At 36.6% G+C, this 72089-nt stretch overlaps 1 protein-coding gene and 1 long non-coding RNA gene across 3 annotated transcripts in view; both read right to left on the bottom strand.

Moving 5' to 3' along the window:
- The window catches only part of LOC131158200 (NAC domain-containing protein 43-like), a 1974-nt gene extending 1418 nt beyond the window's left edge, over window positions 1-556 (bottom strand). For both annotated transcript variants that reach the window (XM_058112891.1, XM_058112892.1), the window contains exon 1: window positions 57-556. In XM_058112891.1, coding sequence (XP_057968874.1) covers window positions 57-228 — 172 coding nt within the window. In that variant the 5' untranslated portion in view covers window positions 229-556. The remainder of the gene's footprint in view (window positions 1-56) is intronic.
- A 41295-nt stretch (window positions 557-41851) lies between these two features.
- Window positions 41852-58149, bottom strand: LOC131157833 (uncharacterized). The gene is made up of 4 exons (XR_009137322.1): window positions 57860-58149; window positions 43037-43085; window positions 42493-42606; window positions 41852-41959 (listed from the first exon to the last, which is right to left on the bottom strand). It is a non-coding gene; the product is annotated as an uncharacterized LOC131157833 (long non-coding RNA).
- Window positions 58150-72089: the final 13940 nt, after the last annotated feature.

Raw genomic sequence — 72089 nt, 5'->3', positions numbered from 1 at the left:
TGTGAAGTATAAAAAGTTAATCAGAAGGGACGCACATATACAAATATATTACGTACCTTGAATATCCCAGGGTTCAAGCTTGTTGAGATCTACGTCACGGATCACGTCGAGGTCTATCTTCTCGTACGCCACCTTCTTGCGGAGGTAGTAGTGCAAAAGCTCTTCCTCCGTTGGGTGAAATCGGAAGCCGGGAGGGACCTGAGACTGACCATTTACTGACAGATTCATTTCGATCTTCTGACACAAATCCTCAGCGAGGTTCCCTAAAGTGCATATACGCACGGTCGCTCGGCAGTGGCAGCCCCAACCGATGCCCTTCTTAAGTCAAGAAACTAAAACAAACCCGGATGAAGACGGATTGAGAGAGAGAGAGAGATGGTAAGAAATGAAAGAAGCGAAAGAGGGAGATGGAAATGGGAAAACAGATTGAGAACAAGAAGGGGAGGGGAGTGCGGAAAAGGTAATGCGGACAGGGGAATTTATACGGGGGGAGGGGGAAGAAGAGAGACGAGAGAAGATGGAGGGGTCCAAAGCAAAGGGATACATGAAAAGTTTCTGGTATAATGGCCATTAGTGTACTTTAGTGCATGGGGCCAAGAGGTTTCCAAGAAGAGCCAACTACCTAAGCCCCCCCTATAGCCCTAGAGAGAGAGAGAGAGAGAGAGAGAGGAAGAAAAAGGCGTGCTGGGGACAGGGGGAGAGGGTGGGACCCAGAGTATATATCTGGTGGGTGGGGCCGGAGAAGGGCAGGCGTTAGGGGTGGAGGGTCCCATGGGGAGGGAGGGCGGAGGGCAGGCCCCCATCGGAAGTGCGACGCATGACCTTACAATCTTGAAGAAAAGCACCCCTCAAACCACCGCTACCCGCTGGAATGTCCCCATTCGCGCTTCTATTCGATTCTTCTGAATACATACATATATGCTGTGGAGTGGTGAGTCGTTTCTATTCAATTCTTCTATATACATATACATATATATATATATATATATAAATGTATGCCGTGGTGTGGTGCTAGCTAATGGCTAATTGAGATGGATGTGTTTGTGGGTTGATGATGGGTGATAAAATGGGTCAAAATTTGATGCGTGAATTATTTTAGGTATAGTTTTGAAAGAAAATAATTCGTTTATAGACGAGTCCATTTGAACCTAATCATTTTATAAATGAGTTAGACAAATTTAGATTAGATACCCGTCAATTAACCCTTTTAAAAAAAAAAAACTAAGTTAATTTGATAAAATATTAAAAAAATTAAAATAAATAAATTATATTTTTAAAAGAATGCTTACTGGATACCATTTATGACTCTTTTATTAAATAAGTAAATTTAAATTTAAAAATTAGTCATCTTAATAAATAAATCAATACAAACTCGAATCCCTTCAACCTCTACTATATGTGATGGATCCAGACTATCCATTTTACCGTCAATATATATATGATCCCTTTCTCTCTTGTTTTACTTGTGGCGCTGCCCGCAACCACCGGGGCCCAACAGAGAGACAATTGAGGCAGAGGAAATCAGTTACTGTGCACCTTCCATTGGCCCCGTTCCGCAAGAAACACACACACACATGACGCACAGAGAGAGAGAGAGGCAGTGGCATCTGCTGCTGCTGCTGTCACTTTTGCGCCATCATTGGGGTGCTGGGGCGTGTGATCTTTCTGTTTATTATAGTGTCAATATCACACATTACATTTGCTAACCCTTGCTGCTTCGCCTCACGTTGCCACGTCCCCACCGCTGGGGAAATATTTTGGTTATGCAAAATATAAGTAGAGGCAGATCAGATGCTTAGATTTGTTTAGAATTATTTTTTACATATTTTTTTGTTTTGGGTCAATCAATTTTTTACTAAAATTGTAATTTAAAATAATATAAATATAAGAATAAAAGTTATTGACTTACGTTTGATAAAAGGATAATAATTATTTCTAAAATTTTAAAAACCTTTCTTAAAATTTAAAAAATTTCAAAGATCTCGTTTCATATTTGTCAAAAAGACTCAAAACTTTTTTTATATTAATTTTCTTTGGACAAAGTCTTTCTTTTTTTTTTTCACAAACATGGCCGGAGAGATTAATTAATGCCATGTGGGGCGAGTTTTTGAGTCATCTGAATCTTCGCAATTCAAGGAGAAAAAATTAATTATAGGAAGCATGGCAGTCCATCCCAATCCAATGAGACATACAGATGTAGATCTTCATCATGCATGTACATATCTAGCAATATGCTTCGCATTAATTAATTAAGTTTAAGTGTGCTAAATACTTCATTGGGTTCATTAATCAAGTTTTGCACTTTCATTCATTGATTAGTAATGTTTCAAACAAGTTCATTTTATTTTAGCATTTAAACTTCAAAAGGCAGATGAAAGTGATTTGGGTCTCTCTTAAATGGCATCCAAAATGTTTAATCACTGCATCAAGAAGCACCATTATTTCGCATTAATTATTTTTAATATTGTGTGGATACATATTTGTATTTTGCTCAAAATTCATATAAATTTATATTTAAAGTTCAAATTCTAGACCATCAAATATGTAATTGATACACAAATATGAAAATCAAGTCCCTATTCTTTTCTTTTCTTTTTCGAAATGATCATATGCGAAACCCTTTAAACACTCGATTAATTTATTGGGATGATGAGTCTACCTTCCTACCCTTCTCCCCTTAAATACTAAAATTACATTTGGTTTGCGGAATGCTTATTCTTAAGAATATATATATATATATAGGTTTTAGCAGATTAATTACAATTAATTATATAATAAATTATGTTATTACTATAGAGAAAGTAACAATATGAAATACTTTGTGAGTTCATAATGAACAATAGACAAGAAATAAATATTCCCAAATTTTATCATGAAACTATTTATTCCTTTCTCATTAAATGTTGAATGAAATAATTAAGAATAATTATTCCCTTGATTTAAAAAATATAAACTATTTCCATCTTAATTAGTTGAATGAATAGTTATTCCTTTGAACCAAACAAGACATGAGGTATTATTTCAAATGAAAATTAAGTTGTAACCAGGGGTGTACTCGGTTTGGTGTGGTTCAGTTATGGCCAAAATCGAAATTCGAATCGAATCTTTCGGTTTTTGAAATTTCAAAACTGAAGTGAAATCGAACCAAATGTGTTCTTCCATGGGAAACCGAACATTCGGCAATTCGGTTACGATTTTTTGATTTTTAACCGAACAGAGGAGGGAGGCAAAGCCGCAAGTGCCAGGCAGAGGTGGTGCTGGTGCAGATCGAAAGCTAAGTGTCTGAGAGAGACTGAGATCCTGAGAGAGGCAGAGTCGGTGATAGCTCGAACTCGAAGTGAGAGAGACGACAAGAGGTAGAGACGTCAAAGAGAGACCTAGCTAGCTAAGATCAGATTCGAGAGTGAGAGAGTTTGATCTGAAGGAGAGAGCTAAGACTCAGAGATTCAGCGTGGCTAGCCCTAACAGGCTAGGGGTTGCGGACTAACAGACGAGTGGCGACGCACGGACGCAAAGAGAACTTAGAAGAGAAATGTGGAGTGAAACCCTAAATCCCTAATCCCCCCATATATTTATATATTAATTAGTCATACTAATTTGTACGTTTATTTATTTTTATATGAACAAGTTTTTCTGCATTTTCAGTTCGGTTATATTTTGAAACCGAAACCTAAAAATCAAACCGTTTGTGTTTTTAGTCCGATTTTTTATTTTTTAGTAATTTTTGTACACCCCAAAAGCTTATCCTTAAGGGAATGATCGACCCCCTACTATTATAGTTTGGGACAAAAAATTTTGGGGATCAAATTTTAGGAGTAGGTGAAATGGGATATGATATATATTGTCTTGTACGTATTGTATAAATTTGAATTCAATAATTTCTAATGGCACCAAAAATACTATAAAAGAGAAAAAAAGATGGGGAAGAAACCAGAAAAGAATACTTGTAGGATCTCAAAGGAACACTAATGAAATCATAAAGGACGAATTTTGTTTGTAGGCATGAATACGTCTTGAATTTGAATTTGAATTAGGTGAACAAACATGGTACGAGAATTTGCGTAGAGACAATTATGTGTACAAATTCAAGTGGGATTTTTAGGGAATGAAGGAATAGAGATGGGGGCAGGAAAGAAAAGTGACAACCAAACCACTGCATGCATTGCGCGGAAAGAAAATAAATATATATATTGTAGTCAGCTTTGTCTCTGCTGTGTATAGTCAAACCAATTGATAATAAACCCATCTACAAAATTCAAGGTAATGATTAGGCATGTCATTCCTCCGAATATTGACTGCTGACCATATTTATTATATAAATAATTTTACCTCTCATCCAGATTTTCTGTGAATCCCTAAAAGCTTTTATTTTTTGTTTGGTAGGTTTATAGTTGAAGAAAATTAAAGGAAAATGTCTACTATGAGAGAAAATTAGCAAGGCATGGGATTGAGTTTTAATATATCATAAATCCGCGTATTCCGTTAACTCTATTTGGAACTCAAAAAATATTATAATATATATATATATATGTTTGATTATTAAGAAAAATAAGAAAAAAAATAAAAATTATTAAGTTTACAAATAAAATTTTGATTTTACATATCATTAATATTTAATTTTTCTTAATTTTCAATTGTATTAAAGAAAATATTCATTTTTTATAATATTTAATAGAGAAGAAAAATACAAGGAAAAATGAGTTTTCTCTATATTTTTCTTTCGTCTCCTTTTTCCAAATTAAATCTTTGATCCAAACGGACTCTAATCGATTTGTAACTTGTACTTTGATATTTTGGATGTTTGATAATTCATAATAGCTTGTAAATGTCAAATAATTTTTTATGTGTTTTATATTACTCTAATTTTCATGGTTGGTTGTTGCCAAAGGATTGTTTGTATTGTAATATAAGGGAGGGAAAAAAGTCCTCATAAATCTAAATGGGTAAAATAAAATTTGGAGTCAAAAAGTGGAGCCAAATTCTCTTTTTACATGTCCTATAATAAATAACTATTTTACTTCATTTCAATTTTAATTAGTAAGATGAAAAATGTTCTATAAAAATATCTTAATTTTTAAAATTTCATGCATAATAAAGGTTTATGAACACTTCTTTTCTCGAATCGATAAAGATTTTAAACTAAATGTTATTCTACCCACACCCACCAACCATACATATAGCAAATGAAATAGTAAAATTAAAAAATAAAAAATAAAAATAGATGCATTAGCATTAGGTATTTTGTTCAAAGAATGATGATAATCTACTTTTTTTTTTTTTTATTAAAATAGGGCGGCACCTCCATTTATTTATTAATATACCATCACTTTTGACGGAAAAAATACCGTGGTTACAAGATAAGTAAAAGATAGATTACTAAAAAACCCTCCCAAAAAATCTGCCCAACATTTTCTACTTGTCTCAAACTTCTGATGTAGGGTAAGCTTTTATGTCTCCCTTATACTACAATCTATAAGCTTAAAACTCCAATAGATAAAAGTATTGTTGCACATATATGACAAATGTCATGAATTGCCATTTAATAATTATAAACAATTTTTGTAACTATGCATCCTAATAAAGATTTAATTATAAGAAAAAGTTATCAATTTCTTCTAAGAACATGACAGATTAAATTAATCAATCAAAAGAACTGTTAGGGGATCTTGCGGGTCAAAACATATGTATTGCATATCAACTCATATAAACATATCAAGGACAAAATAAAATATATGCTTTCATAATGATTACTTTATTGCTTCTCTATATTATTAAGGTTTTGATTCATTGTTCTTTTCCAACCACAGTACTTTACTGTCTTCTCTACGCATAATCCAGTTCTAACATGTATTATTAATGTTTTAATTATTCATGGTCTTCGATACAGAGAACATATTGTCCTTCAAAAGTATATACCACATTTAATACACTATAATTTAATTAACATTGCTGCCCTTTATAAACAGGCAAAAAGATCAAACTAAAGGGGAAAAGAAAGAAATGTATTCATACAATTAAAGTTGGGTAAATAATTTACTAAATGCATCATCCCTATACCCTTTTTCTGTGCCCTAGCTTTATTTATTTATTTATTTATGGGGGGTAAAATTCCTATGCCCCAGCCCAACAGGTCCAACTTTGACCATAAAGTTTAATTTAGTTTTTTAAAAAATAATATAAAATATATATATATATTTTTTTTTTGGTTTCATGAATGCATAAATATATAATATTTGTTTCCAAGCATGTTGGGAAACAAAATCAATAAAATAGATCCTTGATGGTAGAAAGTAGAAAGGGCACATGAACTAATTGTGGGGGTTGCTGTTCAAATCTTAAACATAGCAAACCAAGCTGTTCCTACAACACAAAACAGGTGAGAGAGATTCAATAGTAATTTTTCAGAAGGCTAATTAAATCAGAAAAGTAGAAAATGAATTTCTCCGTATTAAATTGTTAAGGTTAGAGTTTTGGAGGTTACGGTGTTTTATTTGAGATAATAGTTTGATATTTAAGTGGGGATTAGTCCAATGTTAAAAAGGATTTTGAATACCATGATTTCAAATATACAAATATACAAATATATATATATATATATATATATATATATATATATATAAAGACATAAACTGGGGACTACTATAATCTTGGATATTATTCATTTATATTTCATATATGAAGAGATTAATTCTTATTCGATATTGATAAATTGTGATTTTTTCAAGATTAAATATACATTCTTAAATCTTTTTATCATGAAACATATCATTTTTAATTTCGCTGATTAGGTTGCAATTGGATATTAGCTCAAAAAACTAGTTAATCTATTGAAATAATTTGATTTTAGTTAGCCTTTCTAGATGAACGGAAACAACTAAATAAATAAGTTAAAGAAGGTGGAGGAATTATTCGGGATTGCCATGGCATGGTAAAAGCAATTTTTTCAAGTTATTTTGGCAATGGTACGAATAATAGTACGGAATTAAAAGCAATCAGGGAAGAAATTCGTTTGTGTAAATGTTTGCATTATATTAATGTGATTATTGAAAGTGACTCGTGAATTGTAATTGATTGGTTTCGGAAAGGTAGATGTATTTTGTGGTATCTTTGGGAATTTTGAGAGGAGATTGTGGCAGAGTTAGAATGAGTGAATGTCATGGTGATGCATCAATATAGGGAAGACAATAGTGTGGCTGATTTTCTTGCTAAAAAGGGAGAAATGGGAAACAATGTAATTTACAAAGAACAACACATTCTACCACGTTATCTGAAAGGTATCCTTTGAATGGATAGGTGAGGTCTTGTTTCCGTTCGATGTTAGTTCACCTCTAGAGTTTCGTTTGTGATATTTCACTTTGTTTTTGGTTGTTTTTATGTTTTTATCTCTTTTGTTAGTTATATTTTATTTTATTTGTCCTAATTTGGTTGGTTGGTTTTAATTTGTAACTACAGTATTCGTCTGCCAAAAGTGATGGTTTCTTAATAAATAAATGGAGGTGCCGCGCTCTTTTACAAAAAAAAAACTCTAAATCTAACTAGTTCATACTTCAACGCTGTTATTCTCAACTCATGACATTACCATAGTATATTTAGGGAAAAAGATACTTATCTCCTATGAGGACCGTTTAACAAAAATATAAAGACTTTTTTCATTGACCTCTCCTAATATTTCAAAAATATTACAAACTTCTCATGAAATTTGATAGAAAGACATATCTTTTTGTAAAATACAAGATAATATTTATGTCTTGTTTGACAAATCTAATGGGAGATTCATACAATTTATGTTTCGTATTTTTGTGTTTTAAAACAAAACTACTTTTACCAAATGTTTTGAATTTTTTATGAGTGGATTGGAGATTTAATTAGTCCAATCTAAAATTTAAAAAAAAACACACACACACACACACAGAGCCCAATTCCCCCAACATGGAAATGCTTAAATAAATAAATAATTAATTAATTAATTGTAAAATAAATAAAAAATTAGTGTGGATCCCACGGACTGGGCCCCAACAAGTCAACAAGTCAGTAATGGACACGTGGCCGCTCCCACACGTCTGAGGCGGAAAAAAACAAAAGGCGGAGAATTGTGGACGACACAATAACACGATATTCCCACCACCCGTTTGCCAATTTGGCAATTTATTATAATTAGTATTTAGTGCTAACTCTCTCTCCCTACCTATATATCATTATGCGTAGGACTATTCTCCCTCCTCCCACGGAGACATCCATAACGGTTGAATTTTTATTATTATTATTATTACTATTGTTACTATTGCCTTTTTTAAAAATATATATTTTATGTTTACGCACATTAGTCCGAGCATATAAATTAAATGTCAGATGCTTATACTTTTTTATAGGATTCTGTGACACGTCGCGTATTCGGCACCTTTTAATAGTTGTGAATAGTAAAAGTGACTCAATTAAATTGCAAGATTATAGAGTCAAAAGTGATGGACGGATATCCTCGTTAATTGAAAATTTTATATATTTTTTTTAATATAGCTTAAGGATGTGAAACCCGCAAATAGTGCGTGCAAGCATATAATATTTAATAATTTTTTTAAAAAAAAATTAATAAATTTATCTTTTTACAAGATACAAGTAGAGATTTATGTCTTTTTAGCAAATCTCGAGGGATATCTTTAAAATTCTTACACCCTCAGGAAATATCTTTCAAATTTTTTAAATTCAAAAAAGGTCAGTATCATTTTGCGAAACTTCAAGAAAGATCATCAATGTCATTACATCAAACTTCAAGAAAGGTCAATATATTTTGCGGTAACAATAATAAATAATAAAAAACACTTTTTCGTATTATATCTCTAGACATGATGATACGAATTCAATTAATTAATTATATGTTAAAATAAATAAATAAATAAATAAAAGTCCAAATTAAGTTGTGGTGCTTGGGGCAATTCCGTTACGAGGGATAGGAATTGCGTCTTCAGTATAATGATGGAGATAAACACATAATCGGAGAGACTGAGATTAATTTCCGCGCGGCTCATGATGGGGAGAGGGGCTTCTGGTTTGGTCGACGATTGACAGAACAACAAACTCTTGACTCAGCCGCCCATCCATCACCTTACAACACTTTCCTGCAGTTGGTGCAGCATATTTTTATATATATACACGTTAATGTGTGTTGGTGTTGCTAATACTAATGGTGCTGTTGTTGTTGTGGTTGAATTTTAATTTTTTAATATTATTTAGTTAAAATAAAACATTATTTTAATTAATTAATTAATTTACATTTTAATATGTTTAATTACTTTATTAATTAAATTAATTGAGATTGGCTTAACTAATAATGACAATTTATAAACTTTGATGGTCCTAAGGCCGGGATTCGATTCTTCGACGAATTACCAAGAATACGCCAATGGTCAGTTGGCTTTCACACCTCAGGTTTGGTGGTTATAACAAAATAAAACTTAGAAGTAATCAATTGTTTCGGACGAAAATTCATCAACTTGAGCTTTTAATTTGTTTTGCTTGTGGAATATTGACGCATCGGTGACGCGTGCAACTCCGCAGGCCACAATATATAAAGGCTGTTTCAATATTTTGCATGCACCTATATACGTACGTAGCTACGCTGTGCACATTATTAAAAGTCATAGTTTCAAACATGCAATATATCACGTACCTCTGCCTTTGATGTGACATATAGGCGACGCCTAATTTCAGTCCAATTAAAATCTGCCTTTAATAATAATAATAATAATATATGATTCCTTGTGCTTTAGCTATGGATTAGGAATGTCTATCGATGTTTAAAATTAATTTTCTTCTTCTATGTTATTTGTAAATAACGTTAATGGATTGATGAAATTAAATTTTAATTTAAAATTAATTTTTAAAAAAAATGTTTTGGACTTGAAGTGTTTTAAGATGATTAAAAATACTTAATCTTTTTCGAAAAAATAAAAACAAGAGATGGGCTGAATGCTTGATTTGTGAAACGAAACGGAATAGAAAAGAAAACTGTGGTGAAAAATGAAATGGAGAACATATGAAATTAAATAATAAATTCAATTTCATTTATGCGGATTCCGTTCTATTCTTACGCATCAAGTATTTCATAATAGTCATACAATTAAATAATTAAAAATTTAGAAATATAGGGAATTGTAGAATACAGCAGAGCAAGTAATATTATGATTTATTGCATAGACAATTACGTTTTCCCTGTATTTTATTTTAAAGGACGTAAGCAACTTGGTTAATGGGTAAGTTTATCCACTTTCTCCTCTCAATTTTCAACAAGCCTAGCTATTTACTTGTGCAAAAAATATTCTCAACTCCCATATGAAATACCTATACAACTTTTGCCCTAGTGGAAAATTTACTTTCCTATTCTTGGCATAAGATGAGAAACTCCGTAACGGAGCATTGATTTCAGATATTTGATTCGGATTTGAGAGAATTTTGATAAATTTTAATACACTTTTATATTACATCTTATTCAAATCAAACACAACTTCAAATCTAAGACTTATCTAAACATAGGGGTAAAATTTTTTTGGGAGGGGTGAATGGGATTCCATGGAAAACATGATATCATATAATTTTATGTTAAGAATGTACCTAAATATATGTAATTCTAATTTTAGAACACATTGTCTCTCTTGTCTTGCATTGGAAGCAGCATCAATTGTGAGATTTGAATTTGGACTTGTGAATTTGGACAAAATATAATAATAAATTAGTATTTTCTAAATTCACACAAACCCAAATTCAAATTTTAAAATCCATCATTTTAAATACTGCATTGATAGCATGTTCTTTGAAAAGAATAGAACATAAATGTCATTTGATTATTGGATCAAAAATATTATCATAAACATTCTAAAGAATAGGATACTTTTCTCATATGAATATTTAAGTTTCATTTGCATTGGAAGATTTTCCAAAATGTACACTACATGTCCATGTTATGTTTGGTTCAATAGGACCAAAATTACCTTACCCCAAGCTACAGAAGTGGTTTAGGTTGTCATTATATCAGCACTAATGAATCGGATCCATCAGACCAATAAGCAGCCTGGAATAGGCTTAAAGACCCTAGGCAGGCTTTCTTAAGCATCTTCTTTGTTTGTGATTTCACTTACCAGATTTACAGCAGAATAGTGCAAGACAGATTTGGTTGCAAGGCCTTAATAATTTGGGATGGTGAACTAAAGAGATTAGCATATTTGAAAGGTTCAATTCCTGGCCCTTGCAGGCATGCTTTTGTGGCAACAGCTCACAATATCCGAGTCTTTTCTCTATATTCTATTCGCTGTATTCAATTTTCCCCTCGAGTTCTTTCCCCACCCCCACACCTAAAAATACACTTCATGTGACATTAATCCCGAGTCAAAATAATGAAGGTTAGTCTCAAAAATAAGGCACAAAAAAGAATGAGATTTTAACAAAACTTAGCCATTGACGAGCATAAGAATGAGATTATTGTGCTGAGAATCTTTGCTTCTCAAAAAAAAAAAATGTGAAATTATTGCGACATCAAATTTCAATTTCAAAAAGTGTTAAATGAAACATCGTTTGACAAGTTTTTTTCTTTTAAATGCTAAAAGATACGATCAACCAAACCTAAAGGGTTTTAGGGATGAATGGGTCCAAAGCATTGAGAGGTCCCTCTGCGGGGCAGGTTTGGCCCCTTGTACCAGCCAAGGGATTGAGTTAGGGATGATTTGGGATGAACAGCACCACTGCTGTCTCTCATGGTGCTTTTAAAACTACACAGAAATTAAAGTTATCTTAGAAGAATCTCAATAAAGCAGCTTTGCAGAAAAGCAGAGATGCATCATTTGGCAATTATTTGTGAATGATTTGATTAAATTAGTGTTGGTGTTAAAGATGATTGTATATTTCTAGGGACCATTCATAATAAAAAAGATGAGTTGAAAGGAGGCGCCCTTGGGTTTGGTAATTTACCTTTCCCGGTTAGCCTCCCAAAGCTGCACGGGTCTGCTGTTCTAAATATTCACATGCCTAAATTAATCCACAGAAGCAGATGGATTGCACTTTTGGCACACATAAATTTGCATTTTATTTATGTTCATGTTCTCCGTTTCTAGACTCAACTTCGACAGCAGAATTATCCGCTCACCCTAATCTCACTAACCTTATACATATATACACCCTAACTTGAGAAACGCAAGTTAGTTATATTGGCAACCACAAATGGGGAACTGATAGACATGACAAATCTGTGTAAATTGATTGGGATTTGAAAATGTTCATATTTGAGAATTTGAGTTGTGAATTTATTTAATATTGAAAAAATAATGAAAAATAGGTATACATATATATATATATATATATACCAAGATCCAATAAGTTTAACCTTTTGGGTCAAGTTGATATATTCACCCATGTATATCAAACCCATTTATGGACTTCCCAATGCTAACAAGTGATGTCAGAACCAACAGTTGTTTGAAACTAATTTTCTTAATGTACTAATAATTGAATGACCAAGTATGTGATTGAAATCAATAAGGATCATCTGGGTCTGGTAGATAAATCTGAATAGGGTCAAGATGTGGGAGGTAAAATTAATTTGAAGGCACGTGCAATACTATTCGAGATACATAAGTTGTAGGGATAAGGTCCGCTTAAACAACTGTTGGAGAATTGAATTTGCACTCACGAGAGAGACAGTTTCTGCTCAAGAAGATGAGTTCAAATTGGGTTCAAGTGTTCATGCATGTATATTTTCTAGAGGTGTAAGTTACTCGTAAGCTGCTTGGACCTGACTCGTCCCCTAACTCATGTAGAGACCCGGAAAAATAATAACAATAAAATAATAAAGGAAAAAGGGAAAATAAAGGAAAAGAAAAAAAAGAAAAGAAATTATATTAAGGAACATCAGCAAGAATTCGTCGACAAACCTAGGGTTCTCTTCGACGAATGTCCTTCTATAACTCGTCGACGAAGTACACGTGTCTCGTCGACGAGAAGATACCGAGAGCAAGAAAATCAGGTTATTAAGGGTTCGTCGACGAACTCATTATCTTCGTCGACGAACACCCTTCTTCGACTTGTCGACAAGTACACGTGTCTCGTCAACGAAGCCACGTGGCCAGCGGTCTATATATACGCAAAAATCATATTTCCAGCGAGGGTTTCAATTTCTTTTCAGTTTTCTCTCTCTAAGCTTCGGTTTCTTCTCCTTCTCTCTACAAATCCGGCTCCGTTTTTCCCCATTTCGACGATCAAAAGTTACCACGTTGATGCTGGGGAGATTCTCTTTAACTCAATCGAAATAGATCACTAATTTGGATTCTTGGGCACCATCCCAAAATCAGGATAAGTAAGTTATTTTAGGTTTTATGCAATTATTTGGAATATGTGAACCCAGGAAAGGTGTTAAATGGTAATGTACAGGGGTTTGAGTTGTTTAAATCGAGGATAATGTAATTTAAGGATTTGGAGTTCTAGACGCTGTAAGCGTGATTTAAGGTTTTTCTACAGGCTTCTTAGAAAACAGGTAAAGGAATAGATTAAGTCAGGATTTTCAGAAAAATTCAATGTTTATTATATAGTATATGTTTCAGAAATTTATCTATGAATTAATATAGTTTTTGGGAATACAAGTGTTGAACAGAGAAAACAAATTTTATAGCATGTAATAGTATAATACAGAGTAGAACTCACTCGTGTGACATGAGTATAAGTTTAATGTTATAACAGCATGTCAAAATATGTTATTATTTCATAAAATAAGTATGATTTTACAGTAATTTTTTAGAAAGGTCATAAACAGTACAGAAGCTAGGATATTTATAGTATATTATGATATGATAGCCGGCGCAAATGCGAAGTAATGATAGCCAGCGCAGATTCCGTGTAATGATAGCCGACGCAGATGCCATGATATGATAAGCCAGCGCAGTTGCCGTGATTAGTGAACGCCATATTTTATATGACACTTTATTCAGAAATTATAAAATGACAGCTTTTATTCAAAAATATATAAAAGCCAAATTTTATTTCAGGAATATGAAAATATTATTTATGACAGAAACATATTATATGAAATGTATTATATAGTAATAGAATCTGGATGGTTACGTATGTTATGAGCGCAGTACCGTTGCTAGCTAGACAGATCAGAGAGAAGGATACCCATGTGTGCCGACCCGTTAAAGGTTTGACGGAGAGTAGGATGGGCGAACCAAATTGGTGTATAGCCGACAGTGCAACCACACTATTCAGGAAGTGTGGGTCGGAGGCCGATTAGCCCCAAAGTGTAGACGGTGAGTAAGATACCCACTGCATACTGACCCGTTAGAGGTTTGACGGAGAATAAGATGGGCAGACCAGGTTGGGTGGGCAATCGTGCATAGTTATGTCATGTTTGACTTAACCTGGTAGGCCAGTCAGTGTTAAGTCCAACCTACAGGCCGCACAACCCGAGTTATGAGGGGTTAATTCATGATATGCAGTTGTACATCCAGAGTAAGAATTCAGTATATACAAATTTAGCATATGATTGATACGAAAATTCATTATGATATAGTAAGATTATGTTTAAAAGTACAAATTTTCATGTGTAATTAGTTACAGCTTAAAGATATATATTACAGTTATATTATTTGTAGTATATGTTTATAATATGATAAAACTCACGTTGTCACACATTGATATTAGTCTATTTCCCTTACTGAGGGGTGTCTCACCCCAACATTATAAATATTTCAGGAAATCCCGACAGACGAGTGAAGCAAACTCCGTGATAGAGGAGTTCGTTTGTATTACCTCAGTTGCAAGGTAAGTACTAGGGGTCAGTTGTAGGATGGATTTTTTGGATATATGTATATATGTAGAGACAGTTGAACTCTAGTATTGTATATAAGTTAAGTATATTATAGTTTCTGCTGCTTAGATGACATGTATGTATAAACAGGTAAATTTTCAGTACCTATGCGTCAAAGTTGACTTTGACTACGTTCTATGGTATCAGAGTATTTAGTATATGGGAAAAAAAATAATATAGCAAAAAATTTGAGGTCGTTATAAGTTTGGTATCAGAGCCTAGGTTGTTAGGTTCTGTAGACTTTAGTGTACAGCGGAAACAATACCAAAATATAAGAATAGATCAGGAATTTAGTGAGTCAATGTTGGGGAATTAAGATGACTATTTAACGTTTTGTTCCGTGATCATGAAGCAGGACTTCCATAGTGGTTTTTGTGTCTTTCCTAGGGTGACGATTTCAAGAAAGTCGTAGTAAACTATTGTTGGGTTGTGTTTCTCAATTGATAGAATGAATCTTAAATTGAGAATAAAGACGCTAGGTTAATTAATAATATGAGATTTCAGTTAGATAAATATGTTAATTATGTTATGCAGACAGGGTCCTCAAACTATGTTTTCAGGAACTCGTAGTGCCTGTACCTGGTTCGAAATGTTGTCTTTGATGCGTCCTCTTCCTTGACTTTCACCTAGTGATAGTCTAACCAAAGGTCTATTTTGGAATAGAACTGGGTCCCCTGGAGTTGGTCAAATAAATCATCAATTTTAGAAAGAGGATATTTATTATTGACTATCAGTTTATTTATTTCTCTATAATTTATGCACATCCTCATGGTCTCATCTTCCTTTTTCACAAATAGAACTGGGGCTCCCCAAGGTGACCCATTGGGTCTGATAAACCCTTTATCTAGCAACTCCTACAACTGATCTTTCAATTCCTTCAGTTTGGTTGGAGTCATTATGTATGGCGCTTTAGATATTGGTGCTGAGCTTAGTAACAGATCCACGGTGAATTCGATCTCTTGATTTGGTGGTAAACCAGGTAATTCCTTTGGAAAATATCTAGAAATTCTCTGACCACTAGAATATCAGTCTGTTTCAATTCTTCCTTCGACAGTTCTTTTATGTAAGCTACATATCCCTGGCATCCACCTTGAATCATTCTCCTTGCCTGAATAGTTGACACTAGTTGTGGCGAGGCACGCACATTTGAACCCACAAATATGTATTCTTGCTCACCAGGGGTTTGAAAATCATTTCTTTCTGATAGAAATCTATACTAGCATGATTGGCTATCAGTCAATCCATACTTAATATTACATCAAACCCCTGTATATCTAATATCACGAGATCAGCTGGTAGTACTTTCCCCTGAGTGCCCACTGGAAAGTTCCTAAGTACCTTCATACACCTCACAATAGATCCCATTGGCGTGGCTACAATAAATTCAACATCTAACAATTGTGTCTCTAACCTAGTTACTTTAACATACCCCGCTAATACAAAGGAATGAGTGGCACGTGTGTCAAATAAAATAACTTTATATGGTAAACAGTAAGGATACCTGTCACGACATCTCCAGTAGTCTCAGCATCTCCCGGCGTCAATGCATAAACCCTCGCCGGTGCTGTGTTTCTCTACTGGCCCCCACGGAGCACCTGATAACCACCCTAAAGTGGTTTATGAACTAGTGCGTGGATCGACGGTTCCTGACATAATCGTGCCATATCTCCCTGAAAACACTTACCCCACAACCAGGGCAGTGCAACAATCCCTCTATCGACGAGCCTAATCTGCTTGTTTAGTTGGATCACCTGAAAAATGTTAAATCACTAGGATGAGACAACGCTCAGTATGAGGAAATATGCTATTACTAGTGTGTGGTGACTAAGTTCCATAAATACTATACTAATAAATATATGAAACTGTAAAAGTTGGTAATACAATATACAATACAATTAGCATCTATTATAGTTTAAAATATAACTGTAATATTTGAGTTTTCTACTTTTTCATACGTCTAATATCATAATATATCTGCTGATATTCTATAAATCTGTATACATATACATAACTGTGATATTTACCCTGAAAAACTGCACGTCTTGATTTAACCCCTCATGACAATGTTGTGCAGCCTGTAGGCGGGACTTAACTCTGATTGGCCTACTAGAATAAGTCAACTATAACTCTACCAATCCTCAGTCCGGTCATCTGCAATCCCTCCAAGGCATGGTACTGGTATTTACCTCGTCAAACCGGCCACGTCAACCTAATCTTCTAGGAGTCTGCAATCTCTCCAAGCACGGTTGACGGAATCCTCCACACACTATCTGAGATATGTGGTTACACTCTTATCTGTAATAGCAACGGTTCCATACTCTGTTGATATCTGAACTGATTCATTAGGGTCTAATACTGTATAATACTATTTTCTATATATACATCTTACTGTTTCATCATGATTCCAAAATAACCATAACACCGTAAACTGTTCTAAAAATACTGTAATATCTAAACTATAATAGTTGTAATAACTAATCTGTAATATATGAACTGTATAAACTGTAATATCACAGTGTTATGACTTTAAAATTCTGAGAATCATAGTAATCTGTAAATGCTATAAAGTATCTGTCTGTATATACATTGTAATTCATAATTCTGTAAAATCTGATAAAACATATTTCTGCATAAATATTGTAAATCATAATAATCAAAAAACTGTAGGATTTCTGTACTGATTCGATAATGTCTCATGCCACACAACTAAATAAATAAATATTCCATATTCTAAAAATTGTATCTTCTAATATACAAATAATTTGCGTACTGGATAATAATCTGGAAAAACATATAATTTACTGATAAACATTCCAAAATTCCTAGCATAGCATATTTCCCTTACCTATCTGACTGGGAGGCTTGCCTCCAATTCAACTTTCACGCCCTCAGCGTACGAAGCTCAAAATCCTATAATTACATATATACAAATTTCCCAGTTAAATACTGAATTTTCCATAAAATCATCATATTCACATTTCTTGAATCTACCTATTCATAATTTCCTAAACTATAATTTACCTGGGTTCTTGGAAAAATAATCGCTGAGGTCCTCAACCCAAGCCTGCAGGGTCTAAAAAATACCCTAATCCTGAAATCATAACACCCTAATTTTACTCCACAAAACACTAATATATTCTCATACAACACAAAATTTGGGCTCAGATAAATTTGGTAATACTAGAATACCAAAATAATCTACTTACCCTGAAATTAGGATGGTGTCCAAACTTCTAAAATCAGCATTCTGCTCCTGTTAGGTTATCGAGAATCTTCCCAAGATCACCGTGGTAGCTTCTGATCATCGAACCGGGGAGAAATGGAGTTGAAAATCTAGAGAGAAGGAGAGAGCACCGAATTCTAGTGAGAGAAAGGGGAAGAAGACAATTTTTTTGCTGAAAAGTGAATTTTTAGCTATATATAAATGGCTGGCCACGTAGCCTCGTCGACGAGACCAAGAAGGAGGTTCATCAACGAACACATAACCCTCGTCGACGAATCTCAGGCCCTAAAATCAGCCCTGTCAGTAAGTTCTCGTCGATAAGACATGTATCCTCGTCGATGTGCCTAAGAATACTACTCATCGACGAGACCCTGCTGAGTCCCCCTTTGAAATTTATGTTTCTCTCCTTCCTTTTATTATTTAATTGCAATAATTCTTCGGGTCTCTACACTTCTAGCATCTGAAGACGTAAATCAAGTCCAAGTAGTGTTTGTACTTATCTATGGTAACAGACTTTGTCAACATGTTTCCTGCATTCTTAGAAGTGTGACATTTTTCAAGTAATAGTTCACCAGAAGAAACCAATTCCCTGATCCTATGAAACCTCACATCTATATGTTTGGTCCTCGCATGATACACCTGATTTTTGTCAAATAAATGAAACTCTGACTATCATAATTCAACTGAATTCCACCTTACTGAATACCCAGCTCCTTGATCAATCCTGTAAGCCACAAAACTTCCTTAGCAACCTCGACCACTGTCATATACTCTGACTCAGTAGTAGATAGTGCAACTAGAGACTGAATCATGGACATCTAACAAATAGCCCCCCCCCCCCCCCAACAAAAGTGAATACATAACCTGTAGTAGACCTTCTGTCATCCAAGTCTCCTGCATAGTCTACATCCACATATCCCACAACTGAAGGATCACCCTATTATCTACCAAACATAATGCCATCATAGTAGTTAAAAGCGCGCCCCTAGGCGCGAGGCGCGAAGGCCAGTGCCCTATAACATGCGAGACGAGGCGACCTGCAAGAGGTGCAAAGAGGCGCCAAACGTCGTGAGGCGCGCCTTGAAAATTTTGGGTCTATTAAATGAAAGAAATAGCCAGAGGCCTGAGCCCTAGCCCTAGACCTCATTCGACTCAAACAAATAGAAGCCCGAGCCTTCTTCGACCCTTCAAAGCCCCATGACCCTTCGCGAGTTCATCTTACACATTTCGAACCAACAAGAGCCTTCGTGAGCCTTCAAACCAGCAGCATGAGTTCATCTACGAGCCTTCGAACCAGCAGAAGCCTTTGCGAGCTTGTCTTCGAGCCTTCAAACCAGCACCGTGAGTTCGTCTTCGACGTTTCGAACTAGCATGACCCTTCGCGAGAGTTCATCTTCGGCATTTTGAACCAACACAACCCTTCACGACTTCATCTTCCACATTTCGAACCAGCAGGAGCCTTCGCGAGTTCGTCTGTGAGCCTTCGAACCAGCAGCGTGAGTTCGTCACTTCGTCTTTGACATTTCGAACTAACTACGAGCTCATCTTTGAACCTTGAACCTTCGTAAGTTGTCTTCTTCTTTTTTCTTCTTGTTCAGCTCTTCTTCTTCTTTTTTCTACGTCCTGCTGCCTATTGCTTCTTATTCTTCTTCTTCTTCTTCTTCTTCTTCTTCTTCTTCTTTCTGCTGTCAGCTGCCTGTTGCCTGCTTCTTATAATATTATATGTAATTAAATATATAGTTTAATGTAAGTTTATAACTTGTACATAATAATATTTTTACTGAATTTAGCTACTGCTGTTTGCTGCTTCTTCTTATAATATTATTTGATAATTTTATTTTAAACTAAAACTTCTAAAAAATATATTTTACAAAATGAGAAAAAAAAAATGCAAGTTGAAGAATCATAATAATTATTATAATAATCAACAAGTATTAAACTAAAGAAGGTTGTTTGACCAACATAACTTAAGAATTCACTAGTATTGAATTAAACTTAAGCTGATATTTAGATTTTAGACTTTGAAATCTTTTATTGTAGTCTTTCATTTTGATGTTAAACTATGTTGAGGAGTTGATGTTTTTGGCCTTGGCAATTTCATCAAATTTCCAATTTTGCTATTGAATGTTTTGGCATTTTAAATTCTAATATTACTAGATATTCATATGTTCAAAAATCAATTACCCCAAATTGGCATTTTACAGCATTTTAATAGTTGTACACCTCACCTTTGTGAGGCGTGCGCCTTCGCCTCGCGCCTTGGCTTCAAACACATTTTGTGCCTCGGCTCGCCTCGCGCCTCTGACTACTATGGATGCCATAATCTGTAGTACCCCTCAAGTATCTAAAAATCCACTTAACTACATCCCAACATTGTCATCCCGAATTTGATAAAAACTTGCAAACCACACTAACAGCTTAAGCTAAATCTGGTCTTGTACAAACCATAGCATACATCAAGCACCCCACTGCACTAGCATATGGAACCTTTAACATGTCTTGAACTTCATCACCTGTCTTTGAGTACTGGGCAGTAGACAACATAAAATGATTCGCAAAAGGTATCCTCAAAGTTTTTGCATTATCCATGTTGAACCTCTCCAACACCTTCTCAACATAACTATTCTGAGATAACCATAATCTCCTAGAAGCTCTGTCCTAAGAATCTTTGTCCCATGAATCTTCTTGGTCGATCCCAAATCCTTCATGTCAAATTCTTGCTCAACAAAGTTATCACGACCTCAAAATTACTACCATTTATATATATATATATCCTGTAACAAAATAACATTACTATGATACCCATAATAATATCCACCATCACATCTCGGACCTCAAGTGGTACCGAGGATACCTGTTCACAAAATACCACCTAAGCAGCGAAAAACATAAAAATACATTAACCTTATTTATAATACCAAAAATTCAGTAATTCCCAAAATATAAATATACATCTCCCAAAACCAAACACAATGCCCTAGGGGCATACCTAAAATACAACTCCCAACTCAAAAACTTACCCTGCAGTTAGGACAATACGAAAGTCCTCTCTATCTCGGAGCATGCTCCGCACGCCTATCTGGATCACTTGATATGTTTGAATTCTAGGGTGAGACACCTCTAAGTAAGACAGAATAAATTACAGCCAGTGTGTGGCAAATGAGTTTTACTTGAATAACATAATTATTAAATCATCTATAACTGTGATAGCATTTCAATGTAAAACATATTATAACTCACACATATGCCTTTTAAAATAAACTTTTTATTTGAACATACTTTTAACTATAATCGATAATTCATGTTCTCTGTAAAACTATACATTTATTTATATAACTGTGAAAGCTTCCTACGATGGATAATCGGTATGCATGAATTAACCCCGCATGCTTGGGTTGTGCGGCCCATGGGCGGGACTTAACTCTGGCTGACCTACCAGGCTAAGTCAAACTATAAACCTCTATAGTACAATTGGCCTCATCAACCTGGACCTTATTGCTAGGGAGCCTGCATCTCTCCTCTAAGCACTATCAGGTGTTCCATTCCACACTCTATCTGAGATGTGTGGTTGCACTCTATACTATGTTAGCAACAGTACCATGCTTTGCAATATGTACTAGTCCATTAGGGATTTGATACTATATAATACTATTTTTGTATATTATTGTTTTACCATGATTCTGTAATAACTGTAATAATCATGATTCTGTATAATAACTGTAATTCATAGCTCTGCAATAATTGTATATCATAGTTCTGTAATGACAGTATATCATGGTTCTATAAAAGCTGTATAAAATCATTTTTTTTTTTTCAACTAAAGGAGGGTAGCACCTTTAATTATTTATTAATATGCCCTCACTTTTGACGGAAGAATACCGTGATTACATAATAAGGATTGGGAGATTACAAATAAAAAAGACATTAAAGGTCTCCCAAAAACAACACCAACAACCAACCAAAACAGGATTACAAATTCAAACAAAACTAAATAAGAAACAAATCTAAATAGACCTAGCAAAAATAAAAATAATAAAATAAACTAAAATCAAAAAATCTAAACCAACCAAACAAAAATTGAGAGGATGAACTAATGACGAAGGGAAGTGAGACCCAACCTATCCATTTAAAGGATACCTTTAAGAGAACGTTGTAAAAGATATTGTTCTTTGTAGATGACATTATTTCTCATTTCTCCTTCTCTAGTGAGAAAATCAACCGCACTATTGTCTTCACTATATTGATAGATCCCCATGAAATTCACTCCTAAAATCATGGTTCTGTAAAAGCTGTATAAAACTTTGTATTAAATATCTGTACTATATCTAATATTTCTCATGCCACACAATTTTAATGAAATTATTATACTATAATATGAACAGTAAAAACTATATTTTCCTTCTATATGAAAAATAATACATATCATTTGTAAAACTTTCCTATAACCCAAATTTCTGAATTTTCACAAATATACCACAATTGTAAAATTCAAACCCATAAGCACATATTATATTTTGATTAATAACATTCCTAAAAATTAACTGGCGTAACTTATTCTCCTTACCTGATTATCAAGAAGCCTGCTAAAAATACTATATTCACGCTCGCGGCGTTCCTAGCTCAAAACCCTAAAATCATGTAATCCTAAAATAATATCACATTCACATTTCCTCAGACCCACATATTCCATTAAACCAAGGAAACATCAAATATTTAACTATTTATCACCCTTACTGTAAAGACTCGGAGAATTATAGTGAATAAATAATAAAAGAAATGAGAGAAAAGGGGATTCACCAAGGCCTCATCGATGAGTGCAGAGTACTCGTCAACGAACAGGCTTACTGGGCTCGTCGACGTGGACGCGTGTCTCGTCGATGAGAACTTACCAAGGGTGGTTTAGGGGAACCTGAATTTCGTCGACAAGGACTACGAATTCGTCGACGAACTTCCTTCATGGACTCGTCGACGAGGTGACGTGTATCGTCAACGAATCCACGCCTTATAAAGCACCAACCTCGGGATTTCAGCGAGCAAATTTCATGCAGCTGGTCTCTCTCTCTAAACTCGTCCTTCTCCCCTTCTCTCTAGAATTTCGACTTTGTTAAAGCCCGGATCGACGATCGGAAGGTACCACGCTACTTCTGAGAAGATTCTCTTCAAGTCTGCTGAAGTAGTTCGTTGATTAGGCAAACTTGGGCACTATCCCAAAACCAAGGTAAGAAAGAGATTTAAGGATATTATGAGTTGTTTGGAGTATTTGAAATGTAGGTAATATTATACTGAAATTGTTGTGAGACATGAGGTGATTAATTTGGTAAAAATATATTTTTTAGGCTTTTGAATTGGGAACGCTGAGGAGCGTCAAATTGGGTGTTGTTGTGAACATCTCAGTAAGTCAGGTAAGAAGAATAAATTATAGTAGTATTTTTATGTAAATTATGGGTTGAGAAACTTGTGAAATGGTATATGATATTTTACTTGAAATTTATTTATAATATAAATATCAGATGAAATTTGAGTGGCATATGAATTATGTTGGAAAATGTTTAAACTAGGATAAATGAATTATCCTGTGGAATATATGATATTGAAATGTGTTATGATATGAGAATTGAATTGTGAAAAAATAATGAAAGTGAAATATGTAGGAAATGTATTTTCTGAGAAAATGAGAAAATGTGAAATATGTGAATTTGTTTAAGAAACACTGAATATTTGTGAAAAGAGATATTCATATGATAAATGTGGTGAAATGATCATGAATTGAGAAAGTATTATTGAAATGATAAATGTATTGAGAATATTGGTTTTGAAATGTGTATATTGCCATGTAAAATTCTGCAATCTGAATATGAAGAATGTGAACATGTGAAACATGATGATAAGAAATATGGAAAAGAGAAATGTGAATATTGTATGTTAATTCTACAATATGTATTCTACATTGTGAAAAATGAAATGTGGAATTCTACATGGGGAATACAGACATGAAATGGATGAAATGTCAATACCACATAATGATTGTTGGTATATGGCAATGAAACCCTGATGAATGGATATGGAAACCCTAATGTTGGGTTATGATATTGAGAGCACGATATCGTTGCTAGTGGAGCAGTGCAACCACACAGGCTCGTGGAGCGTGTGGCGTGGCAGTAGGCTGAGCTGTATAGTAGAATTGTTGTGCCCTTTGAGTCCAGATCAGGGCTTTGGCCGGCCAATTGTAATACAAACATGAGATATGTGATGAAATTTGACTTAACTGGGGTCGGCCAGCCGCGGTTAGGTCCAACCTTCGGGTCGCACAATCTTAACCATAAGAGGAAGCATGGCATAGAAAAAAATCCTCAGGGCAGCCATAAGTTACAGACATGGCAGTGTGGGCTACCGAGGAAACTCATGTGCTAGAAATGGAAATAGAAAAGAACAAGAATTGGAAATGGAAATGAACATAAAAAGGGGAATAGGAATGAAATGAGAAATGAATAGCGTGAGTTAATAAATAATTAAAGCGAAGTAAAACACAACGCTTGAGGGCTTATTAAATAAGGTGAGTGCTCTAATAAGTATCAGTTGTAGCTAAACCCGGGTAAATCAGGTTAGGCTGCAAATGATATCAGGGCAGAGGGAAGTTGTTTGTATGGGCGGGTAAGTTTCCCTATTCTCAGGAACTTCGCAAGTAAATTTGGATTATATTGAATGATTTTGGAAATGAAAGTAAAAGCTTTTGAAAGCTTCTTCTGTATATCCATACGATAGTAAATGTGGAATGATACATTTTTCTCAGAAAATACTAACACTGGTATGCTTATATGTTATGATACAATGAATCTCGTATTGTCATACACTGTAGATAATTTATTTCATCTTACTGAGATGTGTCTCACCCAATTATTTAAATCTTTTAGGAAACCGAGATCGAGCTGGTGATAGAGCTCCCAGATAGAGTAAAGCTGGTACCTTGACTTATAGAGTGAGTGTGTAACTAGGGATGGATGATTCCCCTAGCGTTTTGTTATTTTGGGGATGTATGTTGATGTATTGACTTCTGGTTAGTTGACACTCTAGTATGTGTATTCACTGTGATGTATATATATATTGTGACTTCCGCTGATAGGAATACTGGTATAACCATTTTATCCGGTACCCACCCTAGGTCGAGTCATGTTTAAATGTTATCGGGGTGGTGACGCAGCCGATAGGTTATGTTTGTGAATATGTGAAAAAAAAATTGGTGTGAAAAATTGGGGCGTCACACTTACCTCATTTCCTAAGGAAACGCCCGTAGGAACCCTAAACCCTCACCTGCGACATTCACACCAAAACCCTATATTCCACAAATCCCAATTTATCAATTCACTCCAGAATTATGCTCATATTCACATTCCTAGAACTATATACCCATTAAACTAATTAAAACACCAATCAACATCCTAAACAACTTCCTCACCTCAATTTGGGATGGTGTTTGGGATTCTCAAAACATAATTCTGCTCCTGTTAAATTGAAAATAATTGCCACTAGGCCTTAGATACAGAGTCTGATCGTCAATTGGGCAATTCTAGAGTGAGAAAATGAAGAGAGAGAGGGGGGGGGTTTTAAAATTTACAAAGAAAATGACCATGCGGCCTTTAAGAGCGTTCTGTCCCTGGCAAAAACCGTTGATGGTTTTCTTAGCCTCCCAGAAAATCGTAGCCGATTTTGTCTTTAAACTTACCCAATTTTCACCGTTACCCTTTTACCCGACTACGGTAAAACCATATAACCGTCAACGATTTTCTCAACACTTCAGAAAACTGTCGCCGATTTTCTCCTCTCCAACTCATTTTTCTCTTTTCCTTATTTATTTTTAATATTATATTTTTCAGGTCTCTACAAAAATTTTCAACATTTTGACCTCATTCATACTTTTCACTGCAATCAACATATTATCCACATAAGATAACAAAAAAATAAATGAATCATCATCAAGGCTCTTCACATAAATACAACAATCATACTCACATCTCCTGTAACCAATCCGGATCATGTAGAAATTGAATTGCTTGTATCACTGTCTCGGAAACTGTTTCAGCCCGTAAAGTGATTTCCTCAATTTATAGACCAAGTGTTCATGTCTAGGCTGACTAAACCCTTCTGGTTGTACCATATAAATCAGTTCCTCCAAATCATCATGAAGAAAAACTGTCTTTACATCCATCTACTCCAAATGCATATCAAAATGCGCTACCAACTCCAACACTGCACTAATGGAAGTGTGTCTAGCCACAAGGGAGAAGATCTCATCATAGTCAACTCATTTTCTCTGTGAGTAACCCTTTGCTACTAGACGAGCCTTGAATATTTCTCCCTCTTTTTCTAATACTGCTTTCTTCTTCTTATACACCCATTTGCATCCTATCGCTCTCTTCCCCTCTAGAAGCTCCACCAACTCCCATGTCTGGTTCTTATGTAGAAACTTCATCTCCTCCACCATAGAACCCATCCATTTACTCTTCTCTTGGTTGTGCACCGCCTTTTGAAAAGTAGTAGGACTCCCGCTATAACGACCCGAAGAATAATGTTATTTAAATGATAAAGAAGGATAGAAATGGAAACAGGAACAGAAGAAGGCAGCAGACTTCGTCGATGACATTGCATTTTGGATATAATAACCCAAGAAATTTTCCAAGCACTCATCGACAAACACAAGGATTTCGTTGACGAGGGTTCTTTGGGATCTCGTCGACGAGGTCCCATCTCATCGACGAGAAGATACCGAGAGAGGATTATTGGGAAGTCTGAAATTCATCGACGTGGGGGCAGGTTCGTCGACAAACTTTCTACAGGACTCGTCGACGAGGTGACGTGGCTTGTCGGCAAATCCCGCAGTATAAATAGTGCAAAACCTCGGTTAAACGCATAAATTCAGCGCCGCGTTTCCCTCTTTCCCTCTCCTACGGTTCTCCTTCCAACTTTCTTCGATTTTGGCCCCCTCAGTCGCCGAATTGACGATCTGAGACCACCACGACGCTCCTGTCGAAGTTCTCTTTAAATCTGCTGGGGCAGATCGTCGGTGGGATTGAGTCGAATTACTCCCCAGAATAAGGGTAAGGTCTTTAATTCAATTTTTGGCCTTCTGACAGTTGTAGGAAATGATGTAGGCCAAGAAATATTAATATTATGTTCTGGAAAATGTGGTTTGCAGGGTGTGAAATAGGAAGCCCTGCAGGTGTAGGACAGCATACGATAGGGGCTTTTCGACAGTTTGGTAAGGGAAACATGCTATGCTAGGAAAACCTAATATGATTTCAGTGTAAAGTTTATATTATTACCAGATTATTATTCAGAGCAGAAATTTATACAATTTATTATTGATGTTAAAATATTTTAAATTATTGTGTGGCATGAGAGCGTGAATACAGTATAAAAACATGTTTTTACAGTATTTTCAGGAATATGTTTTACAGAATATACAGACAGTGAAATGCGTTTATAGTATCTTTCAGAATACCATGATTTTATAGTTTTACAATACCATGACATACAGATTTACAGTTTATCTCAGAAAAATACGATTGATATAGTTAGAGATTATTACAGCGTCATGGTTTATACAATTATTACAGAATCATGGTAAAATAGTTAGTTATATATAGAAACGTATGATATAGTATCAGACCCTGATGGAGCAGAAAGCAGAGCACGGTACCGTAGTTACAGATATACAGATATTTAGTTCATAGTGCAACCACTTAACTCAGATAGTAAGTGGTATGAGGTCGATCATGCCTAATTGTGGACAAGCTCCCCATCAGATATGGGTTGAGGAGGGTCGATCTGACTGAGGAGTAAAGTGGTTTACCCTGATAGGCCAACCAGGATAGATCCAGTCTTCGAGCCACACAACCCTGTCATGAGGGGTTAAATCATGACATACAGTCATCCAGGGAAATATTCTCAGATATTATAGTATTATCAGACTTTCTGAAATAGTAGTATTACTATGAAAACTTCATACAGTTTGACATGTTAAATTATGTAGTTAAAGGTTTTATAATATGTTATGTAGTATCAGCATTTTCAGATTTAGTTATTTGTACTACCTTTAACTCAGATTAATTTTTACATATCCATATCTCATTAACCACACACTAATGATAACATATTTCGTCTTACTGAGTTTTGACTCATTCCAGTGTTGAATTATTTTTCATGTGAGCCAGTTGGGCGAGCGGAGCAGGCTCGCAGATAGAGGAGCTGTTAATCTACCCTTTTTTGGGGTGAGTGTTTTGGGATTCAATTTTGTTAGCCCTGGTATTAGTAAGAGTAGTTCTTAAGAGTACAGTGAAATATGTAATATTTGTGAAATATTTAGACACTCTGGTATTGTGTATACATAAGGTTGTGTTTCATGTTATTTGCTTTTCGCTGTGTAGGAGGTTGTTTTAATTTAAAATAGTAGAGAATTAATTTTATAAGGATGTTGTTACAATGTGGTATTAGAGCCTAGGTTGCTAGGTTCTGTAGACTTTAGAGTGCAGCGGAAGCAAAACTAGAGTATAGAAAAGGATTTGAGATTTGTTCTATGTTTGGGTACAGAATTACCGTAGTGGTTTCTATGTTTTTCCTAGAGTGACGATTTCAGGAAAATCATAGTAAACTATCATCGGGTCGTATGTCTAAGTTGCAAAATTAGATTTTGAGCTAAGATTGGGGAGAGTAGTTAATTATAAATATAGGATTTGAGTAGCATGAAATAGATAGGGTATATGCAGAAGATAAGGTTCTCAAGTGTGTTCTTGTTTTTCAGGATGGATCCAAGAAGTAGCAATAGGAATGCTGGGAGGGATGGAGCAGGACCTTCCAGTATGGGAGGTACCGATACTGATGTCATTCTGCCCAGCGTCACCCAGCAGGTGATGGCTGAGATGACCAAGAGCTTTGGGGAGCGTGGCTGTTCGATCGAGCAGTTTACGCGGATGAAGCCCCCATCCTTTGCTGGAGGAGATGATCCGATTGTAGCTGAGAATTTGGTCCAGGATATCAAAGAGACACTAGTTGTGCTTCCATGTACGGATGAACAAAAAGTGGTATTTGCAGCATTTAAACTGATAAGGGAGGCAAAGCGCTGGTGGAGGAGCAGAGGCCGATTCCAATGTCGCTGACTTGGGATTGATTCAAGGAGCTGTTCTTCGAGCGATATTTCCTTCTGTCGTTCGGAGCGCAAAAGCAACAGAGTTTCTGCATCTGGTACAGGGGCAGATGACTGTATCCCAGTACGCAGTTCAGTTTATCAAGTTGTCATGTTTTGCTCCACATCTAGCACCTAATGAAGAGAAAAATGTCAGGAAGTTTGAAGAGGGGTTGAGGCAGAAATTGTTTGAGCATGTGATTGGCTTCAGAGCTCAAACATTTACGGAGGTTGTAGACAGAGTTGCGATCATTGAGAGTGGCATTTAGAGGGGTTTAGCAGCTCAGAGTCAGAGGAAGAGACCGGCGCCTCAGGGTTATCAGGCTGGCTCCAGTAGGGGTCCATGGAGAGGAAGTCGTGATAGAGGAGACCAGAGGCAGACGACAGGACCTCAGGAGTACCAAGGTATGCAAACCTTCCTAGTGTGCCAGACATGTGGGAGACATCATTCGGGAGAGTGCCTGGCAAGGAGAGGTGTATGTTACCGGTGTGGGAGACCCGGCCACATGGCATATGCATGCCTAGGGTCACAGGACTAGGTTCCAACTCCTAGGCCCTATCGGGGAGGACATCAGACAGCTCGGGGAGGAAATAAAGCGCCTCGTGGAGGCCAGCAGAGGAATGTAGCTCCAGCGTGAGTTTACACTCTGACGTCGGGTGATGCTAAGGCTGCTACGGATGTGGTGACAGGTACATTTACTGTTTTATCATATCCATTCATTGTTCTTTTTGACTCAGGTGCTACTTATTCTTGAAATTAGGAATAACTTCCCAAAAGGAGGGGTGAATTGGACTTTTAAAAATTTTCTTTTAATTCCTTTTTAGAATTCTTAAACTTATTTTATTTTTTTTAACCAATTTGTGACTTGTTTGTTTAATTTGTTAAGCACTCAAGAACTTAGTTTCTTAATATAATCCTTAACCATACAAACATCCAATCACTCAACCAAACCAATCAACTATAATTAGAAAGCAAACAACCAAACCAATACACAACACTTATGTAATATAAATCTCAAGATGGTTGTTTGTTTATATTAGCCAAATTTGAACCAAGTCTTGTATAAATGAATTTGCTTCTTCAATATGATGTGCAATATAAAATTCAATCACTCTTTTCAAATATTCAAAACTCAAATAAACTTTTAGTTAATTTATCTTTGAGTGTTTAACCAAAAAACGTACTCCCGTATGATTTCCGCAAGATATGGTTTAACCAACGTACTCTCTTTCGGTTTCCGCAACCCAAATCAAAATTAAACTTTAAGTTTACTTGATTTCCAAATATGCGTAGTTTATAAGATTTTCAAATTTAAACCATCCACGCAATTTAAATATGTACTGAAAATAAAGAGTAGGGAAAGAGATAGTGAGACGGAGATTTTTACAAGGTTCGGCTTATACCCAGCCTACGTCCTCGCCTTTGGCAAACAACCAAAGGATTACTAAACCTATTCCTTTAACGGGCACAACTAATATACTTCAAAGTAAATCACAATTTGGAATATAACTTGAAGCTCAATGAAGTATATTACCGATTAATTCTTTCAATGATTGAAAAATTTAAAATTTGTAACACAATTCTGGTGGAAGAAGATTAGCTAAAACTCAGTTGAATTCGTGCACAATATGTGAGCTTGAGAACAAGAGAGAGTCTTGAGAATTTGAGAGCAATTTGAGAGAGACTTTGAATTTTTTCAGAATTTGAATTCTTGGTTGTGTTGATTCAATGATTTTTGAGGCTTATTTATAGACTTTAAAAATGTATAAATTGATCCTCAAGTGGTTTGAAGTATTCCCCAAGTTTCCATAAGTTTTGAGCCACAAACAACTCCATTTAAAAATTTGATCGTTATAAGAAAATTCATAACAGCCGCGTGACAGATGACTGTCCATTTTGGGCAGTCGTCTGTCCAGTTAAAACAAAGGGGCAGTAAGGTGTTAGTCGTCTATCCAAACACGCACAGACGTCTCAAAGTGCAATGGCAGTCGACTGTCCAATTCTTGACAGTCGTCTGTCAAGCTGTCATCTTTGAGTACCCTTCAGTCTTTTGATCATAACTTTTTCTGTATAACTCCAAATTTGATGATCTTGGTGTCAAATAAAAGCTAAGAGAAAATCCTATAACTTTCATGTTGAACACATTTTAAAATAAATATTTTTTGATGGAGAAAAATGTGCATCAATGCAAATGTAGAAAAATTGACAGCATTTGAGAAATCCTCTTTTTGGTGCTTTTTATTCCAAAACTGATTCTAACCTTTTTGAAACAATTTTTGACTTTATAAAAATATTTTTCAAGTATGTTCAAGGGTATCTAGGTCCAACAAATTTACCTAAGAATTTCATGCATCCATATTGAAATTCTTTGAAGTACTTACATGATATTTCCTAGACTTTTTCAATTCTTGAATTCCTTGAGGCCTTTATACTTGTTTCATCTTTCTTTAAGCTTTCCATGTTGATCACTTGGGCTTTCATTCTTTGAAGCTATTTCTTTAATATCAATGCTCTCATAATCTTCAGGTTTTAAACTTTAAATTCATGCTTCAAGCTTAATATAATCATCACTTAACATAGTATGTTAAGATCCACTTGTTTATTAGCATCAAAATAAAATGTTAAGTCTTGTAAGGCCAACAATTCTTTCATCTCTGCATCTTATGTTAAATTATCTGAGAGTGAGACTCAGTCATTAGATATAGCGTTGTCAATAGCTACACCATCAGGATCAGTGATCAAATGTCAGAGGGTACTTAGGGGCTATCTGATAGAAGTTCAGAGGAAAGTGTTACCAACTAATCTGATTGTATTTGATATGTGTGGGTTTGATATAATATTAGGTATGGACTGGTTGGCTGCCAATCACGCCAACATTGATTGTCGTCGAAAAGAGGTAATTTTCAAACCCCCTAGTACGCAGGAATTCAGATTCGTTGGTTCACGAGTACATGCTCCAACGCAACTGGTGTCAATCATGCAAGCAAGCAGATTACTCCTGGACGAAGGTCAGGGGTTTATAGCATTTGTGAAAGAAGTATCTGAAAATGAATTGAAAATTGATAGCACCCCAGTAGTACGAGAATTTCTAGATGTTTTTTTAGAGGAGTTACCTAGGTTGCCTCCTGTGCGCGAGGTGGATTTTCTTATAGATTTACCTCCAGGTACCGCGCCAATTTCTAAGGTTCCTTACCGTATAGCTCCAGCCGAGTTGGGAGAATTAAAGGAGCAGTTGCAAGGCTTGCTGACAAGAGGTTTATACGACCAAGTGTATCGCTGTGGGAAACTCCAATGTTGTTCGCAAAGAAGAAAGACGGGTTCGTGAGGATGTGTATCGATTACAGAGAAATTAATAAGGTTACTATTAAGAATAAATATCTTCTACCCCGTATGGACAATTTGTTTGATTAGCTCCAGGGTACACGAGTATATTCCAAGATCGACCTCAGATCCGGGTATCATCAAGTGAGGGTAAAAGTAGAAGACGTTGCGAAGACAGCCTTCAGGACCAGGTATGGGCACTGCAAGTTCCTCGTTATGCCATTTGATTTGACGAATGCCCCAGTCGTGTTCATAGACTTGATGAATAGAATTTTTCACCAGTACCTAGATCATTTTGTAGTAGCTTTCATTGATAATATACTGGTGTACTCGATAAGTTTTGAGGATCATGAGGTGCATTTGAGGCAGGTACTACAGACGCTCAGGGAAGAGAAACTCTATGCCAAGTTTAGCAAGTGTGAATTCTGGCTTGAGAAGGTTGCATTTTTAGGCCATATGATCTCAGGAGACGGTATTTCTGTAGATCCTAGCAAGATTGAAGCGGTGGTGAGTTGGACCAAGCCGAGAAATGTACAGGAAGTTAGAAATTTCTAGGACTGGTAGGTTATTACCATCGTTTTTTTTTAGGGGTTTTCAGCTTTATTAGGACCTCTCACGTGTTTGATGAGGAAAAATGCCGAGTTTGTGTGGGATGAAGAATGTGAGCAGAGTTTCCATTAATTAAAGCAGTGGCTCGTCACTGCACCAGTACTGACGATTCCATTTGGAGGTAATGGTTATATTATCTACAGTGACGCGTCTTTGAAATGGCTCAGCTGTATACTGATGCAACATGGTGGGGTAGTAGCGTATGCGTCCAGGCAGTTGAAAGAATATGAAAAGAACTATCCTACTCACGATCTAGAATTAGCTGCAATTGTACATGCATTGAAGATCTAGAGACATTACTTATATGGTGAGAAATGTGAAATATTCTCTAATCATAAGAGTCTAAAGTATTTCTTCACACAAAAAAAGTTGAACATGCGGCAGAAGAGATGGTTGGAACTCATTAAGGATTACGATTGCACCATCAGTTACCACTCAGGTAAAGCAAATGTGGTGGCTGATGCTTTGAGCCGTAAGTCAGAGGATGCAAAGCAGTTAGCAGTAGCAATTCAGCACCCGATTCAAATGGACCTGGAAAGGCTCAGTGTGGAATTAGTGAAGGATGACCCTCGGGTGCTTATTGTCAGTTTAGTGATATAGCCTGCACTGTACGAGAGAATTAAAGCTGCTCAGAGAGATGATTTAGAGTTAGTGGAGGTGCTTGCCAGAATACAGGATGGTCAGGGAGAGGAATTCAGTATTGCCGATGATGGGGCCCTTAGATTTCGCACCAGATTGTGTGTACCTGCAGATGTCAATATCAGAAGAACGATTCTAGAAAAGGCACACAAATCTCTATACACTATTCATCCTGGCAGTACGAAAATGTATAGGGATCTACAGGATTATTTCTGGTGGAGTGGCATGAAAAGGGAAATAGCAGAATTTGTGCAGCAGTGTTTGACGTGCTAGCAGGTTAAGGCTGAGCACCAGAGACCGGCTGGTCAATTGCAGCCACTTTTCATTCCCGGATGAAAATGGGATCACGTATCCATGGATTTTGTTACTGGGCTGCCACCAGCGCCGCATCGTTAGAATGCCATTTAGGTGGTGGTGGATAGGTTGACGAAGACAGCGCACTTTCTGCCCATTAAAGTCAGTTACCCTATGAACAGGTTAGCAGAAATTTATATACAGGAGATTGTTCGACCGCATGGAGTGCCGGTATCCATAATCTCAGGTCCTGACCCTCGCTTTACATCACGATTTTGGAAGAGTCTGCAGGAGGCTTTGGAGACTCAGTTAGCATTCACTACTACTTTCCACCATCAGAACAATGGCCAGACTGAGAGAACAATTCAGGTATTAAAATATATGTTTCGTGCCTGTGTGCTAGACTTTGGAGGTAACTAGATTCAATTTTTGCCGCTAATTGAATTTACTTATAATAACAGTTATCAGACTAGCATCGGCATGGTACCCTACGAGGCATTATATGGTGGGAGATGCCGATCTCCTCTTTTCTAGGATGAAGTAAGTGAAATGCGAGTTTTGGGTCCAGAGATAATTCAGCGTGTGATAAAGTCCGACTTATTTGAGACAGGATCAATGCAACACAGAGTCAACAGAAAAGTTACGCGGATACTCGCCGCCGAAGACTGAAATTTGAAGTAGGTGATCATGTATTTCTGAGAATAACTCCACTAAAGGGGATCTTGAGATTTGAGAAGAATGGTAAGTTGAGTCCTAGGTTCGTTGCCCCATTTGAGATACTCGAGAAGATTGGATCAGTTGCCTATCGACTAGCTTTACCGCCATCTCTATTCAGAATTCATGACGTGTTTCACGTTTCTATATTAAAGAAATACGTCTCAAATCCTTCTCATATCATCAGTCATGTAGAACTGGAAGTCAGTGAGGCTATAACATATGAAGAAGCTCTAGTGCAAATTTTAGATAGAAAAGAACAAGAATTGCGCAGCAAGAATATACCATTAGTAAAAATTCTATGGAGAAATCACGTGATTGAGGAAGCCTCATGGGAGCTTGAAGATGAAATTAGACAGAAATATCCCCACTTGTTCGATAAATTATAGTGTTGATGTATATGCTAGGATAGTAAATTTTATTTTGTTGAGTCCAGTGTAATTGTAATGTAAAGTATAGGTTAGGTAATAGTTTGGTTTTGAGAGAAATTTCTTTTATGATTATAATCTCTTAGGACTACCCATGTAACCACGGTATTACTCCGCCATAAGTGAGGGCAGGTAATAAAATAAGTAGACCGTTTTGCCTTTAAAGGATGACGAGATATATATAAACAGTAAATTTCGATGACAAAATTTTATAAAGAGGGTAAAATGTAACAACCCGAAGAATAATGTTATTTAAATGATAAAGCGGGATATAAATGAAAACAAGAATGGAAGGAGGCAGCAGACTTTGTCGATGACATTACATTTTGAATATAATAACCCAAGAAATTTTCCAAGTACTCATCGACGAACATAGGGATTTCGTCAACGAGGGTTCTTCAAGATCTCGTCAACGAGATCCCGTCTCGTCGACGAGGTCCCGTCTCGTCGACTAGAAGATACCAAGAGAGGATTATTGGGAAGTCTAAAATTCGTCAACAAGGGGGCAGGTTCATTGACGAACTTTCTACAGGACTCATCGATGAGGTGACGTGGCTCGTCGACGAATCCTACAGTATAAATAGTGTAAAACCTTGGTTAAACGCATAAATTCAGCGCCGCATTTCCCTCTTTCTCTCTCCTACGGTTCTCCTTCCAACTTTCTTCTATTTCAGCCCCGTCAGTCGTCGAATCGACGATCTGAGGCCACCACGACGCTCCTGGCGGAGTTCTCTTCAAATCTACTGGGGCGGATCATCGGTAGGATTGAGTCAAATTTCTCCCCAAAATCAGGGTAAGGTCTTTTATTCAGTTTTTTGTCTTCTGGAAGTTATAGGAAATTATGTAAGTCAAGAAATATTGATATTCTGTTCTAAAAAATGTGGTTTTCGGGGTGTGAAATAGGAAGCCCTGCATATCTAGGACCAATATACGATAGGGGCTTTTCGACAGTTTAGTAAGGAAAACATGCTATGCTAGGAAAACCTAGTATGATTTCAATGTAAAGTTTATGTTATTGCCAGATTATTATTCAGAGTAGAAATTTATGCAATTTATTATTGATGTTAAAATATTTTAAATTATTGTGTGGCATGAGAGCGTGAATACTGTATAGAAACATGTTTTTACAATATTTTCAAGAATATGTTTTACAAAATATACGGACAGTGAAATGCGTTTATAGTATCTTTCAGAATACCATGATTTTATAGTTTTACAATACCATAACATATAGATTTACAGTTTATCTTAGAAAAATACATCTGATATAGTTAGAGATTATTACAGCATCATGGTTTATACAGTTATTACAGAATCATGATAAAACAGTTAGTTATATATAGAAACGTATTATATAGTATCAGACCCTGATGGAGCAGACAGTAGAGCACAATACTGTAGTTGCAGATATACAAATATTCAGTTCAAAATGCAACCACTTAACTCATATAGTAAGTGGTATGAGGTCGATCATGCCTAGTTGTGGACAGGCTCCCCATCAAATATGGGTTGAGAATGGTCGATCTGACCGAGGAGTATAGTGGTTTACCCTGATAGGCCAACCAGGATAGATCCAGCCTTCGAGCCGCACAACCCTATCATGAGGGGTTAAATCATGACATACAGTCATCCAAGGAAATATTCTCAGATATTATAGTATTATCAGACTTTTCAAAATAGTAGTATTACTATAAAAAGTAACTTCATACAATTTGACATGTTAAATTATGTAATTAAAGGTTTTATAATATGTTATGTAGTATCAGCCTTTTCAAATTTAGTTATTTGTACTACCTTTAACTCAGATTAATTTTTATAGATCCATATCTCATTAGCCACACACTAGTGATAGCATGTTTCGTCTTACTGAACTTTGGCTCATTCTAGTGTTGAATTATTTTTCAAGTGAGCCAGTTAGGCGAGCGGAGCAGACTCGCAAATAGAGGAGCTGTTAGTCTGACCTTTTTTAGGGTGAATGTTTTGGGGTTCAATTTTGTTAGCCCTAGTATTAGTAAGAGTAGTTCTTAAAAGTATAGTAAAATATGTAATATTTGTGAAATATTTAGACACTCTGGTATTGTATGTATACAAGGTTGTGTTTCATGATATTTGTTTTCCGCTCTGTAGGAGGTTGTTTTAATTTAAAATAGTAGAGAATTAATTTTATAAGGAGGTTGTTACACCCGCTACTAGTAATAAGTATATAAGAAACCAAATCATCAAAACCATACCTGGTGAGTGGCCTAAAAGTGCGTCTAGGCCTGTCTATAGCTATACTGTGATGTTGCTAATCTCCTGAGCTAGGACTCCCTGCATTCTGAACATTGTGATCTCTACCGTAAGTCTCTAGCTCCTCCTACACCACATGCTCATTGTTGCAGCAATTTTCTAGCACCTGTTTCTCTTCTTCCTGAGTACACTGCAACATAACTTTCTCATCAAAAATCACATCTCTATTGATCACCACCTTGTTTGCCTTCGGATCCCAGAGCTTGAAGTCTTTCACCCCTTCCTAATACCCTAGAAAAATACATTGTCTAGACTTCGAATCAAGCTTCTATCTCTCCTCACTAGAAACATGCACGTAGGCTGGACATCTAAACACTCTCAAACCAAAGTAGTCTACCGCACTACCTGTCCACACTACCTCTGCTACCTTCTCATCTAGTGCTACCCTTGGTGATTTGTTAATCAAGAAACATATCATATTCACAACTGCTGCCCAGAAGTTCTTTGTAAGCCTTGCATTCAACTTGAGACACCGAGCTCTTTCATCTATTGTTCTGTTCATCCTTTCTGCTACATCATTCCATTGTCGTGTCTTGTGTACTATGAAGTGTCTCTTATTCCCATGTTGCTCACACAACTCCGTGAACTTTGAATCTGTGTACTCAGTACCATTGTCGGACTTGAGGCATTTGATTTTTCTCCCTATCTGGTTTTTTACTTCAGCTTTTCACAACTTGAACTTGGCAAATGTTTCTGACTTATACCGTATGAAGTACACCCAAACCTTTCGTGAGAAACCATTAATAAAACTCACAATATACGTATGTCCTCCTCGTGATGCTACCCTTACTGGTTCACAAATATCTGTATGAATATAGTCAAGAATTTCTTCTGTCTTGTGTGTGACTGTCTTGAACTGCACCCTAATCTATTTCCCAAGAACACAATACCTGCAAAAATTAAGCTTGCATGTTTTGACACCCTTCAATAGATTTCTCTTATGAAGCTCCATCATCACACGCTCACCCATATGACCTAACTGCATATGTCACAAGACTGTACTATCTGATTCAGACTCTACAGTTGCAACTCCACCTACAACTGTGGTACCTAGTAGTGTATAAATATTCCCTGCTAATTCCTACCCCTTCATCACTGTTACGACAACCTTTACTCACCATTATTACTCCACTTGCAGACTTGTACTTAAACTCATTACAATCTAAAATGCTCAATGAAATCATATTCTTCCTTAAATCCGATATATGTCTAACATCACACAATGTTCTAACAACACCACCAAACATTTTAATTCTGATGTTCCTTATTCCAACAATTTTGCATGATGCATCATTACCCATCATAACAGAACTAGAATTTAATAACCTATGGGTGTCAAACCAATTGTTATTGAGTGTCATGTGATAGGAGCATGCCGAATCCAGAATCTAAGAATCTGTGAGATGATATGAACAGGATGAAACGGAAAACATATCCCCATCACCGCTCCTTAAGTCTTCTTCTTCCACTACATTCGCAAACTTTGATGGACCCTATTTATTCTCTATATTCCCCTTCTTTTTCTTTGGACAATCTCATTTTGTAAACCCCCTTTCCCCGCACTTAAAACACCGTATGTCCTTCCTCTTCCTGGAATTGAACTGAAATTTATTATTACTCGATCTGCTCCAAAGCTTGTTTCTCCCATGTTCCTTATTACTCTCACCACAAGCCCTTCATTTTGTAAATTCTCATCACTGGCTTTCTTACCTAATAGAATACTCATGATCTCCTCCAATTTGATAGTTTCTTTCCCCCACATCAGAGTTGTAACCAAATTTTCGTACGTAGGAGAAGCAGGTAAGGAATTCAACAACATCAACGCCTTGTCTTCGTCTTCGAACTTCACATCAACTCGCTTCAAATCACTAATGATTTGGTTGAACACGTTGATGTGCTGGTTCAGATATGAACCCTCTGAGATCTCAAGACCATAGAGTTTCTGCTTAAGATAAAGTTTGTCCGTCAACGACTTAGACATATACTGACTTTCCATTTCTAACCAGACTACCATCAGTGATTCCTCATCCATAACGTGATACATCACGTCATTAGCCAGATAAAGTCTAATAGTTGTCACAACCTTTGCTTCCAGTTCCTCTCAATTAATGGTGTTCATGCCTTCTGGCTACTTTCCATATAATGCCTTCACCATGCCCTATTGCACTAACAAATCCTTGATCCTCCTCTGTCATAATCCGAAATTTCCAGATCCGTCAAACTTGACCATGTTGAATTTCACAAAAGAAATCCCAGACATCGTGACCTGAGCTCTGATACCAATTGTTGAGAAATTGTGCGACAATTGTGATGAATATTACGAAAAAATATAGAGATAAGGAAAGCAACAAAACACACGGATTTAACGTGGTTTGGCAGCATGCCTACGTTCACAGAAGCAAGCGGTGGCTGAATCTCACTATCATCCAAAGTAGGGTTATATCATATATATTTATACTAACCCAAACCATACAAAGGTATTCGAAAAATTCCTCAAATACCCATGAACCGTACTACGGAGGCGTTGCCCCTCGCACACCTAACCTATCAGTCATCCTAACCAATAAAATAATAAATTTCAAATCAATGTCGAACAACATCTTCTATGGTTTTCTTCAGACCGGCTTCCTAATTTTCTTCGGCCTGCTTTCTCTATACATATGTTCTACTCGATATGAGTCACATACTACAACATGAACCAACTAACTTTAATCTTTAATATATAAGCGTGGAGCCATTGAAGAAATACTAAACTATGTCAAATAGTGTGTATAGCGGGTTAAGTAAGTACCACCTCAATCATGTCCCATTTACATCCACATCTACCTCTTTACGTATGGACTGATTTTAAAAGCCGCCCTTCTTTCCAGTGGGGTGAGATGGGATGACGTACTGCTGACTGCTTATTTCTAATGCACAATTTTTTTAATGCATATATATATGACTAAGTTTCTGAAACATTCTATAATTTTTTAATTCCTGCATGCTCAGAATCATGCTCAATTTAGTGCAGTGCAAATTATTGTATTTTCTTGTGCAGATAGTGCCTAGTTGGGAGGAAGTCTGTAAAGAATCATGATGATGCTGATGGGTATGATGATTTGCTTAAAATTTTGTACAGACACACGTTTGAGTTAAGAATAGTGGTTTGTGAGAATATTTGTTATCTAACAAAATTAATATTTCACCAATAATATGCAGCAATGAAACAAACAGATAGGGTTGCTTTGAAAAAACACAAGAGGACAATGCGAAAACAAACAATAAAAAACCCATGAAGCAAACTTTAAAATATAAGTGACTCAACTTTAAAATTCATATCCACAAACAAAGAATAGAATTTTGAATTAAATAGTGTGAGTGAAAATTAAAATCACTCGATTTTTATTTATTCATCATGACAATATATATCTCTTTTGTTTGGCTATCAAATTCTGCTTATAGACAATTATATTATAAGCAAAATATGATAGCCAAAGAATATATATATATATATATATATATATATATATATATATATATAGTCATGATAAAAAAAATGATAATACAAAAAATTTCTTCAGGGCAAAGAATATTATTCTCAAATTTTATCATAAAAATATTTATTTATATCATATTTTGTTAAATGAAATTATATAAACTTGTACTCCTGTACATTATATGTCATAAATCAAATGTATTATGAAGTGCTCAAACCTTAGAACACAAAAACACTCAACGTGACAACAATATATTGTGGTGATACGACTCCTCCACCAGAACTGAGAAAAGACTCCACAATCCACATGGATCAGTGAGCCTCAGGATAAGAGTTCAGGAAACACAACACAGCAAATTAAAATCGAACTTGGACTTTTAACCATCTTAGGACATAAAATTATGCATCTTTTCAGAATGAACTAACTTGGGTTTTGGGTTTTGGATAAGTGACCATGGACCCACCGCCCAATCTGACCCACCACAAGCAGACCCAACTCAGCTCAGGGCCACTTTAAGCTTGCTCTATTAAAATTAGTAACACAGAAATTCAGAAAGATTCATGAAACGACAAATGAAAAAGAAGAAAGCGACTGGCCGTGAAAAGGGGACTGTGTTACCCTACTTGATAATTCCATCCCAACCTGCCAATGCTAATCAATAATCATGCATTGAAAGACAAATGGAGGGTGTGAATAGATGAACAACCGTGCAACAAACAGAAATAGTCCATCTCATGTTCTAACTCCATAGCAATTAAGAAGCTCGTGCTTTTCGAGTAGGATTGTTTATTTATATTTTTCTTTTCTGTAATACAGTTACCCTCCTCCCCACCCTTCCCTTTCATTGCGTTTCTTCTTGCATTGCATATTAAAATCAGGTTTTTCATGACTTCAGGCTACCTTTATCTACTCTATGGCGGCTGTGACCCATCATATTTGGTTCTCTGCATTGTTAAAGAGCAACAATTTAGCATATCAACACCCCCTCCCCCTGGCCCAACCCCAGTCCCAAAACAAAGAATCAAAAAAATAAAAATAAAAAGTATGGAAGTCGCATGGAGCTTTCTACACCCTAACCTTTGGGCCCAAAGGTGCATCACTACAGCTATTCTTTTTCACATTTTTTTTTTTTTTTCATAGCCCCTTCTGTTGGAGTTTGTCCCACATAGGTTATAGAAGGGACTTGGTGGTCAATTATTAAGTGTGAGGGAATGTCTCACCCCATGAGCTAACTTTTGGGGTTGAGAAAGCCCAAGAACACCCAACACTGGTATCAGAACCCATGGTTTATCCTTGGGATGCTGAGCATGTGGTGCTGCCGATTTGGTCAGCCCAATTCGTGTGGAGTTTGGAACCCGATCCCAATTCGTGAGGAGTTTAAAGCCCGATGTGTGAGGGGAAGATTGTTAGGGTTTGTCCCACATCGGCTGTGGAAGGAGTTTGGTGGTCAGTTATTAAGTGTAAAGGAAAGTCTCACCTCATGAGCTAGCTTTTGAGATTGTAAAGGCCCAAGACCACCCAACACCTTCAGGGGCTTCATTTTCCACATGGACCCCATCCGAATCCTCTCCGACATGTCCTACCAATACCCCTGTAGCACTGAACTTCCTTTTTAGCATGACAACAAAAGAAGTTTGCAGGTACACAAGTTGAAGGAGCCACACATCTTCTGAGGAAACTCTTCCATCTTAAGTTCTTTACAAATATGTATTAAGTGGTTGAAAAATGCTACTGGCTTAACTCAGGAGAATCTAGCTATTTCTCGAGAAAATTATTCAGCATGGTCAGAGCAACAGCTTGCATCACATGTGGTTTATCAATCGCATTCCCCATCTTTCCTTAACGAGCAGGGCAGATGGTTCATTGCCCCAGCTCCACTAATTTTTACTTTGATTCCTAATATAGGTAGCAAGCCAAGTCTATCTACAGATGCAGATTAAAATTAAATGTTCTTTTTTTTTACTATAAAGCTTGATTTGAGTTATTTAGACTTCATTTGAACTCAAATTTAATAGTTTTACCTATGTTTTCTTGGCTTTCAACATCTCCACTTTCATGCCTGCACCTAACCTGCCAAAGGAGTCAAACACAAGTCTTTTGTTCTTTATTTGTCCAAAAATGACGTCCAAGGGAAGGTACAAGATAATATACAGGGTAACGATGAATATATCATGTATAAAAAGGAATTAGTACCTTTCCATCCAATAAGCTGTGACAGAAAGAAAATACCATACAAAAAGCAGGGGAAAGATGAACAGAAAATGCAGGCAGTGCCCTGTGTGTGTCTAATTAAGAGGAATCTACTGAAAGTGTAAAAGGCAAAAATAAATGGCTGCAGAAATCAAGTAATCAAGTGGTATGTATCTACAATACATGAAAGTGTATCTTAATAAAATGTGAGAGTATGTGGCAAAAAGACAACTCGACGCCACATAGTAATCACTAAAGCAAAAACAAATGCCATTTTATCTTACTAATCGAACTGAGACAGCCTCAGTCTCTCCATCTCAAAAGATGAGATGAGAGGAGTTTAAGAATTAATAGCATGATGTTATTTAAAGCAATTTAGGTAAAATGAAAGAGTGCTTTGGGCGTGCTATGTGATTGTAGAATATCTTTAAAATTAAAAGGAGAATTCTATAGAACGACTATAAGACCAGTTATGCTACATGAAACAAAGTGTTGGGCAACTAAGAAACAATTTACCCAAAAAGAAAAAGTTTTCAAAATGCGAATGCTAAGGTGGATGAGTAGTATAACATGAAAAGACAAATTGAGGAACAAACATATTTGCAATAAGTTAGGCATAACACCAAGAGAGACAAGATAAGGGAAGACTGGCTAAGATGGTTTGGCCATCTAAAATGCGGGCCATATAGTGCATCAATGAGGACGAGTGAGTTAGTTACTGTTACTAGTAGTAAAAAGGGTATGAATAGACCAAAAATAACATGGAATGAGATAGTGGGAAAGGATTCGATAGCTCTTAAGTCGTTAGAGGTAAATGCCCTCGATTGTGTGAATTGGTTAAAAAAGATTTATGCAGCTGAGCCCACCTAGTGCAACTTAAGGCTTGATTTTGTTGTTGCTGTAAAAGACTTACACTAGGTATATGGATTGATGTACTTCTGCTGCAAGATTTTTTTTCCTGCCAACGGAAAAAGTTTATATATTGGTGAATAATATTGAGAATGTTTCCTAGAAAGGAGAATCAAGCAGTCCCATTCGTAGTTGCTCAAGGCATAAATACTGCTATGGTTTTTTGTCTAGCCTTTTTGGCTGTGTCACGGACCACCAATTTCAACAATTAACGGGTCGCACGGCACTCATCGAGGCTCTCTCCCTCAATAGAGTCGGCCAATAACTACACATTCAATCCGGTTGTCATGAACACTCGAAAGATTTCTGAAAGTCATCATAAGCAAGAAATATCAGTTCCAACAATAATGAATTCATGAAGACAAGCAACCTTTATACTCAATGAAATGTGGAACTAGTTGTTATATTCAATCAACAAGACAACCACACAAGCCATCATCCGAGTTGTTCAACATCATGTATAAAAATCCCTGGTGAGGGCAAGTGAAGACATCTCTCCTCCCCATTTAATCGAGGTCACACTATCAACCCCTAACATTCTCCCCCACCCACTCATCGACGACCTTGCCGATGTATTTGTAAAAAGACTTCACATTTTTGCTGCTGATGACCTTCATCATTGACTACATGTCTACTAGGTTATACTGTACTTATTTAGCCTCGACTCTATACAACTCATCCACGGTACGAGGGAATAATGAATACTCACTTGAAAAGAGCTGAAAAGGGACACAGACTCATCCACTGTGTGAGATTACGACGACTATTGACTTGCAAACGAGCTAAAAAGGGATACGACTCATCGACTATGTCAAATAACGATGACAACTGACAGGTAAGGATCTGAAAAAGGATACAACTCATCAACTATACGAGGTAACTACAACAACTGACAGGTAAAGAACCGAAAAGATATACGACTCATCCATTCCAATTGGTTGTCTTTTGGGTATTGAAATCTACCGAATCTCGCATCATACCATCGTTCAAGTCATTAGAGGCTTGCAATTATCTATGTTAACTTGGTCAGAGCGTGCAGCGTTCACCCTACCTACCCAATTTCGCGCGTTTGGCGTGTCACCCTGGCTACTTTCCTTGGTACTTGGCGGGAACCATTATCCTATCTTTGTCATACCAACCAAAGCATGCATCATTTACCCTATCAACCCTTTTACGCTTGGTGTGACACCCTACCTACTTTCCTAGGCGCTTGGTGTGAACCATTACCCTTTCTCTACCATGTTGACTTACAGAGCGTGCAGCGTTCACATTGCCTTCCCTTTTGCACTTTTGTGTGGCACCTTGCTTACTTTCTTGCGTGCTTGATGTGAACCATTACCTTCTCTCTATAGACTTACTGGAGGTCCTCTGCTCATTTACCCATCAAATTGTCATGGATTCTTTTCCCACCCTCTGTACACGCAATATAGCAACGATCTCAATTAACTTTTGTAAGACGGCCTCAAGCTCTATTGGCACAAACCCATGGGATTCTAGATTGCATCCAACATTGATGTCTTTCAACCTATTCAAGTCTTCCGACAACTCCATATTCTCTTTGACAGACCTCAAGCTCTATTGGTTTGTTTCCTGTAAGGAGGCCTTAAGCTCTATTGACACTACCCTTTAGGATCATGGATGGCATCATGCCGACGATGTAATTCAGCCTATTCAAGGCGACAACTCAATACTCTTCGACAGAGCTCAAGCACTATTGGTCTACTCCCGTAGGGGGGCCTCAATCTCTATTGGCACTACCCCTTGGGATGATGGATGGCATCACGCCCGCAATGTGTTTCGGCCTACTCAAGGCTTCCAATTGCACAATATTCTCAGGCAGACCTCAAGCTCTATTGGCACTACCCTTTGAGATTATTAATGGCATCATGCGCTCAATGAGTTTCCAACTGCTCAATCCTCCTTTCGAATACCGCAAGATTTGTTTGTCTTTCTCTATCATGAGATGGGAGATGGCATCATGCCCTCAATGTATTTCAACCTATTCTCGAGGCTTCCAACTACTCCATACCAAGGATTTTCATACATGGAGTGACTTACTCAAGTTCCACAATTCTATTTTAAAAATCAATTTTCTCTTTGGTAGCCTCAAATTCTATTGGCACACCTTTCTCTTGAGTTATCCTTTGCCTTACATGCATCCATATTATTCTACTTTACAAAATTTTAAATTCTTATTTTCCAACTCGTAGTGTTCACGCCCATCGAGCTCACACACACCATGCTCTGATACCAACTGTCACGGACCGCAAATTTCAACTCAATTAACGGGCCGCGTGGCACTCGTCTAGGCTCTCTCCCTCGACAGAGTCAGCCAATGACTACACGTTCAATCCGACTATCATGAACACTCGAGAGGTTTTTGAAAGCCATCATAGGCATGAAATATTAGTTCAACAATAATGAATTCATGAAGACAAGCGACCTTCATACTTAATGACATGTGGAACTAGTTGTTATATTCAATCAACAAGACAACCACACAAGCCATCATCCGAATTATTCAACATCCACTATAAAAATCTCTGGTGAGGGCAAGTGAAGACATCTCTTCTCCCCATTTAACCAAGGTCACACTGTCAACCCCTAACACTGTGCTTCACTAAGTGTTCTGAGGTTTTGATCTGTCCGATTTGCACACAAGCAAAGAAGCTCGTAGTTTACAGATCTTAACAAGTGAAAATACTCTATTGTTGACCATGTAGCAGTTTATGCTTGAAAATAAACTGTTCAAAGAGAGATGGCTGAAAACATATGTCGAGCAAAATTGGAATATTCAATTCAAATTAGGTTTTGCTCGGATATGAAAGCCAAATATAAGACACTTGGGTCGACAATAATTACCCAAAGTTAAACTTCACCATTTCCATTTGTTATTGAATCAAATTTCGAAATTTTGGTGAAAACTGTGAACAAGCTAAAACAAACATGTCCTTGGAATTGCCCTATTTGATGTGAGATATTAACAACGGTCGCAACGTACTGAAGAAGAGTCCAAAATGGCGAGGAATAATAATATTTAAAGTTCAATGGAGTCGGCACTAACATGTTATTTTCATAAGTGCGATTAGTTCACCTATTTACTACTTGTTGATTAATCAAGGAACCAGTAGCCTCAGTCTGCATTTACTAGAATTGGGATCGAGACTTCAACTATGCGAGAGGAAGGTACTAGCACCCCCTACATACTCGTTCTACAAACAGTACCTAATTAATCATGAATTATCCCTAAACTGAATCTAGTGGTCTTTAATTAACTCCTTAAGAAGCAAATAAATTTTAAAATTTTAAAAATATATGTGAAATAAAGTGTTTCTAATAAGATCCCCAAAGGAGGGGATCTTATTAGACAAACATCCTCAAAATTAATATAGGTGGTCTGAAATACCTCTTTACGCTTTGTTCAATCATTGGGAAGCACACGCACAAAAATAGAATATATACAAATAATAATCAAACAAATTCATCAAATTTAAGAAGAAAAAAAACTATAACATTTTCAGGTTTTTCAAAAAAAAAAAATTCAAAATTTTCTAAAAATTTTCCAACATTTTTCTACAGTTCTCTGGGAATTTTAAAGACTTTTTCTCCATTTTATTTATTATTTATATTTTTTATTTTTTCATTTTTTTTGCTTTTTGAGTCAAAATAAATCAAATAACTTTTCTTTATTTTTCTGATTTTTAAATATTTTGATTTTCCTATTTTTTTAACTATTTTTTCCAATTTTTTAAAAATTAAAAATCAATTTTTAAATAAAAAAATGAAATGAAGGATCGGAACGGGTCAAACTGGTTCAACCGGTCAGAACCGGGTCAACGAGTTAACTCAGGTTGACTCTGGTCCAATAATGGCGACATGTGGCGCGTTTTTTATTATTTTTTTATTTACTGCAGCAAGGTGATGTCAGCATTACGTCACCCACCATGTGGCAGGACACGAAAGCTTTGGAGCTTTTGACACGGATTGATGACGTGGCAACGATCCAACAGTCCAGAGAAAATACATATCGAATAGTCAGGATCGTTAAACGTGTGGTCCTAGACGAGCCACGTGTCACCGTCTGTATAGTGACACACGTCTCACTTTATTTATTATTTTTCTTTCAAAAAAATATAAAAAGTTTTTTTCCCTTTTCTTGTCTTTTCTTCTCTCTTCGTTTTTCTCATTATCTCTCTTCTCCCTGCATATCTTTCTCTCTCTCTCTCTCTCTATTTTCTCTCCATCTCTCTCTCTCTCTCTCTCTCTCTCTCTCTCTCTTCAATCTCTCTCTTTCTCCTTCTCTCTCTCTGTCTTCAAGTTGACCCGAGTCCTCAGGTCGGATATGGGTATTTGAATATGGGGTAATTGGGCATGGGTGTTCGGATCTAGGTTCGGATTCAAGTATTCCAAATTCAAGTCAAATACCCGAATCCTATTTGATATTTTCCCAAAAAATTATTGATTTCTGTTCTATTTGAATTTAAACTCTAATTATAGAATCAAAATTCAGCATTGCCAAAAATTGAATTAAAATTAAGCACAAAATTAACAAGTATTTATCCTTATTCCTAAATTCTCCAACTTGCAATTTCCTCTTCCTTTTACCCAAACCTTTGAATTCCTTTCTACCAATTTTCTATTACTTCTGCAACTTAAACCTTTTGTTCTTCTCCTATTCTTCACTTCCTCAATTTCAGTCACTTAGCCTTCTTACGATTCTCTCTCAAAAGCTTTCAGTGAACGATTCCTCTCTTCCTTCTCTGTCTCTGTGTAGGTCTAGGGGATCACTCAATTAACACTGATTAGATCAATCAACACCTAATTGATCAATCAAATTTAATTTGAATTGACTAACATGTTTAATTTACAATTCCTACAAGTTTAATTGTCTATCCGCCTTTTGTGCTTGCAGGTTTAAAGATGAAGATGCTGGTCCACTAGGTTTTTACTTCATTTTTCCCTTTTCAGGTTTTTTTTATTTTCAATTAAAAAATTTTCATTTTCCATTTTTTTTTTTTTTCATTTTTTCTATATTCAAATTTTTTTTTCTGTATTTTCTCATTTTATTGAATTAATGAATATTTACATAATTTTCAAAAATTGGACTGAGAAAAAGACCCAAATGGGCACTAGAATTAGGCCAAAAAAACAAATACAACATCCAAGCACAAGCTATCCCTTCTTCAGCTGGAAAGAAACAGAAACGCTCACATTAATAAGCAAGGCCCTTACAGTTTTCTTATTCTTTTTTTTTTTTCCTTCCTTTTTTTTTTCCTTTTTTAAAATCTTATGTTTCAAGAACAATTAGAAGATTGTTGTTGCTTGACAAGACATTGGTGGGTTTTGGTGAGATAAGATGGCAGAATGCTGTTTCTGTTTTTGTTTCATCAGCCTTATTGGAAGATAAGGTTGTTTTTTGTCCTGAATTGTTGATATCCTCTCTCTCTCTGAACTAATGATGAACAAAATTCTCATGCTTTATGGTAATGTCTACACAGCTCATTCCCATCAGCATGAAATCTCTAAAAAATCAAGTTTTCTTCCCAAACTAATGCTACTTTTGGAAAATAGTTCCCAGATTGGGTAGTTCTGCTTATTTCTAGACTAGGGCTATTTTAAAAAAAAATTATCAATTTGTTTTTTCAGACACATGATTTCATGGTTGAGAGCATTTATGTAAAAAAAAAAGGATGATTATAGATCGAAAGGACAAGTTGAACTCATGTTCAGTGAACAACCTTACACCAAGCTTCAGAAGAGGATTTAGTGTTGCCTTCGGTCAGTTACTTCTGCATGTTTCAATGAATTTATTTTTTATGCAAAAGAATTTAAGCTCGTTTTTCCTTAGAGTGACTTCTTTTTTTTTACTATATAATGTCCTAATTTTTTCACACACAGCCGGTCCCAAGCCCAGGCAAAGGAGGAGGGTTGCGTTAAGTAGCTGACAACCAACGTAAAATTTGTCAGATCACTATGATATGAATCATTACCAAATATTTGTTATTGAAGAACTCGTGTTTCCTAAAGATGATTTCATTGTTCGAACAGCTACTTCTCAACAGCTATTAACCATCATTTCAACCCAATGGCTATAAACTACTCTATAAATAAGTAATTTTTAAGCATCTGCAAATAGAGGATTTCAACCTTGAGATCTTCTAGTGAGAGGAATTGAGATTTTAGAGTAATATAGTGGCCAGTCCTTAGAATTATATTGTTATTCCTCTGCTGTTGTTGGAACTTGGATGTATTCTTACGATGTGAATAAAATCTACATTCATGCACGGACTATTTGATCCATGCCAAAAAAGCTAGTTAACAAACACAAGTGGAACATTTGAAGGATTAAATGGTACAAGTACTGACAGTAACTTCATTTGCAAAAATATTACTTATAATAATAATAATAACAAAACATGACAAAACAACCCACTGCAACTTCCTTTATCCACTTTAACATCAGCAAGCTTGCTCAGACAATGTCTCATCTTTCAACTTTGCAAAAATATTAATATGAAATAAAGCAAAGTGCTTTAGATCTGGGTCCATATGCCAGTCACGTTATCTAAAATGTGCCAAGGAGCTTCATTTCTCTTGGCCTATGTGAAATAATAATGCAAAAGAAAGCCTGAAAATAAGTGCTAGAAAATTTCCTTTCTTCAACAAAATTAAAGCTTAAAATATCAGTCTCGAACTAATGTACATGGTCAGAAACCATCTACTTCTTACTACAGGAATTCTATTTTCATGACCATGGTAATTATTACCTGGAAAAGTCATAAGATTTCTGAAAACAAAAGTTCAGCAGCCTTTATAAGCATGTTAATTTCAGCTGTAGAACGTTTTTTTCTCCTTCTCTTCATTTCATGTAAATTACTCAACCAAAACATACAAGAACCACAAAAGATGAGCCTAAGCTACGAAAAATAAATCTAAGTGATGGAAACCCAGAAAGTCAAAGAAATTTCATGATTCTTAACCCTTTTTTTTTTATAATTTATTTTTCAGCAAACAATTATGTGAAAAGATTTCCAAAAACAATATAAGAACAATATAAGTTCCAGAGATCAATCTCCAAAATCTCTGCCCTTTTTTGTAAGCCCACATGGACCAAGAAGAACTTCCATGACAGGGGTTAACCAGAGCTATATCCTACTATAAAAATGGTCCACAGTTCAGAAAGACACAATGCATTCTAAATGCAAAAGAGGGTGGAAATAACCTAAAAGGCAATAATATTTTTTTAAGACCATCTAGAAATGAAATTCTACTGTGTCTTACTCTCTAATTGTAATAAAATATCATGATTTTTTCCACTAGCTTCTGCTCTTAAAAATCCCAATGGCAACCATTAAAGAGTTCCAATATGGTTCTCCAATACATAAAAATTAGATGAATCTCAGAGTAGGCATGCATCACTAAAAAAATTTACAATTTGAGTTACTTTGCGGTTCCTTTGAAGTAAAATAAGAATTTCTGGCAAACAGAAAGGCAGAATGTCACATTAGATTCCACTTGGCTTAAAGATTTTGTGCAAGGAAAGGAAAGAAAGAAAATGAGATGGAAAGATTTCATGGATACTGCTACCAGACTTGATTTCATGGACACTGCTACTAGACTTAGTGGAATATTTACAGTCACACATTTTGGTTAAATATTCTGTTTTTGGGCTTCTCTATTAGCTTAGTTATTCCTGTCTGGGAAGGAACAAATTTTCTGTTTTTTAGGTGATTCATTTTCAAACATACAACAGAAACGGGAATGAAATTTTGTTTGGTGTGCTTTGTTTTAAACCAATTAGGGTTTAATGTAAGTTTTTGCTAATCCATCATGCAGCTTGGGCTCAGTTCAAGTATTATTGTTAAGGAAACCTAAACAATGGCATGCAAATAAAATTTTCTTTCTCATTTTTTCTTTCCTTTCCTTTCCTTCATGCTTTTCAAATTCCAAATGGAGCCCTAAAATACAAGAAAATAGATAATACCAAGTAATTTCAATAAGTACATAAAAGTTCAACAATGTTTCATCATAGCCATGGCATACATCCATGAAATGACAAAGTGAACTCAAAAGTTTAAAGTGATGCTCATTTTGATGAAAAAATTGTCCTAAGTAGATTAAATTAAACATAAAATTTGAAGTAGCACTCACAAGATCACACATTCAGAGAAGGGCAAGAAAACCTGGCCCAAACCACCTTAGCCACACAATAACTTTACTAATCTCTAAAATTTAATAATCTAAATCTCAAGTAGTTTCAACAAGCGCATGATAAGTACAATGACACTTCATGACAGCTGCAGCATGATTTCATGAAATTGGCAGCATAAGTACTACTCCCTTGATGAAAAATGCATTCTAAACGCATGAAATTAAACACAAAATAAAAAGTAATGCGGACAAAATCACACTTTCAGAGAAGGAGGAAGAAATTTTTTCTCAAACCTACCTAATTACACAATGTATCAAGTAATTTCATTAAAATAGTACTCGAAATCATAAGTAATTTCAACGAATGCAGGCTAAATTCAAGCACTTTCCATCACAAATGCAGCATAATTCATACATGAAATTGAACACAAAACCTTTAAAAAAAAATACTCACATTCAGGCAACATTTGTCCATAAAGTCAAATCTCGGTATTATTCATTATGTTTATTGCTCTACAATATTGCGGGCATAAATAGCCACTATACATAAATGGAATGCTAAAGTTTAGGACTACAAATCTTTTAGCCATTAGAGCATATCTCTAATCTAGGAAACATATTTACAATCAATCTATATACGGAAGTATACCAACTTGCAAAGTCAAAACTTCTAGAATCTTCAACACTTCCCCTCAAGTTGGTGCGTAGATGTCGCTCATTTCCACTTTGCTGAGACCATCATGAAATGCTCGACTTGATACGGCCTTGGTGAGTAGATCAGCAAGTTGTTCTTGAGATGAGACATGAGGTGCTTCAATGATCCTTGCTTCTAGTTTCTCCTTGATGAAATGCCTAACAACTTCCACATGTTTGGTTCGATAGTGCTGAATTGGGTTATGGGCAATATCACAAGCTGCCTTATTATCACAACATAGATTCATTGGGTTGTCACGCTTAATATTCAAATCTTCTAATAAATTACAGATCCATAATAATTCACATACTACCTTAGCCATTCCTCTGAACTCAAAGTCAGCACTAGATAGAGCAACTACAGCTTGCTTCTTGCTTCGCCAAGTGACCAAATTTCCTCCTACAAACTGAAATATCCTGCTGTAGACCGCCTATCTTTGATTGATCCAGCCCAATCAGCATCAGTGTGTCCTTTGACATCCAAATTATTCCCCTTTTTAAACATAATCCCTTTCCCTAAAGATGACTTCAAGTAATGCAAAATGCAGGTAACTGCATTCATATGTTCTTCGCTTGGAGTATGTGCAAGATACATTAGTCTCCCAACTAATCTTTGATACCTCTCCTTGTTTGTCGAAACTTGACCCAAATATATGCCTAGCTTCAAATTTTCTTCCATAGGAGTGCTAACTGGGCTAAATGTTGTCATACCAGTCTCACTTAGTAAATCTAAGGCATATTTTCATTGAGATAGAAACATACCTTCCTTTGATCTTGACACTTCAATACCAATGAAGTATTTCAAAGGACCAAGATCCTTCATCTCAAATTCTCGAGCTAGGTGGTTCTACAATGCGCTCCTCTCTTCTGAATCATTTCCTGTTACTATCATATCATCAACATACACAATAAAACAAGTAATCATTCCTCTATTATGCTTCACAAACAAAGTATGATCTGAGTTACTCTGCTTGTATCCAAAAGCTTTCATTGACTTTGTAAACCTTCCAAACCATGCTCTTAAAGATTGCTTCAGACCGTATAGGGCCTTTTTTAATCTGCAAACAAGTTTTCCATCTTCTGACTGCATATTACATTCGGGGGGCAACTCCATGTATACTTCTTCTTGAAGGTCTCCATGCAAAAAATGCATTCTTCACATCAAACTAGTGCAATGGCCAGTCAAGATTCACCGCCAAGGATATAAGACTACGGACAGTATTGATTTTTGCTACTGGTGCGAATGTCTCCATGTAGTCAATTCCATAAGTTTGAGTGTACCCCTTGGCGACTAGTCTAGCTTTGATTCGTTCAATGGTTCCATCTGCCTTGTATTTGATTGTGAAAACCCACCTACATCCAATAGGTTTCTTTCCTTCAAGCCGCTCAACAACTTACCAAGTTGAGTTCTTTTAAAGTGACTTCATTTCCTCATTCATAGCTTCCTTCCACCTAGGAACTCCCAGAGCTTCCTGCATGTTGGTAGGAATAGTACAACAAATAATTGATTCGCAAATGACTTACTTTCCTTTGATAGTCTATGGTAGGATACATAGTTACTCATGGGATATGTAGGAGTGGAACTAAGAACAGGTTCATAGTTAACTCTAGGTATACCTCTAGTGGCTCGATTAGGTAGTACTTTTGGAAGGAATTGAGATTCAGAATGTACCTGGGGTTGTGCCTGGGGTTCAGGAGAGGAATTGACCTCAGAAAACAATTGGTTAGATGGTACTTGAAGTGGAGTCGCTTCCATCTAATTCTGATTATTTTCCCCAGTCAAACGAACATCAAGTTGGTTGAGAACAGGTTGCTCACGCAGCCCGGTTGCCTCCTCTGGACACTCACCACTTTTATCCAAAAATTCAACACTTGTATCTGAATGGTCCAAAGAAGGATTTAGATTTAGAGTCTGCAATTCATTTTGTCTCCCCCCTTGAATTGAAGACTCGAGAACAGTATAGTACATGTCATTTTCATGAAAGACAACGTCAAGAGTTACATACATTTTTCGTGATGGAGGATGATAGCAGCGGTAGCCTTTCTAAGGTGAGGCATAGCCAACAAAGACACATCGTAGGGCTCGTGGTTCCAGCTTATCACGCAACGGCTTAGGAAGATGCAGAAATGCCACGCACCCGAAAATTCTAGGTGATAAATTTGGAGCAGTAGGAGCACTTAAAATCGAATGAAAGGACTTCAAAGGGAGTTTGAAAATTTAACGAGCTGGAGGGTACACGGTTAATGAGGTAAGCCGCAACACTAAGCGCTTCACCTTAGTAACTGGTGGGCATGTGAGCTCCAAACAAAGAGGCTCGTACAACTTCAAGTAGGTGGCGATTCTTGCGCTCCACAACCTCATTTTGCTGAGGGGTAGACAGACAAGTCGTCTAATGAGATATGCCATGTTCCTATAAGTACTTCTTCAGGTCCTGATTAACAAATTCTCCACCATTATCAGTGCGAAGAACATGTATGAGAGATTGGTATTGAGTGGCGATCGTTTTATGAAATTTCTGAAACAAGGAGCTAACTTCATTCTTTGATTTCATCAAGCAAACCCATGTCATATGAGTGTGATCATCAATAAATGAGACAAACCAACGAGAACCATTCAAGGAAGGGTATTTGGCAGGCCCCCATACATCAAAGTGGATCAACATAAATGGTACTAGACTTTTATTCATGCTTAATGAGAACAATACACGGTGACTTTTTGCAAGTTCACAAATATCACATTTGAAATCTGAAGTTTTTAACTAAGAAAACAATTTTGGGAACAATTTTTTTAAATATCGACGCATGACCCAAGCGCCTATACCCCAACCAAATTTTGGAGGACTTGTCGATCTGATCCGCTGAAAGAGCTTGAACCAACTAATGTGAGCTAGTTGGTTTCAAATCCAAATAGTACAGTTTCCCCTTCTAGTACCACAACCAATTGTCTTCCGAATTTGAATGTCCTTAAAAACACAAAGGTTAGGCCAGAAAAACACAACACAATACAACGCACTGGTTATTTGAGCAACAGACAATAAATTATGGTTGAGGGAAAGTACAACTAAAACAGAATCAAGATTCAAATTTTGTGAGAGAGGAATTGAACATTCTCCAATCACAGGTGAGGGATTGCCATTGGCGGTAGAGACTATATGTGTGGTGGACTGTTTCATAAATTGAATATGCTAACTATCAAAGGTCATGTGATCCGTAGCACCAGAATCAATTATCCATGTACGCAGAAGTATGGAAAACCTTACCAATGTTACCCGAAGTTGCAATCAATGAGGAAGCTTCTGCAACATCATTGGAAGGTTTGGTCACGGCAATAGAGGCTTTGTGGTTTGGCTTCGAATTGCGCTTGCATGGTGCCTTTGTTGGATCCCATCACTCTAGATAGCCGAATAAGTCATAACAATGTGCCTTTGTATGGCCTGTCGCACCACAGTGAGTGCACAAACGTTCGGGTTTGGCAACACCTATCTCATAACTGCCCTTCTAAGATCATGCTTGGTCAGAATCAGAATTTTGAGCGGATTGTTGAGGTTGGGGCTTAGCGCATCGAGCCATTAGAGCGGAAGACTCCGGATTATCAGGTTCAGCATTTAAGGTAGCTCTGCATATAGCATCTTGACGTACATAGGCAAAGGTGTCATTGAGGTCCATCGAGGGGTCCTTCCAAAGAACCTTACCTCTAATTTGTTCAAATTTTGCATCTAGCCCACTGAGAAAGATGTGCACTCTCAACCGTACAACAGATTTCTTATAGGTGACAATATCATCAAGATCCTTCATGAATCATGATAACTTTATCACGATGATCTAATTCTTAGAAAATTTCGACAAGCTCGCCGTAATAAGTTGATAGAGGTCGACCAGCTTGTTTGGCGGTGAAGGCACGCTAATTTAATGCAAAGAGTTGTATCTCATCCGATCCATCATAAAATGCTTTGGCAAGAGCACTCCAAATTTCCCTTGCAGTATGCAGTCACAGATTACGCTTCATTATCTCTGACGACATGGAGGTCAGCAACCAGCCCTTGACCTTTTGATTCTCCGCATACCACTTTGCATAGGTAGCATCAGTTTCCTTCGATGGATCAGTTTTACCCATAATATATTCGAACTTCTCATGCGTTGCAATTTGCATCTCTAATATTTGGGACCATACATCATAGTTAACTACGGTGAGGACAACTCTAGCATGGAAGCCAAAATTTTCGAATTGGATATGGATTACCGGGGTTGATGGTTCAAGAATAGAGGATTTGGGAGCCATATGGTGGTAGTTGTTTGCTGCAATTGTTGTTCAAGGTGATTGCAGTTTACAGAGAGAGAGAGAGAGATGCAGGTGGTTCGATTCAGAGCTGCAGGTTGTTCAATTCAGTGGCGATGGCGCGCCTACACCTTTTTGTCGGAATAACGTGCAGCAGCTGTTCGTGGCAGTTTGGATGGAGGTTTTCAGGAGGCTCTGATACCAAGTCAAATCTTGGTATTATTTGCTTTACAATATTGCGGGCTTAAATAGCGACTATACATAAGTGAAATGCAAAAGTTTAGTACTACAAATCTGTTAGCCATTAGAGCATATCTCTAATTTAGAAAACATATTTACAATCAATCTATATACGGAGCAAATTCAAAACTTCTAGAATCTTCAACACATAATACATGAAACTAAGCACAAACATGACGTAATACCCACAAAATCGCACGTTCAGGGGAGGAAGAAACTCTGGACCAAACCAGCTCAACGACGCGATTCTCAATCAATTAAACAAAATAATACTAAGAACATCTAGTAATTTTAGCAAGTAACAGATAAGTTCAACTGCATTCCATCACAGCAGCAGCATATATTCATTCATTAAACTGAACTCAAAATCTCAAATAATACTCACAAATTCATGCGTTCAGAGGAGGAGGAAGTAAATCTAGCTCCGACTGGAAGCGTAACCCGCTATACCTCGAGAGAAAAGAAGTTTAGACGGGGCAAGAGAGAGTATTTGCTTGATTTAGGGATTCTTCGCAGTTATTGATGGAAAAAATTTCATGTCTACCCGCAGTTGACAACGTTTCGCAACGGATCGCTTTCGATGGAAGAAGGACAATCGAACGATCGGAAATTTGGTCTCCAGGGGAGAGCATTTTGCAGCTTCCGCCGCTGCAACTTCCCGCCTTTGGAACTCGCGTTTGCGAAAGATGAACGACTTGAAGTTTTGTTGAACATGAAATCGAGTGTGTGTGAAAGTTACGTACAATCGTTATGCTCAAAAACGATTTCCTGGATTCTTTCTTTTTAGCGTGTTTTCGAAAAACAATCCCACTCGGAGAATTCGTGATTTGCAGATACGAAATTCTAGTGCTTGATACAAAATAAAACTAATACAAATTTAAAACTTAATTTAAAAAATGCTCACTTTCATTTTTAAATAAAAATATTACAAAAATATGATTAAAATAATAATAATATTACAAATAATACATATTAAAAAATCACTAAAACTAATTATAATTATTTTACTTAATTGTTTTACTTTCAAATTTTACTTTACAATCAAAATTTTATTAAACATGAAAATTGAAAATTGAAAATTGAAAAATAGTAAAAGTATTTTATAACTAGATTTATTATTATTTTTTAAAATTATTTATATTTTAATTTTAATTACATTTAAATTTATATGATCATTTAATTTTAATTTTAATTTTAATTTTAAAGTGTATATATGAATAATTTAATCCAAAAAAACCCTTTTTGGATATTAAAATGTCTGGAAATAGGTTAATAAAACAATTGAAAACGATAAAATTGGGTTTTTTATTTTTTGGCAAATAGTGGAAAACCAGCAATAAAAACAAAAAACTAACGCGTTTCTATAATATGTTTTTTTCACTTTAGAAAAACTGAAACAAAAAACAGGAAACACTAACGATACTAAACATGTCTTTTTTTTTAATATTCTTAAATTTGTATATAACGACCTGCTATTTAAATAGGGTTTTATATATATATACTATAACATTTGAAATGCTCTGATATCAAACTGGATTAAACCCAATCATCAACCTAAGTAGCAAAAAGCAAAAATCAAATAAACATAATCATACGTAGTTATATACAATACCAGAGTGATAAAGTATTTCTCAAAATATACATATATGTCTGTTTTTCCAGAATACCCTCAACTGGCTGGGGCTATACAAAAATACTCCAAAAAATACTCACACTATTATCAGGGCAATACCAAGGCCCCTCTATCTGTGAGTCTGATCTACTTGCCTACCTGGATCACCTGAAAAATGTTAAAGTAATTGGAATGAGCCAACGCTTAGTAAGACGAAATATGTTATTACTAGTGTGTGGCAAATGAATTACAATACTATGAAAATCTATTATTGTATAGTCATGTATCACTGAATCTGTAAAATACAATACCAGAAATATAATCTACATCTTTTACTTGTTGCTTAACATTTCTGTACTTTAAGTTTCTACTCAAAATGCTACTAATATATATATTTTCCGTAAACCTGTATAAACATAGTAATAACTGTAAACTTCCATGTGGACAACTATGTGTCATGATTTAACCCCTCATGACAGGGTTGTGCGGCCGTAGGCAGAATTTACTGTAAAAACCCCAAAAAGAGATATAAAGATTAGTGGATTGATTTTCAAAAAAAATAATAATTAAAATTAATTAATTAACTAACTAATTATTAATTAGATTTAAAAAAAAAGGAAAAAAATTAATTAAAATTTATTTTTATTTTTATTAATAAAATATATTATTATTATATTAATTAAATATATTATTATTATTATTATTATTATTATTAAATTAAAGCTTCAGGTAACTTCTTGAACCCCCCCCCCCCCGCAATCATCTTCTTCTTCTTCTTCTTTTTCTTTCTTTCTTTCTTTTCTTTTCTTCTCTCACGCGCAGTCCCTATAACCTCTTTCTCTCTCCTCACGTTCTCTCTCCCTCTCTCCTCAATTTCATGACGAATTTTCGCCCAATTGAAAATCTGAAAATACCACTGGACTCCATTTGTCGTTGCCGTCATTTCTATCGAAGCGGATCGGTGGTAGGCAACGTAAGCGTATTCCCTGAGGTAAGCCATTTTTTCTTTTTTCTTTAAAGTCTTGTAAAATATAAGTCCAATTGACGAATAGACACTATCACGAGAATCTAGAGATGATTCTCTACAAGTCTAGTGAGACGAAATTCTCGTGGGGGTGTTGGACCAAAATCCCAAATTTGGGGTGCAGCGATTATTAAAAGGTTTATTTTTAATTAATTAGCATTAATTTAGAAATGCTAAAATATTAAGCATCTAGGATTGAAGTAGGATTTCTGGAATTTAGGACCCGGGTGAGCGCCACGAGGGTAATTTTGGGACCGGCAGGTAAAATTTGGAAAATTAATTAGGGATGTTAAATAATAGTTTAAATATTAATTTGAGATATATGGAGCCTAGGGAAGACTAGATGAGTATTATTTTGAAGAAATAGATTATTTAATTTGGGAAAAATGTAAATTTCAGGAGTTGAATTTCGGGCGCTAAGAGCGTAGGATTTGGGTCATAAGGAATTTCTCAGTACCAAGGTAAGGGAATAAATTAAAGCAGTAATTTTTCATACAAATTATTATTGATTATGAGTAAATTTATTTTCAGAAAAGCATATGTTATATTGTGTATTACGAATGAAATGTACGATTGGGAAAATACTGCTATGACGATTAAAATGTATATGTATGTATAAGATGTAAGTAATTCACGATTTTAGAATATGAAGTATGACTTTTAACAGCATATGTGTGCATGAATATTATTTTGTGTGAAATGTATTATGATGTGAAAGATTTTACGAACAAAGCATGATTTCAGGTATTATGAAAATATGAGTTATGTTGTGATAGTTTTGACGATTATGTGATAAATGATGTATTTTCAGAATATATATACTTGAAACAATTTTGGCACGAGGCCATATATTTATGTTATCGGCATAAGGCCGTATTTATGTTTTTGGTGCGAGGCCATATATTTATGTTATTGGCACGAGACCGTATTTATGTTATTGGCGCGAGGCCATGTATTTATGTTATCGACACGAGGCCGTATTTATGTTATCGGCACGAGACCGTATTTATGTTATTAGCGCGAGGCCACGTATTTATGTTTTCAGCACGAGGCCGTAATTACTATATTTTCGGCACGAGGCCGTAATGATGTTATATGTATGTTCATGTATTATATGTTATTACAATCAGGATGTTAGTTTAATTCAGTTCAGGGCTCGGTACCGTAGCTATATGTGTAGATCAGATATATACGTCAGATTAGTGCTAACCATCCCACGAGAGAATGGGAGATGGATAGTCAATGTGGCTTTCGGTAGAGTGTGGACGCCCACCTGGTAGTCCGGACCAGGGTGTGGCGGGCTCATCGTACTTACAAACATATTTGATTCGACAGTGGTCGGCCAGCCATTGTCGGGTCCCGCCTTCGGGCTGCACAACCCGTCATGGGGGGTAATACATGACACCAGCTAGCTATTAATCCTGTGTTTGTTTTCAGTACTACAGTTATAACAAATGATTTTATGTATGTTATGATTATTAACAGATGTGAAAATATATGTTTACCCAGTACGATATGATGATGTTTATAGAATTATGAAATGTACTGTATACGTATAAATGTATTAAATATTCATGTTGTCACACAGCTGTATTTAGTTTATTTTCCCTTACTGAGAAGTGTCTCATCCCCAAACTTAATTAATTTTCAGGAAATCCAGTGAGACCGGCGGGCTAGAGCCGCCATTGAGTGATTGGAGCTTCCCTACTAGAAGGGTAAGCATTGAACTAGGATCGGGAGTTTTTGTTATTTAATGTTAGTGTTATTTTGACTTTTGGAGGTTGTATATCATAACAGTATTTTGATGTTATAGAAACCTCTGGTATTATGTTTTATGATTGGATGTTTGAGATTTTATGTTTACTGCTGTTAGGTTTTCCGCTGTGTTTGATAGGTGTCCCTGCTACCCACGGGTTCGGGTCGACCATTTTATTTATTATGTGATATTTTATGTTAAGAAATTGAGGGACGTTACATTTGGTATCAGAGTCTAGGATACTAGGTTCTGTAGACTCTAGAGTACAGCAGTAATAATACTAGAGAATAGGATAAGAGACTTTGAGGTCTATTTTTGTAGTCTAGATGCAGGACTTCCGTGGTGGTTTGTGTGATTTTCCTGAGGTGACGACTTCAGGAAATTCATTGTAAACTATCGTCGGGTTGGGTATCTAGGTTGCAGGATTGAACCTTGAATTAAGATCAAGAGTGACGAGTTAATTAAGAAAATATACCATATGAGTTGAGTAATATGTATAGAGAATGAGGTTTTTGGTTAAGTTACATGTTTTTCAGGATGGACCTTTGTGGCAATAATGCCCACGCCAGTGGGAGTGAGGGTGCTGGACCCTCGGGCGCTGCGGGTAGTGATTCAGATGCCGTTTTACGCAGCGTAGCACAGCAAGTGATGGCAGAAATTGCCAGGAGTTCGAAGGAGCAGGGTGGTCCATATGTAGGCCACGGTTGTACGATCGAGAAGTTCATAAAGATGAATCCTCCAGTTTTCTCAGGGGGAACGGATCCTACAGTCGCTGAGAATTGGGTGCAGGAGATGGAGAAAATATTTGCAGTACTGTAGTGTTCAGAGGAGCAGAAGGTGCTGCTTGCCACCTACAAACTGACTGGAGAGGCCGAGAGATGGTGGTCAGCAGTGAGATTGTTAGAGCAGCAGAGGACTATACCTGTAGAGATGACTTAGGAGCGATTTAGAGAGATATTCTTCGATAGGTATTTTCCAGCCTCTTCCAGGGAGGCTAAGATTACGGAGCTCCTGAATCTGAAGCAGGGACAGCTGTCAGTACAGCAGTACACGGCGAGGTTCATCGAACTATCTCGCTTCGCCCTGTACATTATTCCAGATGAGACGAAGAAGGTACGATAGTTTGAAAGAGGCTTAAGGAGAGAAATTTATAAGCAGGTATCGATTTTGAAGTTGCAAGACTTCACCGAGCTGGTTGACCGAGCCACTATAGCAGAAATTGGTGATCGGTTGGGGGCTAAGGAGCAGAGGTAGAAGAAGAGAACTACACCTTCTGGTTTCCAGCAGGGAGTTGGTCGTGCCGCGTGGAAGAGAGGTGGCTATTATAGGAACCAGAGACAGAAGATCGGGAATCATGGTTTCCAGGGTATGCAGCCATCTCCAGCTTGCCCATCTTGCGGGAAGAGACACCTGGGAGAGTGTCGTGCTGGGCGAGGTGTCTGCTACAGGTGCGGGGAGCCAGGACATATGATGAGGGAGTGTCTGACACAGACTAGTACTGCTCCTAGACCTGCACGAGGAGGTTACCAAGCACCACAAGGAGGCCAGCAGAGGAATACGGCCCCAGCCAGAGTTTTCGCTTTGACGCCAGGAGATGCTGAGGCAGCAGGAGATGTGGTGACAGGTACTGTTTCAATACTGTCATTTAAAGCTACTATTTTGTTTGATTTTGGGGCGACGCATTCATTTATCACCTAGGATTATGTTAAATTGTGTGGGTTTGAGCCTCAGCAGTTAGAAATTAGTTTGTTTGTTGCTACGCCAACTGGGACCGTAGGGGTATGTAGGAAGGTACTCAAGGATTGTCCAGTGGATATTCAAGGGAGGTATTTGTTAGCTAATCTGGTGGTTTTAGACATGCATGGGTTTAAGGTAATCTTGGGCATGGATTGGCTAGCTGCCCACTATGCTAGCATTGATTGCCATCAGAGAGTGGTAGTGTTTAGACCTCCAGAGGGACAGGAGTACAGATTCGTGGGATCACGTGTGCGCACCCCACCTCCGTTATTATCTGCTATTCAGGCGTGTAAATTGCTATCAGAAGGTTGTCAGGGATATTTAGCCTATGCGAAGGCTGTATCAGAAGGGGAACTGAGGGTGGAGGATATCCCAGTGGTGAGAGATTTACCTGATGTATTTCCAGAGGATTTACCGGGACTACCTCCTAATCGTAAGGTAGAGTTTGTTATTGATCTGGTTCCGGGGACAGTGCCGATTTCGAAGCCGTCGTATAGAATGGCACCGGCAGAGCTAAAAGAATTGAAAGAGCAGCTGCAGGAGCTGTTAGATAAGGGGTTCATTTGACCCAGTGTGTCACCCTGGGGAGCACTGGTTTTGTTTGTAAGGAAGAAGGATGGCTCGATGAGATTGTGCATCGACTATCGAGAAATAAATAAAGTAACTATCAAGAATAAATACCCGCTCCCGCGTATTGATGATTTGTTTGACCAATTACAGGGGACACAGATCTTTTCAAAGATAGATTTACGCTATGGGTACCATCAGGTGAAAGTCAGGGCGGAAGATGTTCTGAAGACGGCATTTAGAACACAGTATGATCACTATGAATTTCTAGTTATGCCGTTTGGATTGACGAATGCTCCTGCAGTGTTTATGGATCTTATGAACAGGGTTTTTCACCAGTACTTGGATCAGTTTGTGGTAGTATTCATTGATGATATACTGGTGTATTCGAAGAGTCCGGAGGAGCATGAGGAGCATCTGAGTATAGTGTTGCAGGTATTGCGAGAGAAGAAGCTATATGCGAAGCTCAAGAAGTGTGAGTTCTGGCTAGAACAAGTTACCTTCCTTGGACACGTTATATCCAAGGGTGGTATTTTTGTTGATTTGAGTAAAATTGAGGCGGTAGTAGACTGGGTACAACCAAAGAACGCGCACGAGATCAGGAGTATCCTAGGATTGGTTGGGTACTACCGCAGGTTTGTTGAGGGCTTCTCTCGATTGTCAGGCCCATTGACCATATTGACCAAGAAAGGAGCGAAGTTTGAGTGGTCTGATGAATGTGAACAGAGCTTCCAGGAGTTGAAGTAGCGACCCATCACTGCGCCTGTGTTGACGATTCCTTCAGAAGAAAAGGGGTTCGTAATTTACAGTGATGCGTCCCATAAAGGGCTCGGGTGGGTGTTGATGCAGCGGGGGAGAGTGATAGCCTGTGCCTCACGACAGTTGAAAGAATATGAGAAGAACTATCCTACCCATGATCTAGAGTTGGCGGCAGTTGTTTACGCGCTGAAGATTTGGAAACACTATCTATATGGGGGTAGGTGTGAGATATTTACTGACCATAAGAGTTTAAAGTATTTCTTCACACATAAGGAATTGAATATAAGGCAGAGGAGATGGTTGGAGCTAATAAAGGATTACGACTGCACTATTAGCTACCACCCGGGAAAGGCTAATGTGGTTGCTGATGCTTTGAGTCAAAAATTAGTGGAATCATTTCTATCTGCAGTGGAGATTCCGCATCCGATTCAGATGGATCTGGAGAGGCTCGGTGTGGAGCTGGTAGAGGGCGATCACCAGGCATTCATTGCTGACTTGGTTTTATAGCCGACTCTACAGGAGAGGATTAAAGCAGCTCAGATGAATGATGCAGAACTAGCAGAGCTTATGGGAAAGGTACATGATGGTCAAGAACCAGAGTTCAGCATTTCAGATGATGGAGCTCTAAGGTTCCATACCAGGTTATGTGTTCCTGCCGATCCTGAGATCAAGAAAATCATTCTGGAGGAAGCACATCGATCCCTATATACTGTACATCTAGGTAGCACTAAAATGTACAGGGATCTCCGAGAGTCCTTCTGGTGGAGCAACATGAAGAGGGAGATAGCTCGGTATGTAGATCAGTGTTTGACGTGCCAGCAAGTGAAGGCTGAGCATCAGAGACCGGCGGGATTGTTGCAGCCACTCCACATTCCTGAGTGGAAGTGGGAGCATATAGCGATGGATTTCGTCTCAGGATTACCACCAGCATTGCATGGACAGGATGCTATCTGGGTAGTGGTGGATCGACTGACGAAGATTGCCCACTTTTTGCTGATCAGAGTTAGCTACTCCATGGACAGATTGGCTGAGTTATATATCCAGGAAATAGTTAGACTCCACGGCGTCCCAGTGTCCATAGTTTCAGATAGAGACCCACAGTTCACATCTCGTTTTTGGAAGAGTTTGCAAGGGGTCATGGGTTCTCAGTTGTCATTCAGCACAGCTTTTCATCCTCAGACAGATGGACAGACAGAGAGGACAATACAGATTCTGGAGGATATGCTGCAAGCATGTGTGCTGGACTTAAGAGATCATTGGATGCAATATTTGCCACTGGTTGAGTTTGCGTATAACAACAGCTACCAGTCCAGCATTGGAATGGCACTGTATGAGGCATTGTATGGCAGGAGGTGTCAATCCCTGTTGTATTGGGATGAGGTTGGAGAGAGACAGGTATTGGGGCCAGAGCTGATACAGCAGACTCAGGATAAAGTCAGACTCATCAGAGATAGGATTAGGACAGCACAGAGCCGGCAGAAGAGTTATGCTGATACTCGTCGGCGAGAATTGGAGTTTGACACAGGAGATCACGTGTTCCTGAAGGTGGCACCGTTAAAGGATGTTATGAGGTTCGGGAGGAACGGTAAGCTGAGCCCTAGGTATATTGGACCATTCGAGATTCTTGAGAGAGTGGGTCCAGTTGCCTATCGTTTGGCATTACCACCGGTCCTATCTAGGATCCATGACGTATTCCACGTTTCTATGCTGAGGAAATACGTCCCAGACCCCTCCCATGTGATTAGATATGAAGCATTGGAATTGGGCGATACTTTAGTTTATGAGGAAGTGCCAGTGCAGATTCTTGATTTGAAGGAACAGGAGCTACGCACGAAGAAGATTCCACTGGTAAAAGTTCTGTGGCGCAACCATGCCATTGAGGAGGCTTCCTGAGAATTAGAGGATCAAATGCGCCAGAGATATCCGCACTTATTCAGTGGAGTTTAGAGCTGAACCAGTCAAGTGAATGGAATAGTATTGTAGTTTTTATTTGTATAGTGTAATGTAAGATAGATAGAGTTTTTAGTTTTGAAATGTGAATGGTTTTGGGAGAATTTTGAATAATTGTGATCTCCTAGAGCCCTCGTTGTAACCACAGTATTCCTCCGCCATAAGTGTGGGTAATCAATAAAAATTTGAAGTGTTTTCACTAAGGAAGGGAAACAGGGGAATGGCAAATTTCGAGGATGAAATTTTTATAAGGAGGGGAGAATGTAAAAACCCCAAAAAGAGATATAAAAGATTAGTGGATTGATTTTCAAAAAAATAAAAATAAAAAATAATTAATTAATTAACTAATTATTAATCAGATTTAAAAGAAAAAGAAAAAAATTAATTAAAATTTATTTTTATTTTTATTAATAAAATATATTATTATTATATTAATTAAATATATTATTATTATTATTAAATTACTTGAAGCTTTAAGCTTTAGGTAACTTCTTGAACCCCCTTCGATCATCTTCTTCTTCTTTTTCTTTCTTTCTTTTTTTTCTTTTCTTTTCTTCTCTCACGCGCAGTCCCTGTAACCTCTTTCTCTCTCCTCACATTCTCTCTCCCTCTCTCCTCGATTTCATGACAGATTTTCGCCCGATCAAAAATCCAAAAATACCACTAGACTCCATTCGCCGCTACCGTCATTTTTACCAAAGCGGATCGATGATAAGAGCGGCGTAAGCGTATTCCATGGGGTAAGCCATTTTTCCCTTTTTCTTTAATTTCTTACAAAATATAAGCTCAATTGACGAACGGACACCACCACGAGAATCTAGGGATGATTCTCTACAAGTCTAGTGGGACGGAATTCTCGTGGGGATGTTGGGCCAAAACCCCAAATTTGGGGTGCAGCGATTATTAAGAGGCTTATTTTTAATTAATTAGCATTAATTTAGAAATGCTAAAATATTAAGCATCTAGGACTGAAGTAGGATTTCTGGAATTTAGGGCCTGGATGAGCGCCGCGGGGGTAATTTTGGGACTCGCAGGTAAAATTTGGAAAATTAATTAGGGATGTTAAATAATAGTTTAAATATTAATTTGAGGTATGGAGCATAGGGAAGACTAGATGAGTATTATTTTGGAGAAATAGATTAATTAATCTGGGAAAAATGTAAATTTCAGGAGTTGAATTTCGGGCGCTAAGAGCGTAGGATTTGGGTCCTATGGAATTTTTCAGTAGCCAGGTAAGGGAATAAACTAAAGCAGTAATTTTCCATACAAATTATTATTGATTATGAGTAAATTTATTTTCAGAAAAGCATATGTTATATTGTGTATTACGAATGAAATGTACGATTGGGAAAATACTGTTATGATGATTAAAATGTATATGTATGTATGAGATGTAAGTAATTCACGATTTTAGAATATGAAGTATGACTTTTAACAGCATATGTGTGGCATGAATATTATTTTGTGTGAAATGTATTATGATGTGAAAGATTTTGCGAACAAAGTATGATTTCAGGTATTATGAAAATATGAGTTATGTTGTGATAGTTTTGACGATTATGTGATAAATGATGTATTTTCAGAATATATATACCTGAAACAATTTTGGCGCGAGGCCATATATTTATGTTATCGGCACAAGGCCGTATTTATGTTTTTGGTGTGAGGCCATATATTTATGTTATTGGCACGAGGTTGTATTTATGTTATTGGCCGGAGGCCATGTATTTATGTTATCGGCACGAGGCTGTATTTATGTTATCGGCACGAGACCATATTTATGTTATTGGCGCGAGGCCACATATTTATGTTATTGGCGCGAGGCCACGTATTTATGTTTTCGGCACGAGGTCGTAATGATGTTATATGTATGTTCATGTATTATATGTTATTACAACCAGGATGTTAGTTTAGTTCAGTTTAGGGCTCGGTACCGTAGCTATATGTGTAGATCGGATATCTATGTCAGATTAGTGCTAACTATCCCACGAGAGAATGGGAGATGGATAGTCAATGTGGCTTTCGGTAGAGTGTGGACGTCCACCTGGCAGTCCAGACCAGGGTGTGGCGGGCTCATCGTACTTACAAACATATTTGATTCGGCAGTGGTCGGCCAGCCATTGTCGGGTCTCGCCTTCGGGCTGCACAACCCGTCATGGGGGGTAATACATGACACCAGCTAGCTATTAATCCTATGTTTGTTTTCAGTACTACAATTATAACAGATGATTTTATGTATGTTATGATTATTAACAGATGTGAAAATATATGTTTACCCAGTACGATATGATGATGTTTATAGAATTATGAAATGTACTGTATACATATAAATGCATTAAATATTCATGTTGTCACACAACTGTATTTAGTTTATTTTCCCTTACTGAGAAGTGTCTCACCCCCAAACTTAATTAATTTTCAGGAAATCCAGTGAGACCGGCGGGCTAGAGCCGCCATTGAGTGATTGGAGCTTCCCTACTAGAAGGGTAAGCATTGAACTAGGATCGGGAGTTTTTGTTATTTAATGTTAGTGTTATTTTGACTTTTGGAGGTTGTATATCATAACAGTATTTTGATGTTATAGAAACCTCTGGTAGTATGTTTTATGATTAGATGTTTGAGGTTTTATGTTTACTGCTGCTAGGTTTTTCGCTGTGTTTGACAGGTGTCCCTGCTACCCACGGGTTCGGGTCAACCATTTTATTTATTATGTGATATTTTATGTTAAGAAATTAAGGGACATTACATTTACCCTGGCTGGCCAACCAGGAATAAATCACTATATTCCATAGTTTGATTAGCCCTCCTCAACCCATATCTGAGGGGGAGTCTGTCCACTCGTGGGCTCCATGCGATCGACCTTTATACCACGTATTATCTAAATAGGTGGTTGCACTATATAAACTGTATATAGCTACGGTACCGTGTTTTGTAACTGTATGGTCCAACAGGGTCTAATACTATATAATACATCTCTATATACAACTATTTGTTTTACCATGATTTTGTAATAACTGTATAAATCATGACGTTGTAGAAAACTGTATCTATATCAACTGTGTTTCTGTAATTAACTGTAAATCTGTATGTCATGGTACTGTAAAACTGTATAATCATGGTATTTCTATAATTGCTGTAAAATATATTCACTATCTGTATATTTTATAAAATATAGCTCAGGAAAATACTGTAAAACATATTTCTGTATTATATCTATATTTTCAAGTCACGCAGTAATTATAAAACATATTAATCATACTTGATAAAATGTATAAATCTCTACCGTGAATAATACTCTAGTAGAACATTTATAATTTTATACTAAAATCATACTCAAATAACCTAACATAACATATTTCCCTTACCTATTTCCTGCTAAAAATCCCCTACTATAACGGGTCCAACACCCACAGGGTTCTCTACTCAACACCCTTAAAACCATAAATCTCATAACAAAACATTACTATTTTTACGTCTATCACATTTCTTACAACTGCTGGAAACTCAAATTCCGAATAAAAAACCTTACCTTAGATTTGGGATGAATCCCAACTTCGTTCCACCGACGATCCTGTAACGACCTCAAATTCCTTAATATAAAATGTAACATAATATATAAAAAAGTCGACCCGAACCCGTGGGTAACGGGAACACCTGTCAATCACAGGAGAAATCTAAGCAGCAGTAAGTATAAAATCTCAAACATCCAACCATAAAACATAATACCATAGTTTACTGTATCATCAAAATACTATTCCTATATACAACCTCCAAAAATTCAAAATAACACTAAGATCATACAACAAAATCTCTTGTTCCTAGTTCAACGCTTACCCTTCTAGTACGGAAGCTCCAATCACTCAACAGCGGCCCTAACCAGCCGGATTCTCTGGATTTCTTGAAAATCATTCAATATTATGGGGTGAGACACTTCTCAGTAAGGGAAAATAAACTAAATACAGCAGTGTGTCAACATGAATATTTAATGCAATTATATATATACAGTACATTTCATATATCTATAGATATTCATCATAACATACTGAATAATCATATATTTTCATAATTGTTGATAAATCATATTGTACGTAAACATCTGTTATATTGATAATACTAAAAACATACCCAGGATGAATAGCTAGCTGATGTCATGTATTACCCCCCATGATGGGTTGTGCAGTCCGAAGACGGGACCCGACAATGGCTGACTGACCACTGTCGAGTCAAATATGTCTATAAATATGATGGGCCCGCCACACCCTGGTCCGGACTGCTAGGTGGACGTCCACACTCTACTGAAAGCCACATCGACTATCCATCTCCCACCCCCTCGTAGAGTGGTTAGCACTAATCTGAACATAGATATATGATCTATATAACTACGGTACCGAGCTCCTGAACTAAACTAAACTAACATTCGGGTTCTGATAACATATAGTACATGATAATATAGCATTTTTCATAATTTTCATAAAAATGGTCTCACGCTAAACATTTCATAAATACAGCCTCATGCCAATCATCTCGTAAATACGGCCCAACGCCGAAATCATACATAAATACGACCTCGCGCCAAAATCATACATAAGTACGGTCTCGCGCCGAAATCATACATAACTATGGCCTCGTGCCAAAATCATACATAACTACGGTTTCGCGCCGAAATCATACATAAATGTATATCATTCTGAAAATAATCATTTTATCATGTATTTTCAGCATCATAATGTACTGTATTCTTTCATAATTTCTCAAAACATATTTCATTCGTATCATTGTCATAACATAATATTCTCCCATGTAAAATAATATTCATGCCACAAATTTGCTGTATAAAACCATACATTGTATTCTGAAATCATAGTTTCTGACATCTCATACATATACATACATTTCAACATAATAGCAGTATTTTTCCCAACTGTGCATTTCCATTGTAATATACGGATATTATACATGCTTTCCTGAAAATAACTTTTCTCATAAATAATAATAATTGACATGAAAATAACTGCTTCAATTTATTCCCTTACCTGACTACTGAGAAAGCCCCTAAAATATCCTAGTCTACCCCCCATAAGATTTCCTGATCAATACCCTCAAACTGAAAACTCTCAGTATTAAACTTTAGTATTTTTGCGTGTATATCATTTCCTATAACTACTGTAAGGTCAAATTTGGCTTAAAAAGTTTTACCTCAACTTAGTGAT

The sequence above is a fragment of the Malania oleifera genome, chromosome 6 (genome assembly GCF_029873635.1).
Source record: "Malania oleifera isolate guangnan ecotype guangnan chromosome 6, ASM2987363v1, whole genome shotgun sequence".
NCBI lineage: Eukaryota > Viridiplantae > Streptophyta > Magnoliopsida > Santalales > Ximeniaceae > Malania > Malania oleifera.
This window is presented reverse-complemented; position numbering and strand designations above follow the sequence as displayed.